Genomic DNA, 72,089 nt, shown 5'->3' with positions numbered 1-72,089 from the left:
TAACCTTGCGCGGCCGCGCACTGGTCTTACAAAAGAAAAGTTTAAAGCAACAGTCAACACTTGCGCCAAAAGGAAATCATAAGTCCTTGCGCTTTCTCCCATGAGCAAAGGATGAAAATCCTAAATTAAACACTTCCGCTCAATATCCAGACTTTGATATTATTTACCCAAACTTGGGATTTAAACATTTAGCTGATTCCACACGATAGGGAGTCACACCAGATTACAACAGTAATCTTCTAGAAGGAACTCAATCGTGCACCACTAAGACGGTTATAACCGTCTTACACGTGTCGCCATCTCAGGCCTCCCTGAAATCACAACGATGGCATGTAATTGGAAAGAAAATCCCACTTAATCACTTTCCACGTGGGAAATCCCCAGCCATAGATCTAATCAGCGATCCGTGTGCACTCACGTCGGATCAAGAAGCTTAATGGAAGGAGATGTAACCGCTTACGGGGTTAGCATCTTCCGTTAACTTTTTCACTAACAGGTTTTCCCGCCCAAAGATTCCCGGCTATAAATATGAGAAACAACCCAGGTATGAAGACAAGTTACACACACTTCTAAAATACATCTTCTTCTTCATAACCCATACTTATTCTCACACCAGAGTCGGGTCAAGGAGAGAACCCTTTTCTCCCCTTGGCGAGGCTAACGGTGCTTCTTTTTTGCAGAGTTATCGGAGAAGGAGATCAGTTGCAATCGAATCAAACGAGAGGAAACTTACCTTTTTATGCGGATTCAAACCCCCTAGATAATTGATTCCGATCGATTCATCTAGTGTTTCTTCAAGAGGGTACCCTTTTAAGGGTTTGTTACCCACATAATTTCCTACTCATAAGTATTTTTAATTCGAGATTTGACTGGGTAATTATTGTTTAATCTCGAAGTCAAACTTTAATTACGATGGTTTGACTTTTAGCTAATTAACGAAGCTAAACAGAATTAAAGAGGATTAAGGACACTTACAAGAGTCCTAAGTATGCTTATGGATCCTAAGAGAAGTTGGTTGCTGTCCAGGAGCTCCAGAGAAGTCTTGAATAAATTTCCAAGTGAGCAAGTGAAAATGCCAAAATAGTCTATATGTGTTGCAAGATCATCCCAGGTGTCCCTATGATGCCAAAATCAGTTGTAGGAGCCTCAGAATTCGAATACCACCTAAGTAAGGCGGTGGAACTGGCTGAACAGGCAGCTGTCCATTTTCTGCTGCCAACGACAAGCTTACGGACCGTAAGCAAAATGCCTTGCGCTCCGTATCCACCTCTTACGGACCGTAAGCCTAGGTGGTTGCGGTCCGTAACCGAACCTGGTCTGATGCACCCAGATATGATTCTTGCGGACCGTAAGCCTAACCGGATGCGGTCCGTAACTGATCCTTGCGGACCGTAAGCTTAAAGCCATACGGTCCGTATTCGTTGACCAGACTCCAAAATTTTGTAAACTTCGAAGCTTTGACCATGCATTTCTTACAAGTCCGAATCTTATGCTTTCCTTTTCAGTTGAGGGACCAATTGCTCAGACTTTGCATGCTTTGCATGCACTTACACATTTTGGATCTTGTGGGAGGTTTTAAAATGTCAGAAATATCGAGAATTCACATTGGACATGCATTTTAATTCAAGTTCAATTCTTTTAAATCAAGAATTTTAATTCCTGAATGTTGTAGTAACATTTTAAAGAACCCAATTTCCTTATAAAATGGAATTTATTTATTTAGGAACAACCGGCTAATATATCAGATTTTTATCATAACGATTTAAGGTCTTGGGATTTATAACTTGGGTCGCTCAGAGGTGTTTTAATAACATGTCGCCCTTTTTAAATCCTACCATACATCTTTTATTTGATCCGGGTTCTTGACACGTTTGTCTTACATGACACGTGTCTTTATTTCATCGGGTATGATTTTACGAGGTGTTACATCCTCACCCCTTAAAAGAAATCTCGACCTCGAGATTTACTAGATCAAATGAGGGTATTTCTCTTTCATCGTGGACTCTAACTCCCACGTATATTCGGGACCTCTGCGGGCATCCCATTTTACCTTGAGAATAGGTACATGCTTCCTCCGAAGCTTCTTAACCTGTCGATCCTCAATCGACAAAGGTTTTTCCACAAATTTCAAGCTCTCATCTATGTGCACATCCGTGTGTGGTATGACTAGTGATTCATCAGCTAGACATTTCTTCAGATTGCAGATGTGGAAGACATTGTGAATGCTACTGAGCTCTTCAGGCAAGTTCAACTTGTAAGCCACTGATCTGACACATTCGATGATCTCGAATGGTCCTATGTACCTTGGGCTCAACTTACCTTTCTTACCAAATCGCATCACTCCTTTCCAGGGTGATACTTTAAGCAAAACTTTATCACCAACCTCAAACTTTAGAGGTTTTCGTCTTTTATCGGCATAGCTTTTCTGCCTATCCCTGGCAGCTTTCAGGCGGTCACGAATCTGGACAATCTTGTCCGTTGTTTCAAGGACTATATCAGGTCCTGATAATTGAGCTTCTCCTACTTCTGCCCAACAAACAGGCGTTCTACACTTTCTACCATATAATGCCTCAAAAGGCGCAGCCTTAATGCTTGTATGGTAGTTATTGTTGTAGGAGAACTCGGTCAATGGCAGGTGCTTATCCCAACTACGATCTAGATCAATTACACATGCACGTAGCATGTCTTCCAAAGTTTGGATGGTACGTTCACTCTGCCCGTCCGTCTGAGGATGGTAAGCCGTACTGAAATTTAAGCGCGTGCCCAAAGACTGTTGGAAACTTTTCCAAAAGTGTGACGTGTATCTGGTATCGCTGTCAGAGATAATAGCCACTGGTACTCCATGTAGAGACACAATCTTATCAACGTACAATTGGGCTAACATGTCAGAACTATAAGTTTCCTTAATGGGTAGGAAATGTGCTGAATTAGTCAGTCTATCTACTATCACCCATATAGTATCATTTCCTTTCCTTGTCTTTGGCAGCTTGGTGATGAAATCCATCGTCACCATTTCCCATTTCCAAGTGGGAATTTCATGCTGTTGTAGCAAACCTGACGGCTTTTGGTGTTCAGCTTTGACTTGCGCACACGTCAAACATTTAGCTACATAGATAGCTATAGACTTCTTCAAGCCTATCTCCAATAGTTTGCCTTCAAATCCTGGTACATCTTATCAGCTCCAGGATGAACGGAATATTTGGAACTGTGGGCTTCCTGGAGGATGACATCTCGAAGTCCTCCATAAACTGGAACCCATATGCGTCCATTTAACCTTAGGATTCCGTCCTTGCCATAGGATAACTGTTCTTCAGTTACTCCTAGCCTTTCATCAGGATAGTTAGCTTCCAAAACAGCTTCCTTCTGCGCAGCTAACAACCTTTCGTTTAAACTGTTCTTTGTCTCAATGCTCTTGGCATTGATTCTTATCGGCTTCACTTTTTCCTTTCTACTTAAGGCATCAGCGACTACATTTGCTTTGCCAGGATGGTATCTTATCTCACAGTCATAGTCATTCAAAGTTTCCATCCAGCGTCGCTGCCTCATGTTCAAGTCCTTCTGATTGAACAAGTGTTGAAGGCTTTTGTGATCAGAGTAGATCACACACTTAGTTCCATACAAGTAATGCCTCCACAGTTTTAGTGCAAATACAGCGGCACCCAGCTCCAAGTCATGGGTGGTGTAGTTCTTCTCATGCACCTTCAACTGTCGCGAAGCGTAGGCAATGACCTTGCCTTTTTGCATAAGCACACATCCCATCCCGGTGTGTGATGCATCACAATACACTACAAACTCATCAATTCCTTCAGGTAACGTTAGCACTGGAGCGTTGCTCAACTTCTGCTTCAAAATATCAAAGGATTCTTGCTGCTTAGGCCCCCAATCAAACTTGCTATTCTCGCGAGTGAGTAAAGTCAGGGGTGCTACAATTCTTGAGAAGTTTTCGATAAATCGCCTGTAGTATCCTGCCAGTCCTAAGAAACTGCGAATCTCCGTAGGCGTCTTCGGTTCTTGCCAGTTCATGACAGCTTCAACCTTAGCGGGATCTACTTGGATACCACGCTCACTAACCACATGTCAAAGAAATTGGACTTCACAAAGCCAAAATTCACACTTCGAGAATTTGGCATAAAGCTTCTCTTGCTGATGTAGTTTCAGAATACATCTAAGATGCTCCTCGTGGTCAGCTTAATTCCTTGAATAAATCAGAATGTCATCAATGAATACGATAACAAATTTGTCCAAGTATGGCTTGCAGACACGATTCATGAGGTCCATGAATGCGGCAGGTGCATTAGTGAGCCCAAAAGGCATCACTAGGAACTCGTAATGGCCATAACGAGTCCTAAATGCAGTCTTGTGTACATCTTCATCCTTAACCTTCAATTGATGATAGCCTGACCTCAAATCAATCTTGGAGAAGTAGCTTGCCCCTTGCAATTGATCGAACAGATCGTGGATCCTGGGCAAAGGATACCTATTCTTGATAGTGACCTTATTAAGCTCACGGTAATCGATGCATAAACGCATTGATCCATCTTTCTTCTTGACAAACAAGATTGGCGCTCCCCATGGAGACGAACTAGGCCGAATGAAACCTTTGGCTGGCAATTCATCTAATTGCGTCCTCAATTCCTTCATCTTTGTTGGTGCTAACATGTAAGGCGCTCTTGCAACAGGTGCAGCTTCAGGGATGATGTCAATTCTGAATTCTACTTGCCTATCTGGTGGCAAACCAGGTAGTTCCTCAGGAAAGACTTCAGGGTATTTAGAAATAACTGGGATATCTTCAATCTTGGGCTTCTGCTCATCAATGGTCACTTGTGCCATATAAATGACACAACCCTTCTTCAAACATCTAGATGCCTTGAGCATAGACACTTGTTCAGGCAGCCCATACTGGGTATCTCCCTGAATGGTAAGTGGCTCACCAGACGGAGTCTTGATCACCACTTGCTTCTTGTTGCACACAATCTGGGCTTGGTTATGCGATAACCAATCCATGCCTATCACTATATCAAAACCGGCTAGCTTAAAGGGAAGTAAGGACAAAGGAAAAGAGTGGTTCTTAATGGATATGACACATCCGTCTAATACAGTTGATGCGGTTTCTATGGTTCCATCAGCTAATTCCACTTCATACTTCACACTTAAGGTTTTAACAGGTAATTTCAACAGTTCACAAAACTTATTATCTACGAACGACTTATCAGCTCCTGAATCAAAAAGTACTCTTGCATAGACATCATTAATAAGAAAGGTACATGTTATATTGTCATTCTGGACAGCCTCCTGTGCATTCATTTGGAAGACCCTGGCATTGGTCTTCTTTCCTTCCTCAGCTTTCTTTGCAGCTTTTGGGCAATTTGTCTTAATGTGCCCTTTTTCGTTGCAACTGTAGCAGGTTGCATCCTTCAGTTTCTTGCAATTAAGAGTCTTATGTTCAGGAGATTTGCAAATCCCACATGGCCTTGGTTGAGACTGGGATTTTGAGTCATATCTGCACTTCCCAAAATGGTGCTTCTTACAGACCTTACACTTGGGCTTATCTCCTGATCTTGACCATCCTTCTTAGATCCAGAATTCTTCTTGTGGTCATTGTTTCCCCTGTGCTTCTTGTCTGAGCGTTGTGAGTTGTCATCCTCACGTTTCCTCTTTTCAGCATCTGTGTTTCTCAGCGATCTCTGCCTGACCGCGTCCAGAGTGAGAGACATTGCTATATCAGATGCAGACCGAAAAGTAGCTGGTCGAGAGGCCTTCACACTCGACTTGATCTCTGGGGCTAAATCCCCAATGAAACGAGCTATTCTTTTGGGTTCCGATGTCACCAGATACGGAACCAATCTTGACATAGTATCGAAGCTCGTGAGGTAGGCTTGACAATCCAAGTTCTTCATAACCAGAGATAAGAAATCAGCTTCAATCTTTTCAACCTCATGCTGAGGGCAGTATTTCTCCTTGATTAATGTCACAAACTGTTCCCATGACATGTTGTACAATGGGATTTTCCCTGTAGCTTGGATCAAAGACCTCCACCAAGCTAACGCCTCACCCTTGAATGACTGAGACACAAATTTTACAACATCCCTATCAGCACACCCGCTGATATCCACCACAGTGTCCATCTCATCCAACCAGGTCATGCAATCAACTGCCCCTTTCTCCCCAGTAAAGTCCCGGGGCTTACATGAAACGAAATATTTATAAGTACAGGACTTAGCATGTGGTTCATTATTCAACACTATCTTCTTGGATGGAACACTATTTTGTTTTGAGGAATGTCAATCATCATCCTTCTTTGACTCATCTTTCTTGGAGGGTGGGTTGTTATGAGCCTCAGAATGAGTCTTAGGCTTGGAATGTGGTGTAGATCGGGTCCTACTTTGAGTCCCACTATACTCATTATATTGTTGCTCTAAGGCCCTTGTAATAGCATTATCAACTAATGCCTGCAGTTCTGCACCATTCATCTGTATCCTAGCATTCTCGTGGTTTTCCACCGGATGACTATTCACCTCATCCGACCCAGCCATGTAGCTTCAATTGCTACATATAGAAAAATAATTTGCAAGGTTTTATTTAGAAGCTTTTACAGTACTTTATGCTTTATTAACCATGGTTTTAATAACCATTTTGGTTAATTTGTTAATTATTTAAATTTTCTCAGGACCTTTAATACAATCCTATAGTATAATTAATAATAGCACAAAAGGGCTAGTCATATAGACAAATTTACGTTATAAACCAAGACTTTTACTAAGTCAAGGTATTAAGGCTTGAATCAAAGTTCATTGCCTAGACAGGGAGTTATAGGCTACTACTGTCTTTAGTCCCAAGGACATTAGCTATAGCCCGTAGGCAATTCATCCTTAAGGGATGGTTATATAATTAAGGGAATTTAAAATAATCCAATTTAAAAGATGACCTATGTGATTTTATCGCATCACAGTTTGTCATGAATGTTAACATTCTTTTAGATGTTAACAAGAATTGGAATCTTTTGTGTAGGTTCTACCATCTTGGTCATGTCTGCAACGACATATAGACTAGGTTTTACCTTTAAGATTCTTTTAATAATTAACGCAGACCAGTCCTAATTTGAGATGTTAATGTGGATCTGAATCTAATTATGGAACTACCATCTTGGCCCTGCCTTATAATGACACATGGCTAGGTCTTGTCCTTTTTTGATTTTGCCATTTTAACTTGATGGTAGATCTTTTAATAGGAAAATTATTTTCATTTATTTTTATGTTTCATGTTCATGTACATAATGAATAACAATCAAAATGAAAATTTAAATTAAACCATCTCATTAATAATTCAAACAAGTACATTTTTGCCCTAAACAGGACTTCTACAAAATAACAGCCCATGCAGGGGCGAAACAAACAACAAACCCAAGCAGGGGTTAACAAAAAGACATGCCCATGCAGGGGCAGAGTACAAAAGACAAGCCTACGCAGGGGCTGAGTACTGAAACAAAAGTCCACGCAGGGACTTGATTACAACTAAATAAAATAAATAAACAAAGGTCTTTAATGACCCCTTCTTTTGGACTTCCCCTTGATCAGGTCTGATAACCCCTTGAAGAAGCCTCGAGTGTTATTGCGCTCTGTTTGAATATCCCGCTCACACTGGCCCAATCTATCGAGGACCTCTTGTTGACGTTCCGGCAGGTTCAGTTGCGGCTGCGGCGGCTGCTGATACAGAGGTTGAGGAGGTGGCGGGTGCTGGTACACATAAGTTGGGTACCCGGTGGTCCAAGGACCACCATAGGGCCCTTTAGGGTGACGAGTATTGTAGTCCTATGCCTCCTAGTACGGGTCCACATTGGCATAGTTGTAGCTGTTGTGGCCCGGTAGCTCGAACTGGTTATATGCCGCTGAACCGGCATATGCAGGGATTGGGTTATCAAAACCCAATAGTGGCGCCACAGGCGCAGAGTTTGCCTCCGAGACAGGGTTTGATGGTCCCCCCATCTGCGGGTCATCTTCATGAAGTGGCAGATAGTGGCTGCCACTCGAGGGCTGAGGACTGCTGATGTGGACTCCTCCTCGCACGCCTCGGTGGCTCCGGAGGCAGCTGCTGAACTGGTGGTGGTGGCGGTGGAGTATGTAACAACCCGCACCTTCGTGCGTTGTTACTACTCGTTACACTCGTTACGCCTAGCACCAGAGATTCGGATCATAATGTAATTATATCAGATACATCACTATATCGGGGCATAATCAAATAACTACGCATATTCTATCACTATTACAAAGCAATTTTCATAAATAAAAACACCCACGATGATGTTGAGTGAGGGCTTAATCCACCGCCCCTCGATAATCGTGAGGTTTCAAAACGTAAACAATCAACGCTAACAAAGACTATCGGGTGAGTACCATGTCTCCAGCCATCGTGACGATGACGGCAATACGAGCAAGTAGTACCCCGATAATCACTGTGGCTCGTCACATCGAAGTACGCACTCGAAGGCACACGTAACTCGACCATCGCACCGAATATTGGATATATAGATACGTATATACAACCCTTTTGTGACTAATTATAATAAATAAATAACTAATAATATAAATATATGAAAATGTGGCCCAAACTATCGCAACGCACTGAAAACAAGGATCGAAAGGCCTCCGTACGGATGGGCCAGCCGAACGGCTGGGCCAGCCGAACGGCTGGGCCAGCCGATCGGACGGGCCAGCCGAACGGCTGGGCCGGCTGATCGAACTGGCCGTCCGATCCAGGCCAACTTGCCCTCCTTTTCCTTCTTCCTTGCCTATAAATACCCCTCATTCACCTCCAACATACTTGTTGTCACTGTTGCTGCTCGACCAGACGTTCCAACCCCTTTATCTCTCGATTTCTCGCGATTCTTGTAAGTATTCAACTCAAATCTTGTACTTCCTTGATCTATATGCATTCCTTCACCTTTCTATCTTTAAAAATTCAACTTTTAACCGTGAAATCAACGGATTTGGGGTGTTCTATAGTGATGTCATCATGAAGTTCTTATGAACTTCAAGTGTTGGCCTCATTCCACCAAGAACAACTCAGATCTAAGGGATTTCCACAAGAATAAACAAGGTTTTCACATCGGATCTACACATCATCATGAATAAGAGGATTGAAGGATGGTTTTCCAACTTTCATTCAACTCTTTTACTCTCAAAGTATTCAAAAACGGTGGAATCGGAGCTTATACCAACCTTCTACTCATTCTTAGTGTCGTATTGGTCAAAGATCTGATTCCTAACGATGAAACAACCAAGTTCGGGTTAAACAAGGGAAAACCGCCAAGAATGGCAAGTTCTGATGGAACGGGGTGATTCCCGACCGATAGAACAAGTCGGTTTTGATGGAATATCAGTTGTTTAACACGTTACAACAAACGTCTCGACCAAAACCACAGAAAACATACAAAAATTGTCGAAAACAGCTGGACCGGCCAGCCGATCGAACAGCCCAACCGATCGGACAGGCTAGCCGATCAGACAGGCTGACCGATCGGACGGCCCAACCGATCGGACAGGCTAGCCGATCGAACAGACTGGCCGACCGGACAACCCAACCGATCGGGCTGCCCATCCGATCGAACAACCTATTCGATCGGACAGCCCATCCGAACGGGCAAACCTTTGATCTGATTTTCGTTCAATTCTGTGTATTCCGGTATCATTTAACGCGCTATCCAATACTCATATAATCAGTCTGAAATCAGGGCATTCTCAGGCATTATCCCGTTAATCCAACCAAATACGCACTGTGAGTATACTTGACCCCTTTTTATCGTATTTTTGGTGTAACATACGTTCCTTTTAAATCGAACTCATCAACGAATCATTTAATCAGTCAATTTATCACTTGCGAATAACTGTTTGCATAGATATACGTGATGCTAGTTACATATGTGCTAGGACCTATACTCGTGACGTCCCACCACGACTAGTATAGTACTATTGCACCCGACGGGGTCTAGTTATGCCATCGAAGAATCGAGCATCGAGGACTTAGCTGGTGGTATCAGTTTTGTGAGTATATATGTCGTGTATTACGTCTATGCATGTGGAAATTCGCAGCACTTTTAATCTATTATACTATTACATATCAAACCTGTATACTCGCCAATACTTTTGTATTGACAATATTTTAACGTATGTTGCAGGTTTAGTTGAAGTCATCCTCAAATCAAGCTAGGAAGTCTAGAAACTCACCTAAAATCTAGGTTGTCGGATTTGAATTGTTCGAGAGGACAAGAAATCTGTGATGACTTTTGTGATTGTATTATTTGTTAGTATGGGATAACGAATGTAATAAATATTATCGCAATATAGTTGTTATGGATTCTCTTGAGCAATCTGATTCGCCTAGTGCCGCGCCCCGATGATTCCGCCATCGGTTGGGGTGTGACAGATTGGTATCAGAGCCATAACTATATGGAATTAGGCAAGACTCGACCTAGTCTGGGTTGACGTCTTAGAAATAGACCTAGTCTATAGTCTAAGCACCCACAGGCTGACTCGTACGAACCCAGGTTTGTATTGCGCCTACCTGATGCTTTCGATCGAAACTGCAAAAACTATGACTTTGTGTGAACCCCGCATACTACAACTTCACACGAAGAAGCCTTTCCTAAGGCTGGAATACTACCTAGCCTTTCCTAAGGCTAACACAATAAACATGTTTTTGAAAATACTCGCATCTCACAACCGAGTAATCCAGTCGAGACCAGGTGTGAAAACCAATAACTCTCGATAGGATTGCTCACTCAGCGCATTTTTCTAGCACGAGAATCTTTCGTTGAGTTAGGAGTGACATCCATACCTTGGCGAAAGTCTCCATTTCGAAATTCTAGTGGAGCTCTCGGATTCATTCGATGAGCATAACCACAACTGGGAACGAAACTGTTAAGTCAGGGGTGAAACCCGTACCTCAATGAACCGTTCCACTCCCTAAAAGAAATAGTTTTCAAAAAGCTCTCACCAAGGACTCGACCACCACAATGACTCGAGCCACGCAATGACCAAGAGGACGAATGCCATGAGCTGCATCCAAGTGGAAGCATAAGTCTCCAAAGTCAACGCGCATGCACGAACTTGTTGGGGTGTGATTGGGTTACCTTGGGTAGTCGACGCCTAAACACCCGAGGCACTCCGAGTACTTTATCAAGCCTACGACTCGCCGATTTTACAGTTCGATGAACTTATCTATGTTTTATGTGTTTAATTTACGATTATCAATTTTCGCTCCCTGTTTTACAAAACGCACAACTCGCACAGCCATCGCAATCCAAAACAAAGACCGAATGTTCGCAACAAAACTGATGACTAATTGTCCGATTCCTCTCGCATTCTCTCTCTCTCTCAACGCGTCCTCGCGCATTCTAAACCATAATATATGTGTGTAAGTATAAACTACAACTATCTATATCTAAGTACAACCAAACCATTGTGTGAGAATCTAGGAAGTTTCGTGTCTCCTATGTGGCTCCTATGTGAAATCTATTTATATTGCACGTTACAAGTTTCGATCGCGCTCAATCGCATCGTAAGCTCAAAATCATTATGATCGGATCTCATTCCAAAATCTCTCTGTCTAGATGCCTTCCAACAACTCTACCTCGAGACGAATAGCTAGGAGAAGAGCCAAACGAAGCGCCGATAAGAGGATTGCCTCGCTCGTGACCAAGGAAGTGGTCAAGCTCATTCCTCAAATTGTCGCTCAAGTGCACTCTCTCAGCGACTCTCGAGCTTCGAAGGACTCTAAGACGGAAGCGCCGGAATCTGCTTTTCTCTACAAATAATTCAAAGCCTGTGACCCGATGGAATTCACGGGTGAAGGAGGTGTTCTCCAACTACTCCAGTGGTTCGATTCTATCGAAGTTACCCTTCATCAAAGTGGGTGTCCCTATAGTTTCTATACTACTTGCGCTACCGGAGCTTTTCAATCGCGAGCACTCGACTGGTGGATCGCCGAACGCAACAAACGTGGGATCTCCGCAGCCTACGCCCTCTCTTGGGACGAGCTGAAGGAACTCATGAAAAAAGAGTATTGTCCTCCTCACGAAGTCCAGAAGCTAGAACACGAATTTTGGAAAATCAAGCAAACCGAAGGTGCCAATGCTGGCTATACCGCAAGGTTCAAGCAGCTTAGCACAATCTGCCCAAGTCAAGTCAACACTTCAGAAAAAGCCATTCCAAAGTACATCCACGGCTTGCCTGAGTGTGTGGGTGATTTTGTCGAAGCTGCAAGACCTGCTACCATCGAAGAAGCTTACCGCTTAGCCGCAGAGATCAACAGCAAACGAGTCTTGGACAGATTCTTCTCCAAGAAGCCTGTCAAAAAAGCTCATCAGGCAATCATCATCAACTCTTCTGACGATTCTTCCAGTGAGTCTACCGATGAACCTTCTGAAGATTCCCCTGACGACGTCTCCGTCGATTCATCAGACGAATCCGCCAACGACACTGCATCATCTCAGGAAGGACAACCTAACCGCAAACGAAAGACTATCGGTCCAGACTCCTCAGCAACTGGACTGTCACAACCAGAACCTCTCCGAGCAGTCCCAGTTCAACTGAAACGTGCTTACAATGGGCCACATCCCCTGTGCTTCACGTGCACGTATCATCACCCACCAGAAGCAAATTATCGCTATTGCACGAATTGCAACTGGTATGGTCATCATACACAGCACTGCCGCGCAGGACCGCAACTTTAAGGAATTTCAGCAACGACCGCAGTGTCCACAAAAGGCCTCCACAGCAACGTTATTTTGTTTCTGATGTTGTTGTAATAATACGACTTACCGCCGTCAATTTCTTTTATGTGTGAAACTTGTTTCGCCTATCGTCGCAGGTGGATTCTATTTCTCTTATACTCGCGCACCATCTAAACGCTAGCACTATGTACTATACAATGTATTTTACCCTTACAACACTCTTAGAACGAGGTACGATAGACGTGCAAGGAGCAACTAATCGCGGGTGCGCACGGGATTATTTTTTGTTAGTGCACGGAGATCGTAGTGAAATTCTAATGGTGCCATAACGTTTAAAAGCATGGTCAAGCGTGGTGGATACGCCGCTGGTACATCCTATATATAAGCGTCTTGGCCATGTCAACAAAGCGTGACACCAAATCACGGGGCATAAGTAGTAGGAGTAACGCAAGGTGTGCTTTACCATACTACCGTAGTTTCGTGAAGAAAGTGCCATGTGGAGTTGAACGTTATTAGACCTATTATATTATTATGGTTATTTTCGACACAATACAAATCGATCGCAAGGCGTAACAAAACCAAATCGCATCAATGCGAGACTTCTCGTAAGTCTGCGTACGCGACGCAATTGCCACATCGATGGACTTGGGTAAGTTCATCCCGAAGAGCAATTAGAGCAACGCACGACTGGTCGTAAGTCTACATCGCAACTCAATCGCAGTTTTGCTAGATCTATCTCGCAACCAAAATCACTCATTATGTGGCTCGAAATCGCAATCGCATTTGTGTTTATCTCGCAATCTCTATCGCTGGTTATCAACCATTGTGTGAACCTCTGCCGCCTGGTGTGGATCGCTTATCGTGGATCGCTAGACGAGTATCAAAAAATCACTCGCCGCTTTTCGCTTTAACGCATTTCGCGCCTATTTCATCAACTCGATACCCTTATCGCGTGTCACTCATCGATATTCGTGTTATCTGTGTTATGTTAGCACGCATGACCTCGTTTCACGAGACAAAACTAATAAGGCTAAAACATGGTGGTGTTTTAACCATATTAGCAGACTTTCGTGGAAAAAGGCCATGTGGGCTAAAATTAGTTAATGTTTGTGGTGTATTCAACTCAATCGAATCGCATATCGCTCGCAACGCAACAATCGTCACTTATCATTTATTTGGGGTCGAATTGCTTACCGCTATTTAAATCTTCGTTCATCGCTTGGGAGTCATCGCAGTTGTGTAGTATTAGGGTGCATGACATCGCTTCACGAGACAAAACTAATATGGGAAATGTGGTGGTTACCATATTAGCAACTCTCGTGGAAACATGCCATGTGGGGTTTTATGTGGAAACGAATCAAAATCGCGTCATTCGCCATCGCTCGAACCCCCGTTATAGGAGAGTTTTTCTTAAAACTATTTCTACCACCAAATTCTTTTAAAAGGTATAAATCTTTTATTAAACAAACAAAAACCTTCCCATAGCGCGGGTGTGGACATCGATGCAGTTAACGCTGCGCCATGGGGAGATTTTCTTAAAGCATCTTCGAAGATTAACCGACTACCTGAAGAGTTAAAACGCTATGGAATCGCTTTTGTGTGTGTTATCACTTTTGGTTGTTCGAATCGTATCTTCTCACCGCCCTTACTTTGACGCATTTAAAACGCCATACTCTATCGCATCGACTCTCGCAACCCTACTAATGGATTAATTTCGGGACGAAATTTCCTGAAGCAGGGGAGACTGTAACAACCTGCACCTTCGTGCGTTGTTACTACTCGTTACACTCGTTACGCCTAGCAACAGAGATTCGGATCATAATGTAATTATATCAGATACATCACTATATCGGGGCATAATCAAATAACTACGCATATTCTATCACTATTACAGAGCCATTTTCATAAATAAAAACACCCACGATGATGTTGAGTGAGGGCTTAATCCACCCCCTCGATAATTGTGAGGTGTCAAAACGTAAACAATCAACGCTAACAAAGACTATCAAGTGAGTACCATGTCTCCAGCCATCGTGACGATAACGGTAATACGAGCAAGTAGTACCTCGATAATCATTGTGGCTCGTCACATTGAAGTACGCACTCGAAGGCACGCGTAACTCGACCATCGCACCGAATATTGGATATATAGATACGTATATACGACCCTTTTATGATTAATTATAATAAATAAATAATTAATAATATAAATATATGAAAATGTGGCCCAGACTATCGCAACGCACCGAAAACGAGGATCGAAAGGCCTCCGTACGGATGGGCTAGCCGAACGTCTGGGCCAGCCGATCGGACGGGCCAGTCGAACGGCTGGGCCAGCTGATCGGACAGGCCAGCCGAACAGCTGGGCGGGCCGTCCGATTCAGGCCAACTTGCCCTCCTTTTCCTTCTTCCTTGCCTATAAATACCCCTCATTCACCTCCAACATACTTGTTGTCACTGTTGCTGCTCGACCAGACGTTCCAACCCCTTTATCTCTCGATTTCTCATGATTCTTGTAAGTATTCAACTCAAATCTTATACTTCCTTCATCTACATGCATTCCTTCACCTTTCTATCTTTCAAATTTCAACTTTTAACCGTGAAATCAACGGATTTGGGGTGTTCTAGAGTGATGTCATCATGAAGTTCTTATGAACTTCAAGTGTTGGCCTCATTCCACCAAGAACAACTCAGATCTAAGGGATTTCCACAAGAATAAACAAGGTTTTCACATCGGATCTACACATCATCATGAATAAGAGGATTGAAGGATGGTTTTCCAACTTTCTTTCAAATCTTTTACTCTCAAAGTATTCAAAAACGATGGAATCGGAGCTTATACCGACCTTCTACTCATTCTTAGTGTAGTGTTGGTCAAAGATTTGATTCCTAACGATGAAACAACCAATTTCGGGTTAAACAAGGGGAAACCGCCAAGAACGGCAAGTTCTGATGGAACGGGGTGATTCCCGGCCGATAGAACAAGTCGGTTTTGATGGAATATCAGTTGTTTAACACGTCACAGCAAACGTTTCGACCAAAACCACAGAAAACATGCAAAAATTGTCGAAAATAGCTGGACCGGCCAGCCGATCGAACAGCCCAACCGATCGGACAGGCTTATCGATCGGACGGCCCAACCGATCGGACAAGCTAGCCGATCGGAGAGGCTGGCCGACCGGACAGCCCAACCGATCGGGCTGCCCATTCGATCGAACAGCCTATTCGATCGGACAGCCCATCCGAACGGGCCAACCTTTGATCTGATTTTCATTCAATTTCGTGTATTCCGATATCATTTAACACGCTATCCAATACTCATATAATAAGTCTGAAATCAGGGCATTCTCATGCATTATCCCGTTAATCCAACCAAATACGCACTGTGAGTATACTTGACCCCTTTTTATCGAATTTTGGGTGTAACATACGTTCCTTATAAATCGAACTCATCAACGAATCATTTAATCAGTTAATTTATCACTTGCGAATAACTGTTTGCATAGATATACGTGATGCTAGTTACATATGTGCTAGGACTTATACTCGTGACGTCCCACCACGACTAGTATAGTACTATTGCGCCCGACGGGGTCTAGTTATGCCATCGAAGAATCGAGCATCGAGGACTTAGCTGGTAGTATCAGTTTTGTGAGTATATATGTCGTGTATTACGTCTATGCATGTGGAAATTCGCAGCACTTTTAATCTATTATACTATTACATATCAAACCTGTATACTCGCCAATACTTTTGTATTGACAATATTTTAACGTATGTTGCAGGTTTAGTTGAAGTCATCCTCAAATCAAGCTAGGAAGTCTAGAAACTCACCTAAAATCTAGGTTGTCGGATTTGAATTGTTCGAGAGGACAAGAAATCTGTGATGACTTATGTGATTGTATTATTTGTTAGTATGGGATAACGAATGTAATAAATATTATCGCAATATAGTTGTTATGGATTCTCTTGAGCAATCTGATTCGCCTAGTTCCACGCCCTGATGATTCCGCCATTGGTTGGGATGTGACAGAGTAACTGCCACAAAGCGGGAATCCTCGGAAGGATCCTGCTGCTGTTGCTGCTGCTGGTACGGAGACGAGTGTTCAGAGGGTGTAAAATACCAGTCCCACTGGTTGAACCTCGCCTGGTAGCTATCCGGACCGCGGTAGAGCGATCCATAAAACGAGGACCCATCAGAGATTTCGATGGGGTGGTTCGGGGTCCCGGTTGCAGGCTCAACGGGATCCGTGTCCTCATCCATATCGTTTTCACCCGAAAAGTGATCTTCGGGTCCTAGTGGGTTGAACCGGCTCTGAAAGGCGGGAGTGGGGTCGCCGAACGAATGGTGCGAGCTGTAGGGGTATGAAGGAAGGTTGGGGGTTGTTGGGCTCGTTTTCAGACTGTGGCCCAAAAGAGTGTAGGTAGGATGGCGAGGAGCTTAGGGAGACAGATCGCCTCCCGGGTTCAATATATGTCCTCCAAGGTTCCTGAGGACTAGTGCTCATGGTGATTGAGGGTGTACGCCGGTGGGAAGGCCCGGCTTCGTGGTCATGGCTAGTAAATGGAGCCTTACCTCGTCCTCGTCTCATCCTGGGCGGCATTCTTAACATGTAAACATAATTAAAGATAACACCAAAATATATAAAATAAAAGACAAAAATAAAACAAAACGGAATTTGTCCTATGTTATTTGTCTAGACTCAAGGATTGAGGAATGTGCAATTTGTGTAACTGAGATTAAACACAAAAGGCTAGTGTTTAATTCACTAAGTGTTGGCTCTGATACCAACCTGTCACACCCCGATATTTCCACGTTTTACCGATGGGCCCAGTGGGGAGTATCGTGACGTAGTTGATATCATCATAGTCAAACAACACAATATTTAAATGCACAGCGGAAGCAAAAGATAGATTTATTTCAACCAAATGAATTGTAATATTTAAGTATCACAAATAGTTGAAACAGATCCACAGGCGGATCAAAAGTAAAGAGGAAACATAGTTCAACAGACGAATGCATCCAAGCTTGCGAGACTCTTATTGATGCTAAGGAGAGGCCAGCCTATTACGAGTAGTACCTGCATTTAGCCTTTTTGGGAAAATACGTCAGTTTACACTGGTAAATACAATTTAACTGACTCATTTTAAAAATGTTTAAAATTGATTTGAATGCACATGGCACAAAAGATTTTTATACCCAAGGGGTAATTATTTGAATATAAACTTGTAAGAGAATTACATATTTCTTATGTGTTCAGTAGCCCGGGTTTACACCGGGTTAAAGATCAATAGACACACCACATGATATAGTCCCGCAGCGGTTAATTTCAAAACCGGCGGTTATACCTTAATATTTAGGTCATGGCCATTTCGTAAAATGATGCCAAGGATATCCGAGACATGGTCATTAACCCCCCAAAGGCTTTAAGCAAACAAAACAATTTCAACGGGTCATTTCAATGATTTAACCTACATTTGATTAAAGATTCAATGCCCGACCAAGCGGTATTTTATATACCGTACCCCAAGCCCGTATAGGGAAAATAAGTTAAAAGTATTTACCTTTGCAAGTATAATTCACAATAAGCAAGTGCACGTAGCTTTTACCGGTCTCCTATTCTGGAACGAAGGTTTGAAATAACCTATTAGAATCCTAACGGGTCTTTAATTAAGCCTAAGCTTAGACCGGCTAGTTTTTAAAGAAAGATTCGGTTCAACGCATAGTAAAGCGAAGACCGGTTTAGAATGTGGTTCTGACCCGACAAGCTTGCATGCTTGTTTAATATGGGTAACTTAATCACATTCTGAATTTTGAGACAAAAACGATATGGTTTGACCCGTTTCGGCTAATATGTGCAAACTAGTTACATAGGCCGATCCGAACGCGAAAAGTGCGTAACGAGTAACCATATGAATCATATACAAGTTTCCTAAGTTAATATGCCTTAAATATGTTGTGATATCAGTAAGATATCTTTTATTATGCCCAAAATGATTTTAAACTCAAACTATGCCCCGTAAGGGCATTTTGGTCATTTAAAAGGTTATAAAAGAGTTTAAATAGTAATCTGAGTTACAGGTCTGATTTATTTAGTAAATATACTTAATTTAATAAGTTATAACAGTAGGGTATCATATATATGTGAAATTTATTATTTATAACCATACTATGCACCGTATGGGCATTTTGGTAATTTCACATAAGCCTAAAAGGTCAAAACTGGAAATCTGAATTTGAAACATTTGCCTACTGTTAAAATATAAAAATTTACTGAATATATCAGTAGGCATTAACCCTTATATATCTAAAATGGTTTTGACACATACTATGCGTTAAAAACGCTTAAAAGGCGATTTGGAGCCATTTCCGGGTTTTCAAAGGAAAGCTGATATTTTTATAATTCCAGAAGGCTCAAAATAATTTATTTATCATATTAGATCAGTAGAAAAAGGTTTGGTATCAAAAGGATTTGTAAAACTCATTTTGTAGCCCGAAAGGGCAAAACCGGTAATAACCGAAATAAGCTTAGAACTCTAAGTTATGCTCAGCCTAAAAATAAATAAAAATTTCCAAAAATCCCAAAATATTATTTTATATCATTAGGTAAAAAGTTTGATATCAAAAATTGGGTTTAGATAGGCTATATGCTAATTATGTCATTTAATTACTAAAAAGCTTTCTAATTACGCTAATGAGCATAACTCTTAATCTAGACCTCAAACTGATATCAAATTTTGGGTACAAGTTTATAAATCAGTAACTAAGGTGTCTACTCTTTTATATTTTCAAAATTCACATTTTAAGGTGAAAAGGGCATAATAGTCAACATTTAAGCAATTAACGGAAACACGCATATGAATTAGATATCTAATGAACCAAGTTGTATAATCACAGAGGGTTATACTAATGTATAACTAGGTTCAAAAGAAGCTCTAAGGCAATCCTAAACTAGGCTTAAACGGGTCAGAACTGAAAGTCAAAGTATAAGTCAAACTATGCGACTTTCGGTTCCGAACCGGACCTAGACTGAAAATTGTCGGGGTGAACATGTTTAGACATGTTCTTACATTAGTTACCAAGTTATATAATGATAAAACAGGTTACATGGATCCTACATTGCTAATTATATATTAATTTGAAAATAAGTATTATGTTGACTTTTTAAAGTAAGCTTTGACCCGACAATTGACCTAGTTAGAGTGGGAATCAGAGGGTACCCTTTTAAGAGTTTGTTACCCACATAATTACCTACTCATAAGTATTTTTAATTCGAGATTTGACTGGGTAATTATTGTTTAATCTCGAAGTCAAACTTTAATTACGATGGTTTGACTTTTAGCTAATTAACTAAGCTAAACAGAATTAAAGAGGATTAAGGACACTTACAAGAGTCCTAAGTATGCTTATGGATCCTAAGAGAAGTTGGTTGCTGTCCAGGAGCTCCAGAGAAGTCTTGAATAAATTTCCAAGTGAGCAAGTGAAAATGCCATAACTTGTTCTTCTTATATAGTGAACCCCATTGCACAAGATCATGCCAAAATAGTCTATATGTGTTGCAAAATCATCCCAGGTGTCCCTATGATGCCAAAATCACTTGCAGGAGCCTCAGAATTCGAATACCACCTAAGTAAGGCGGTGGAACTGGCTGAACAGGCAGCTGTCCATTTTCTGCTGCCAGTGACAGGCTTACGGACCGTAAGCAAAATGCCTTGCGGTCCGTATCCACCTCTTACGGACCGTAAGCCTAGGTGGTTGCGGTCCGTAACCGAACCTGGTCTGATGCGCCCAGATATGATTCTTGCGGACCGTAAGCCTAACCGGATGCGGTCCGTAAGCCTAACCGGATGCGGTGCGTAACCGATCCTTGCGGACCGTAAGCTTAAAGCCATACGGTCCGTATTCGTTGACCAGACTCCAAAAATTTGTAAACTTCCAAGCTTTGACCATGCATTTCTTACAAGTCTGAATCTTATGCTTTCCTTTTCAGTTGAGGGACCAATTGCTCAGACTTTGCATGCTTTGCATGCACTTACACATTTTGGATCTTGTGGGAGGTTTTAAAATGTCGGAAATACCGAGAATTCACATTGGACGTGCATTTTAATTCAAGTTCAATTCTTTTAAATCAAGAATTTTAATTCCTGAATGTTGTAGTAACATTTTAAAGAACTCAATTTCCTTATAAAATGGAATTTATTTATTTAGGAACAATCGGCTAATATATCAGATGTTTATCATAACGATTTAAGGTCTTGGGATTTATAACTTGGGTCGCTCAGAGGTGTTTTAATAACATGTCGCCCTTTTTAAATCCTACCATACATCTTTTATTTGATCCGGGTTCTTGACACGTTTGTCTTACATGACACGTGTCTTTATTTCATTGGGTATGATTTTATGAGGTGTTACACTAATAAATCGCATGCCCTTAAAAACCAACTCAAATAAATCTCCCTTTGAATTTCTTTTTCACCGACCACCCGATTACTAATTCTTACGAGTGTTTGGGTGTGAATGCTTCCCTTATTTACGCCCATATAACCCTCACAAAATCGATTTTCGCTCCACATCATGTGTCTTTCTAGGTTACAGTCCAATCCATCATGGATATCGTTGCCTAGACTTACAAACAGAACGCCTCTATATTGCTCGTCACGTTCGTTTTAACGAGCATCTTTTCCCTTTCAACCCACCTGTCCCACCCACCTTACCTGAAACTTCCCCACCATATTACTCTTCCTATCCTACACCTAACCTTGACACCAGCCCTACCCCACAGCCTATTCCCGAATTTGTCACAGAACCGGTCAGACCTGAAACTGCCCCTGCCACAGACCATGTTCCAGCAGCCGCAACCGAGCCTGTTTCTGATCCGCAGCCCTTGGCCGACTCCCAATCCTCGGTCCCCACTAACCCACCACCTCGCACTCGTCCACCCAATCTCAGACAAAATCCCAAACCCACCATTCGCTATAACCCTTCCGCTTATCATGTCTCTACCGATTCTTCAACTCCTGTTGAGCCTTCTTCTTTTACTGTCGCCAACAAACATCCCGAATGGCGCCAAGCCATGGCTGAAGAGTTTGATGCTCTTGTTAGAAATGGAACGTGGTCTCTTGTGCCTTGTGTTCAAAATACTAATGTTATTGATTCCAAGTGGGTTTACAGGATTAAAAAGGATGCAAGTGGTAAGATTACACGTTATAAGGCGAGACTAGTCGCTAAGGGTTTATCCAGAAGCCTGGTATTGACTACCAGGAAACTTTTAGCCCCGTTGTCAAAGCAACAACAATCCGGGTTCTATTGTCTCTTACTGTAACAAATTAGTGGTCTCTACGCCAACTTGATGTTCAGAATGCTTTTCTTCACGGCGAATTAAAAGAAACAGTTTATTTACGCCAACCACCAGGTTTTATTGATGCATCCAAACCGGATCACGTCTACCTGCTGCATAAGTCTCTCTATGGTCTAAAACAGGCTCCACGTGCGTGGTTTGACCGCCTTCGCCACACCTTGCATCATCTGGGTTTCACTGGTTCCAAAACGGATCCCTCGCTTTTTATTCTCAATAATGGTGGAACATTGGTTTACGTTTTAGTCTATGTCGATGACATTATTGTTACAGGCAACAACAATAATGCTATTAATGATGTCATTGCAAACTTGGGCACCTCATTTGCTGTCAAAGACCTAGGGGACTTGCATTATTTTTTGGGTATTGAGGTTATTCGTCGTGGCCGGAACTTAATTCTTTCACAGCAAAAATACATTACTGACTTGATTCAGAAAGCTGGAATGACGGATTGCAAACCAGTTTCCTCCCCCATGAGTGCTTCTCAGACTCTCACTCTCGGTGATAGTCCTCTTCTTTTTGACCCGACTAAGTATCGCAAAATCGTGGGTGCACTTCAGTATGCTTCCTTATCCAGACCAGACATCACCTTTGCTGTCAACAAAGTGTGTCAATATATGCAAACTCCCACTGAAAACCATTGGTCAGCTGTTAAAAGAATATTACGTTATCTCAAAGGTACTTCTCACTTTGGTCTTTTCATCCGCCATGACTCTGGTTCCACCTACATGCGTTTGCTGATGTTAATTGGAACAATACCTTGCGGGCCTTTTCTGATGCTGATTGGGCCGGCTGTTCCGATGATCGTCGTTCCACGGGGGGGGGGGGGGTGGTTGCTATATATTTAGGCTCCAATCTCATATCATGGAATGCTAGGAAGCAACGTACAGTGTCTCGCTCCTCTACCGAGTCTGAATATAAAGCTTTGGCTGACACCGTTGCTGAATTAACATGGCTCGAGGCTCTTTTACAGGAACTTGGAATTATCTCAAAGGTCACTCCTACACTTTGGTGTGACAATTTAGGTGCCACGTATCTGTCTGCTAATCCAGTTTTCCATGCTCGGACGAAGCACGTTGAATGTGATTATCATTTTGTTCATGAAAAGGTGGCTCAAGGAAAATTACAAGTCAAGTTCATCTCTACACATGACCAGCTTGCTGATGTGTTTACTAAGCCCCAATCTACTCAAAGGTTTCTTCTTCTACGATCTAAGTTGCAGGTCGTTCCCCGCCCTCAACTTGCGGGGGGATGATAGACAGAGAAAGATTTCAGGAATCAAATCATTTAGATTAATTTAGATTGATTTGATTTTCCATATTTTATTTCCTTTGATTATGTTTCCTTATTTCCTTATGTCCTATATATAGGACCTTTTGTATTGAGTCTATTCATTCACTTTTCATATAATACAAGAATTCTGTGATTCAATTCATATTCATTCAACTATTTTGACCCGTTTGGTTGTCGAGTGAGTTACATCACTTCATTGACATCCTAACATGGCTATTTAAACATTATCATCAACAAACATATTCATTCAACTATTTTGACCCGTTTGGTTGTCGAGTGAGTTACATCACTTCATTGACATCCTAACACGGCTATTTAAACATTATCATCAACAAACATATTCATTCAACTATTTTGACCCGTTTGGTTGTCAAGTGAGTTACATCACTTCATTGACATACCAAACACAATCCTTTACGCTATATCAATATCAGACATATCTACGACTAGGTTTATCTACATAAGTGTAACGAGACGACAAGGCACGTACCTTTAGAGCACACTTTTCAAACGCGTATCTCCACCGGCTTGTCCACTTGACGATCCGGATTCCTTGCCTAAAGAGTTCAATTCACAATTGTTTTAGAACCCTTTCATAAGTTTTAACGCATAATTCATCTCACCATTTTAATATGCGTTTTTGTTCAGAATTTTAATATTTAGTTCTCTTTTAGGCATTTCTACAAACACCTAAAGGGCGTTATTTTATTAATCCAACAACCAAGTCTCATGATTAGTTATTTGGCCAAATTTTAACATCTACACGATGTTCATATATCAAATTTCACATTCATACTCTCGATTTATTTCATTTAGCTTAAATAACACTGGTTTAATAATTGTGATTCTAGTGTTCATCATGTTTTCTACTAAACCCATTACACACATAATGGATGATTATGAATTTCATGGTTTAGGCACAAATTCAACAAACTAATCGTTAGGGTTTACTCCTATACATGATTTCTTTATTGTTCCATCCAAACAACTATCATACAAGCTATAATTTCAAATCTCATGTGTTCATCTAGAATTTGAGATGGCATCAAAGTGTGAAATTTGACATAGCTTGTGATCACTTCGCTGAGGTGATCACTAATTTGTGCTTGGATTTTGATTTGGGTTTGATTTGGCCTCTTGATTTGATCAATTTTTGCACATTAGGGTTTTGAGCATGAGAGCTCCCCTGGCTCCGGTTGGGATCGCAGAACACACACACATATGTGTGTGTGTTTTGTGTTTAATAATTGTTTTAATTAAAACTTTAATTCCTTTGTCCATGTTTAGCCCCTCAATTTTACCCAATTTTTATAAAGGGTATTTTAACCATTGTTTGTTTTTATTATGTCAAGACACTAATCTAACTAGGTTATTTATTCCTAGTTATTCTATTCTGACCGTAACCGGCCTTCAGTTTATAATATTAAATCTATATTTTCGGGGTGTTACATTCTCCCAAACCGAGACTTATTCTCACGCCGGATGGTGGTTACAGGAATAACCCCATTATTGTAACGAGTCCTAACGGTGTTTGGTTTTGCAGTTAGTTGTTCGGATCGCCAAAAAGTTGAAGTCCTAGCCGGAGCTTTACCCATAAGGTCGGTGTTTCTTCATTATTAGGGAAATAATTATTACCATAACAAATAAGCAAGGAAAGCATGTAAAGACGACGCTTTTACTTTTATTTTTTTGAGCTTGCGACGTGAAGTATCCTTGTCGCAATAACAAGATTGGGCAGACACGTCGTTCCCAAAACAAGGTTTTTCTCCTTATAAAAAAATCTCCTTTAAAAGCAATAAAACATTCGTACTCGAATACGTCTGGTTTTGTGGTTTTCTTGCATAAATTGTGTTTCTTTTCATGAGTACTTGCAAGCAAAAGCAAAATACATGAACCAAAAATGTCATCACCCATTAAAATCAGCCATTAGTTCTTCAATATATATGAATGATTATAATTATAAATATACACTTATTCACCATTCATGAGAACTTAACTACCATGTCGTCGTATGGAAATCTTATTAGCGTTATCGTCCCAATCTGGCTGCTCCTGCTTGTACAATACGCGTCTACAGATGTAAATTTTAATTTTAAGATGTTGATCTTTTCCGTCTTAGTCTAATCAGTGGCGAGTCCAAATTATGTTTTTTCTAGAAAAATATTAGACTTATGTAAAATCCATCAAATTCCGGTGTTTGGGGGCTACTTGACCCTGTTGACCCCCTCTGGTTCCGCCACTGTTTGTGTTTATATACGGTGATCATAAGATTAACTTTGTTTTTTTTTTCAGTGGTTAAATCATGGTGGGGATTTAGGTAACCGGAGATTCGCGGCCAGTGAATATCTTATCAACCCATCAACGGTTCGGAACCTCAGGCTAAGGTGGAAGTTCTTCACAGGACGAGACATATCAGCGACACCAGCTGTCGCTGGTGGAGTTGTTTACTTCCCGTCATGGAACGGGTACTTGTATGCAGTGAATGCCTTCACCGGTGGTCTTATTTGGCAGCAGAATATAGGTCAGTTGACCGGCTTGCCCGGAACTGGAGTGTCCGTGAATGTATCGGTCTCAAGAACCACTCCGGTTGTTACTCGCAATCTTTTGATAGTCGGGATCTATGGGCCTGCTGTTGTGATTGCAGTTAATCGAATCTCCGGACAGCTCGTTTGGTTAACTACAATTGATCCTCGTCCGCTCGCTCTCATCACCGCTTCCGGAACCGTTTATTCTAGGTCAGTTAACTCAGAAACGTCGCCAAAAGCCATTCGTTGGTTGCTGATTCTAGCGACCATCTTAGTTTGTCATATATTTGGTAGCGCACAAAAATTGGGTTGGGTCAAATCTGAATTGGTCAGATTTGGGTTGGGCCAGAAATAAGATTTTTCTCTAAAAATTTCTAGCTTTAATATAAGAATAATAATTAACATAAACAAGCAAAAATGGACAAGAAATAATCAATTAGAGAAACTAAAATAAATCTAGTAATAAAAAAAAGCATTCAAACAAAATATATATTATGAAGATTATTAGTAAATCGTGTCTTATTGTATTTAATGGGTCTCTGACGACGCAAATAACACAAGTATTAAACATGAATGCAACTCGTTTAACTACTTTATGTGTCGCATCTATAACACAGTTGTATGTTTTATGTACTAAGAAGAAGAAATGAGGGATCCTAGCCTCCTAATTTTATTTTTCTTAAAAGTAAAACATCACACAGTGTATTTTTTCAGTAAATAAGTCTAATCGCCTCTTCTACATGTTACCTACCGCCAGCATTTGGAGAGTTACCAATATGATTAATTTTTAACTTTTATGTGTCCCCATTTGTGCTTCAAATTTTAAAAATTCTAGACATTTTTGGCTGATATTCTTTTCAATATTCGGTAGGGGATTTTATGTGGGAGTGTCATCGCTGGAAGAATCACTACCTGCTGATAAATGTTGTACATTTCGGGGAAGCCTAGTGAAGCTAGACACTAGAACCGGAGCGATTTTATGGCAGACATACACCGTTCCTGATAATGGTGGTAAACTTGGTGGTTACTCAGGTGCTGCCATATGGGGAAGCAGCCCCGCCATTGATCTTTCAAGGGGATTTGTTTATGTAGCCACCGGGAACCTCTACACCGCACCACCAGAGGTGACAGAATGTCAAGAGAGGCAAAACAATCAAACTACAAAACCCACCAAACCCGATCAATGCACCGGACCTGACGTTCGGTTTAACTCGATAATCGCGTTTGATATGAACTCGGGAAACGTTGTTTGGTCTCAACAACTTGGTGGTTATGATGTATTCTATTTTGCATGTTTGGTTCCCAATAATCCTGATTGTCCACCTGGACCTAATGTAGATGCCGACTTTGGCGAGGCACCAATGCTGCTAACGATCACATCAAACAGAAGGTTGCGTGATATTGTCGTGGCTGTACAAAAGAGTGGCTTCGCGTGGGCATTAGATCGTGACAACGGTGAAATTGTTTGGTTCAAAGTAAGGAAAATAATTTTAAAGTTAACCTCTGCGACCAATTATTATAACCTAAATGTATGTTTTTTGTTGTAGCTAGCGGGACCAGGAAGTAACGAGGGAGGAGGGATATGGGGTGCAGCTACAGATGGAAAGAGGGTATACACCAACATAGCCAATGGTGCGCATTTGCCGTTCACGCTCGCACCATCTAACCGGACCACAACCGCAGGTGGTTGGGTGGCTTTAGATGCAAACACTGGTCAGATTCTGTGGACCACGGCTGACCCGAGCAACGACTCGGCTGAAGGACCAGTATCGGTAACTAGGGGTGTCGTGTTTGCAGGATCTGTAGCTCCTAATGGTCCACTGTATGCGATGGATGCTAGAACTGGGAGCGTTTTGTGGTCATATAACACCGGAGCCACCATATATGGCGGAGTATCTGCAAGTTATGGGTGCATATATGTTGGTCACGGGTACACCGTTGGATTGGGGAAGTTTCATCCTTGGACTCCTGGAAATTATCTATTTGCATTTTGCGTTATCTAAGTGTAATACCCGAAAAAAATAATAAAAACATTTATACATTATTTATATATTTTTTCTAATACATGTCCTATGAAACATATGATTTAAAGGAAGGCAAAAACCTGGTTTTGATTAAGTAAATGAGTCACGATGAACAACGTTGGGAGTGTTGGTTACATTCCCACCTAATTAACCTGAGTTCCTACTCTTCTCGTTGCTTAGAAGTTCTTTGACTGTAGTTCCATGCACCTCCATTATGTAATTTGGAGGTTCGGTTATGAAGCAAGAAATCACGTCTCTCAGTGTAATGATGCCGATGACGTCATTACCGTCACCCACAACATATATCCTATGAACACATTTTGAAGCCAAAGTGCTTATAACCTCCCCGAGAGTTGACCCGAGCTTGCATGTTATCGGTGACGTAATTTTCTTGTTCTCCTCTGATGTTGCGGCAATGGTGTTCATGAAATCTTTTACCGTCAGCTTCCTAAAACCACATTGTTAATGATCATAAAAACATGATAGAAACTGAAACATGTGTGACGTATGCATAGACCATACCTGAAGTTGGTGAAAAGCTTCTGCTTGAGTAACAAAAATCTGATATCTTTTATGCTCAGGTTACCGACAATTTTCTTTGTCGGGCCTTCGACAACCGGGAGACCGCCAATCTGGTTGTCTTTCATTTTCTTGAAAGCTTCAAGAATTAGTTCATCGCTTTGGCTGCTAACAACCTGCGCGTGAGAAAACTTGAGGGTTGAAATTAACTCTAAATTTAGAGTAAAATGCCATTTTCGTCCCTGAGGTTTGGCCAGCTTTGCGACTTTCGTCCAAAGGTTTCGTTTCTCCGCTTCTCGATCCAAAAGGTTTAAAATCTTGCCATTTTCATCCGGCTCGTTAACTCCATCCATTTATCTCCATTAAGTCAGGGGTATTTTCATCTTTTTGTTTAACTTAAAGGGCAATTCGGTCTTTTTCAGGGGTATTTACTATTTAGTCTTGAAAAGGCCGAATTGCACTTTAAGTTAGCAAAACAGACAGAAATACCCCTGACTTTATGGAGAAAATGGATGGACTTAACGAGCCGGATGAAAATGGAAAGATTTCAAACCTTTTGGATCCAGATGCAGAAAAACAAACCTTTAGACGAAAGTCGCAAAACTAGCCAAACCTCAGGGACGAAAATGCCCTCATTTTACTCCATGATTTACAATAAAAGCAGGATTAGAAGTTAGAATTATAACTCTTAACCTTATCTTTCGAAACGAACGGAAGGCCCAACTCAGTTATCGGATGCACAGAAATGGTATCAAACCAGTCTCGTCCTTTGCATTGTTCAAGACCCTGAACAACGGCAGACTGCGTTATGAAGTTTTTGATCATTGGATTACCAGGTTCTATAACGGGCACATTCCTCAACCGATATTTTGAAAGCAGCAAGAGAACACTCAGCATAGAACTATCGGTCGAGACTGGAATATACGGGGCCCAACGGTAACTTTTCACAATGGATTTCACCTGAAATAAACACAGGCATTCATTTCTATATTGCAGTGAACAAAGTTACAAAACAGCCTTTTTTTTTACGGTGCACTCACCTGAGTAGACTTGAATGGCTCTTCGTGAAGGATAATTTTGTAAAAATCCTCCCCCAATTCATCAGCTGCGGTAGGCGCGTCTTTTCCCATTCCTTTGTCAGCGGCAACACCACCAGCGACGGCTGCACCGACAGCAGCAACGGTTAGTCCGGCGGCAGCAACCGGACCTGTGGCACCTAATGCAACAGCTCCAAGAGTGGTTGCAGCTCCGGCACCTATCCCTGCAGCGGTTGCTGATGTGGCAGTTAATGCGGCAGCTGCCAAATCTGCGGTTTCCAATACCCACAAAACTATGGTGGAGTAATCTAGGATTCCGAGGTATCTTTCTTTCCAGTCTGTACTGTCTACGGCATCCGGATGTTTTACTGGTGCGGATAATATGTTGGATTCTGAAAGAATCTTGACAGCATCGGAAATTGTGGTGTCTGCTTGAATTTCAATCACTACAAAGAGGATAACTTCTTAGTTTATTTATTACAACATATGTAAGAATCGCTAGAGTGTTGTTCGTCACCTCCTAATGCGTACTAATATTTATGATGATATCCTATATGGTCTACAAGTAAATCCAATTATCAAAAATAGCTAGATAACGCTAAAATCACCAACAGGTACCACGTCAAACATTAAGCTATAATAATGCACCATCACCATCAAACCGAAAACATTTGTATCAATACCAAAACTATATTAGACGATTATTCCAACATCAAAGGTCGACCACACCGATAAAATACAACCGAATGAGAAAAACTATATGCATCAATTTACCTTTGCCTCTGGGCACTTGAGGAAAAGAGGAAACCGGAATTCTGGAGAAAGCAGCAGTTAATTTCTCCTGTAATGAAGGTGACAGCTTCTTCCTGCTTTGAACCAACTCAAAGTAGGCATCATAATCCGAAACATCTGATTTTTCGCCCCCTTTCCCTTTCGCTTTCGCATCCGACATTATTCCTCTTATAATATATCCTATGTATTATCTACCACAACCACACATAGTACCAACAACTATATCAAAAACACAATTTTTCCAATCACAACAAAATAATAATAATACCAATCATAAAAGTGTAAAACATAACTCTTCGTCTAAAATCTAAATCACCATTAATTGAAATAAAGGATCGTATCAAATAACACCATCAATACCAGATTTGTCATGAAAATTTGCTTTTAAACAGGATTTGTATTGATTGATCGATTTGGTTAACAATTGGTGATTTGAATTGGAAAAAATAAAGAGAATCTTACCTCGTGTTCTGTGTGGGATGATATGGAGGATCTGAAACATGCGACGAAGAAGAGGATGATGATGTGAAAGAAACAAAGGTAGTTGAAGGAAGAAATGATGTTGTAGATTTGTTGGTGGTTTTGTTCATTTGCCACGTGTAAATGTTGTATGAAGTGGCGGGGAAGGCTGATGGAAATGTGGCGTAGAATTGGTAAAGGATGAAATATATTTTTGCCACTTTAGTCCAAAATCCAAAATTTTAACATCTGGGTCCCTGAGGTTTGCATTTTGTTGCCATTTTAGTCCAAATCTCAAATCAGGTCAGATTTCTAAAAAAAAAACCTGGTTTTTGTCCTTTTCTTCAGGGGCAAAATAGTCATTTAAAAAACCTTGTATCTCTCTCTCTCTGCATATATACACACACATCCTCTCTCTCTTCACAAGCACCACCACCACCACCACCACCTCCCTCTCCCCCTCTACTCCTCTCTGCCGCCACCACCACCACCACTGCTACCGCCACCCGCACACCACATGCTTAGAGAGAGAGATGGCATCAGGAGAGAGTGTGAGAGAGAGAGAGAGCGACAGTGGAGAGAGAGAACAGTGAGAGAGAAAGAGAACAAGGAGGGGAGACAGCGCCGTCCATCTCCATGGACTGACGGCGACGCCACTGCTTACAGCGACGGCGGTGGTGGATTCTGACGGTGGTTCAGCGGCGAACTTCCCAAAATCGAGTCCCTGAACGTGATTTCCGGCGGAACCCTAAACGTCGGAACGCTAACGCCACCGTCATATAATTGAGGTCTGAAGCCTTTGCCAGAACCCTAACAACTTCTAATCGGGGCCTGAAGCCTTTGCCGTCATCCAGATTCATCCTCAACTCATCCAGATTCCAAACTTCATATGGTAATCGATCTCGAACAATACATACCGGATAGAGATAGTGATTTTCTTCGGTCAATTTCACTGCATTTAGTGTTTAGAGGAGGGTGATTTTGAGAGACGATGGTGGGTTTTTTTGGGGAAGATGTCGACGGTGGTGGGTTTTTTTTTTGGGGAAGATGGCAGGTTGTGGTGGTTATTGGTGCAGGTAGCAGGTGGTGGTGGCTGTTAGGGTTAATGGTGAGTGATGGTGGTGGTGAGGTGGTCACGGTTGGTGGTGGTGAGGTGAGGTGATGGTTTGTGGTGGGGGTTGTTGGTGATGAAGAAAAGAGAAGTGTAGAGAGAGAAGAGAGTAGAGAGAGGGTACAGAGATAAAGAGATGATCAGGTTTTTTTTTTATATTTTTTTAAGAGTTAATAGCCAAAATGGTCCGAGAGGTTTGCTCACTTTTGCCACTTTAGTCCAAAATCCAAAATTTTAACATCTGGGTCCCTGAGGTTTGGATTTTGTTGCCATTTTAGTTCAAATCTCAAATCAGGTCAGATATCTAAAAAAAAAACCTGGTTTTTGTCCTTTTCTTCAGGGGAAAAATAGTCATTTAAAAAACCTTGTATCTCTCTCTCTCTGCATATATACACACACGTCCTCTCTCTCTTCACAAGCACCACCACCACCACCTCCCTCTCTCCCTCTACTCCTCTCTGCCGCCACCACCACCACCACTGCTACCGCCACCCGCACACCACATGCTTAGAGAGAGAGATGGCATCAGGATAGAGTGAAAGAGAGAGAGCGACGGTGGAGAGAGAGAACAGTGAGAGAGAAAGAGAACAAGGAGGGGAGATAGCGCCGGCCACCTCCACGGACTGACGGCGACGCCACTGCTTACTGCGACGGCGGTGGTGGATTCTGACGGTGGTTCAGCAGCGAACTTCCCCAAATCGAGTCCCTGAACGTGATTTCTGGCGGAACCCTAAACGCCGGAACGCTAACGCCGCCGTCATATAATTGAGGTCTGAAGCCTTTGCCAGAACCCTAACAACTTCTAATCGGGGCCTGAAGCCTTTGCCGTCATCCAGATTCATCCTCAACTCATCCAGATTCCAAACTTCATATGGTAATCGATCTCGAACAATACATACCGGATAGAGACAGTGAGAAATGAGGAAGAAGACAAAAGTCTGTAAGAAATTATCTATAATGACAATTTTGCCCTTATGAGAAATGATGAAGAAGACAAAAGTCTGTAAGAAATCCTGACAAAACTATATTTTTTTGAAATTTGGACTAAAATAGCAACAAAATGCAAACCTCAGGGACCCAGATTTAAAAATTTTGGATTTTGGACTAAAGTGGCAAAAGTGAGCAAACCTCAGGGACCATTTTGGCTATTAACTCTTTTACCTTTATTGCCTTTAAGGTTATACATATTTTGAATGCAAGTCCTTGTAGGTTGTTTCAAGTTTCACTCCAAGTTTAAGAAAATGCTACTTCAAAAGTATATTTAGTAGTATTTCTTAGTCTTGCCAACAAGTAGGGGTGAGCAAGTTTAGGTCCGAACCGAAAATAACTGAGAACCGAATCGAAAATATACCCAATCCGACCCGAACCCAAGTACCTAGGTATTTAGATCGGTTCCAAATTTTCATGTAAAATAGGGCCGGGTCGGTTCTCGGTTCTTTTCATGGTGAAACCCGACTTGTACCTATAGACCAGAACCGACCCTATATTTTGGGTAGTGAATCGGTTCTGTATTTTACGTTTGATCGGTTCTCGGGTCGGGTCGGGTAATGTTCGGGTCGGGTCGGGTCGGGTTTTCCCTTTTGCTCACCCCTACCAACAAGAAGATGCTATCAACAACTCAGACCCGTTCTGACCTTTTTGGAGGCCAAATGTGAAACAAAATTTTGGGTCTATCTTCCTTTTTTGATTGTTATAAATGATATTCCTTTATCTATGTTTAGAACCAAGCAAAAATCTAACACAACTATAACAGAAAGTGGTTTGTTTGTATAGGGAATCAAACAAATCTAAAACAATAAGTTTACACTAATTACTAGTTAGCCTATTAATTTTCTTTTGAGTGGGGGACCTATTTTATTGGAGGCCCTAAACCTAAGCCTAGCTTACTTGTACTATAGGTTCGACCCTGCAACGACTAAGCATGGACGTGAGAAAAAAAGTGTATGTGTATCGAGAGCGTTACTAGTTAACTAATGCTTAGGTAATGAATGAATAGTACCAATGTACGACATGCATTTGCACCTTGCCAAGACCCTTTCACTACAAATTATAACCTAATGTGTGGCACCTCTAGATTAGGGATGCAAATGAGCCGAGCTGAACCCGAGCCTTACCTTAATCGAGCTAGGCTCGTTATAACTTCCTTAAGCTCGAGCTCGTAAGTAATATTTAAAACTTGAGCTCGGCTCGAAAGCTCGATCTAAGTATCTACGACGCGAGTTAAAATAAGCTAAAGCTTGACTCGAGCTCGTTTTTGGCTGTTATTGAGCCAAGGCGCGACTCGAGCTTGGCTCGACAGTTTGATAATTCAATTAAAAAAACATCTAGATCATTCAAAAAGTAATACATAGTTTAAACTCTAAAGTATACTAAGCTCGATAAGGCTCGACGAGCCTAAACGAGCTACACTTACAAGGCTTGAGCTCAAGCTCGATATCTAATCGATCCTAATTTCAAGCTCGGGCTCGGGCTCGATAAGGCTCGACTCGTTCGAGTTTTTTATCAAACCGATCTCGAGTAGCTCGCGAGTTGCTCGGCTAGTTTGCACCCCTACTCTAGATTGATATTGTTATAACGTTGTTATATGATGATCCATGATTTGTTCTTCAATGGCCCTTATTGTTACCTGGGTTGTTATATGATGATCTATGATTTGTTATTACGGTCCTTAATTTGACACTGGATGATCCTTTCCTAATGCTACCACAACTTCACTAATATTTCTGAAGTTGGACTGATAAATCATTTGCAGGGTCGGCCATAAGGGTGAACCGGGTTGACGAGCGCACAAGCCCATTTTTTTTTTTTTTTTGGGGGGGGGGGGGGCAAGTATTTTTTTCCTCGTTTTTACATGTAAAAAAATTAAGAGTGAATTGCAAGGATTGTTCTTTATCTTTATACCTATTTGCAGGCGCTGTCCTTTATATTTAAAATTGACGAGTTTTGTCTTTTATGTTTTCAAATCATACACGTTTTGTCTTTTAACCCTAATCCAATTAGATTTTTCTGTCAAATCTGATCATGTACAATGCACATGAGGGTAAAATTGTCTTTTCACCCTATTCTTTAAAAATACATAAAAAAGGAAAAAAATATTATTCTTTCTCTCACTAAACCTGCCACATCTCTCACTAAACCTTCCTCATCTCTCTAACCGGATCTAACTTCCTGAACCACCATCATTTACCCCCAAATCCACACTTTTCCTTAAAGAGAGGAACACAGACAGACATACCCACCACCACCCTCTTCCCCTCCGCTTTTCTCTCTCACTCTAGAACCTTGTTTCTATCTCTAAAAACATCTGTCACAATTCCACTTTTTTCCTCTCAAATCTTTGCCATGTTCCCATGAATCTAAACCCTCAAGAAATCGAAAAAAAAATAGATTAAACTTATAAATCTTATCAAGAATCCACTCGGATCTATCATGGGATCTCTCTTTCATTATTGTTCTCAGTAAGGTATATAGTATATACACATTCTATTTATATTCTTTCTTGAATATATATGTGTAAGTTTATTATTCTTTAAAGATTCATGCATTCTTGTGATTCTAGGGTTTTCTTCTTTATTATTATTTTAAAAAGATTTTTTTTTCTAGTGGGTTGATTTAGTTAGCTAAAATTTAGTATTTTTCTGATGTTTTGTGTGTTTTTAATTTAGGGTTTTGATTTACTTTTTGATTACAGGCTAGAAGCACTCAGATCGAATCCGGAGTGGAACCAAGTGTTTGCTTTTTCTCGAGATAGGATCCAGTCGATGATGCTCGAGGTTGCTGTGAAGGATAAAGATCTTATGAAAGACGATTTCATGGGTTGGGTGTTGTTTGATCTGGTTAGAGAGATGAGGAAGGTTTAGTGAGAGAAAGGATAATATTTTTTTTATGTATTTTTAAATAATAGGGTGAAAAGACAATTTTACCCTCATGTGCATTGCACATGACCAGATTTGACAGAAAAAACTAACTGGGTTAGGGCTAAAGGGCAAAACGTGTATGATTTGAAAACATAAAGGACAAAACTCGTCAATTTTAAACATAAAGGACAGCATCTGCAAATAGATATAAAGATAAAAAACAATCCTTGCAATTCACTCAAAAATTAATTATTGTTTAATTATTATGTCAATATTTAAACACAAAACACTAAAGAAAAAACCATTATAGGGACGACACCTTTAGAGAGGACATAAGTCGTCTTTATAGATTACCCTATAGAGACAACATTCTGTTTCTAGAGGGGTTTTGTGATTTTTGAGTTAGGTTACTTTAAAGGGACAACATGTCCTATCTATAGGGTGAAAATATTTTTTTTTTGTATTTTTTATATTCTCTAGTTTAATAAATTAGAAACCCTAAAAATGTTTCAACTTATAGAGACGACATGTCGTCTCTATAATTTAATTTTTTTATTATCTTTTGTTAATGATCAATAAATATTGAAAATTAACAAAAAGTTTAATTTATAGAGACACATGCCGTCTCTAAAAGTTTGACTGGTCAAAATGAATTTTCATTTAGGCAGCAAAATTTCCCACCATCCGACAAAAAAATTTGAAAAGAAATAATCTAACATATAGGGACGGACGACAAGTCGTCCCTATGGAAATAACTTTGTTCTGTTTTTTTTTATTCTAAATTAATAAATAGAGTTAAATGCTTGGTTGGTCCATGTTGTTTGCAAATATTTCATACTTGGTCCTAATGGTTTACTAATTACACTCGTGGTCTTAAAAGTCGTCAAAAAATGAAGTCGGTTGATCCCCCAACCTAACCTCTGTTAAATTTCTCAGCTAACTATATGTGAAATGACTATATTACTTATGAACAATTAAAAGAAATAAAGCAAATATATAAAGAATCATCTTCTTCAACCTCTAACACCACCGCCTCCTCCACCTTCACGACCCACCACAACCTGCAACTACCCCCACCACCACCACGACCACCGTATTCTTCTTCCTCCTTTTTCTCTCTATTCTTCACCAAAAAAGCTTCAATGGCAGCTGCAGCTTATCGGCATACTGTCTCAAAATCTCTAACAAGAACACACGTTTTGTCATTTCTCTTCATGTAATCCAAAAGATCGCAAATTGTACGGTATTGCTTCGCCTTATATTTAGTGTTTGACAGGATATCAATCATCTCGTTATACGCCTCCAGTTCATGGCTATAGTTTTCTTGATTCCCAGCCCATGTAAAAAACCGAAACGGTAACTTTAAAACATATCTAAGACTTCCTAAAACCTCGATCACCAACGGTGTAGTCAGCTGAACGCCAGCTTCGTTAAGATTTATCTCCATTCTGCTATTCTCAGGGTTGTTAGGCTTACAATCTAGAACAATATTGTGCAATTTCTCACCAATACTTGAAATTGACACACACCCAACCTTTTCATGTGGATCATCATCAAACCTCAAATATGAAACATGCCCACCAGGTGTTTGATCAAATGCGTCACTGGCATCTTCAAGAGTATGAGAGGGAATTAAGGTGAAATAACGAGAACCCATTTGTGAAACGGGTTGTGAAGCGAAACGGGTGTGGAGTCGAGCAATTTGTGGGATAAATTTAGCATGAGGGTAGTGAAATAAGTAGTCACCACAACTTCCCCTGGACTTGAATCGAGTTTTTAATCTTTAAAACGTCGATTCTACTCGACTCCTGCTTATCAGGCTGGAGATGGGGATTGGATGGATGCAGATGCCATTGAAGGTTTTTTGATGAAGAATAGAGAGAAAGGTGAGGAAGAAGAAGAATACGGTGGTGATGGAGGTAGTTGCAGGTTGTGGTGGGTTGTGAAGGTGGAGGAGGCGGTGGCGTTAGAGGTTGAAGAAGATGAGTCTTCTTTATATATTTTCTTTATTTCTATTAATTGTTCATGGGTAATATAGTTATTTCATACATAGTTAACTGAGAAATTTAACAGATGTTAGGTCAGGGGACCAACCGTGTTCATTTTTGACAGCTTTTGGGACCACACGTGTAATAAGTAAACCACTAGGACCAAGTATGAAATTTTTGTAAACCACAGAGACCAACCAAGCATTTAACTCTAATAAATAATTTTAAAAACATATACTTGTAGAGACAACATGTTGTCCTTATAAGCCATTTTAGTTTCTTTTATTTTTTAAGGATAAACCTATAGAGCTTAAACAGTCCTCTCTATAGAGCTTAAACAGGTTTTTCTTTATTTTTTAAAGAAAAAACCTATAGTGACGACGTGTCGTCCCTATATGGATTTTGTGATTTTTAAGATAGGTTACTTTACAGGAACGACATGTCGTGTCTATAGGGCTTCAATGTTTTATTTTATTTTTTATTTTTTTATAGAGATACCATGTCGTCTCTATAAGGCTTAATATTTTTTTTTTCTAAAGAAAAAATATAGAGAGGAAATGTCGTCTCCATAAGGCTTATAAAGTTTTTATTTTTATTTTAAACCTATAAAGAAGACATGTCCTCTCTATAGGACTTAAGCATTTTTTTAAACCTATAGAGACGACGTCTCTATAAGGCTTAAACTTTTTTTTATGTTTTTAAAGAAAATCTATAGAGACAACATGTCCTCTCTATAGGGCTTAAGTATTTTTTTTTTTTAAGAAAACCTATGTATACTACATGTCGTCTTTATTGGGTTTTAAAATAATTTAATATAAGTTCATCTTAGAGTTAATTACACTGTTAGTCCCTGTGGTTTATGGAAAATAACAAGGTCAGGTACTAATATTTTAAAATCACGTTCTAAGGTACTAACTTTTCATTTTTTAACAATCTGGGGTATTAACATTAACTTTTGTTAACTTTTCTGTCAACTTTGAATGAAATTACTATAATACCCTTTTTCAACTACAAGGGCTATTTATGTAATTAACTTTATCTTAATCCAGGGACCATTTGTGTAATTACTCTACAATGCTTTCCCACTGTGTAATTAACTTTGTCTTAATCCACTCTACAATCGTTATGTAGGAGGGTCAGCTTATCAAAACTGATTCTTGAATCCACCTAAACGGCTTTTTCAATCCTTTTGTTGCATAATTTCATCAAATTAAACCATCCTGTCCATTCAACATCTTCAAGAAAGAAACAAAGCATAAATGGAAAAAGTTAATTGACCAAAAATCAAAACTGAGAAAGTAATCCCCACAAATAAAAACCCTTTCTTAGAATTTTGATCGAGCAATTGCAATTGGTGTGCAAAGTTTCATCTCATATGGTAATTTCAGATTTCAGCAAATAAAATGGTTCTTTTTGTTTAATTCTCGCCCAAATTTCTACACAAAATCCGATTCTTTAAATGAATCTAACATCGACGTATACACCAAAATCTCAACAAAAAAATTCACACATTGAACATTTCCCCCAAATAACCACACATAAATTCATCAATCAATTAACACAACAGAATACAAAATAACTCACTTATGATGTGTTGCCGTCACTTGTAGTTGCAGATCTGAGTTGCAGGTCTGGATGGCTAGTAGTGGTAGTGTCAGTTTGGGTTTAGGTGGGCGGCGATAAGAGTAGAGGGTGGTGGCCAACGGTGGTCGAATGCCGGTGACCATCATCATCATCATCGGCTATATCAGTTATGGGGAACGGTAGTGATGATGCTGGTGGTTGTCTGGGTTTTGTGAGAGGAATAGGGTGGGTAGGGATGGGTTGGGTTTTAGTCTAGTAATTACACAAATAGTCCCTGAATTAAAATAAAGTTAATTACATAAATGGCCATATAGTTATAAAAGGGTATTTTAGTAATTTTACTCTAAGTTAACTGAAAAATTAACAAAAGTTAGTGTTAATACCCCAAATTGTTAAAAAATGAAAAGTTAGTACCTTAGAACGTGATTTTAAAATATTAGTACCTGACCTTGTTATTTTCCATAAACCACAGGGACTAACGGTGTAATTAACTCTTCATCTTATTTGGTAAATATTAATTTTATTTTTCATTTATTTTCTTGTACAGACTTGTAGAGACGACATGTCGTATCTATAAATTTGTCTATTGCAACGACACTTATAGGGACGACTCTTTGGGCTATAGGAACGAGGCTATAGAGACAAAACCTAACAGAGACAACATATCGTCTCTATAGGTGAAAAAGGCCTATAGAGACATGTCCTCCCTATAAGCTAAAAAAATGTCATCCCTATAAGGTATTTTTCTTGTAGTCAAAGTAGTGATGCAAGAGCTTGTAAGACCACCTACATGTCACAAGTCACAGATTTGAGACTTGGCAGCTCCGCTTTCCTTTCCGTCTCCTTTTCCTCTCCCTTCATTCCATTTGTGATTTATCCATCTCAGATTGCCCAAACGACAAACGTAATAGATAGCTATCTCTATAAATTGAGAACTTGATATCTCACTCAAGTACTATTTGAACCATAATTAAAAGGCTAAACAAGTTTAATTAGTACTAGAATGCGAGACAAAGCAAACTATGCCTTCAGGGGTGGACCCAAGTCTAGCTCAAGGTGGGCGGGCGCACCCCCGGGGAAAAAAATTAGTGCTAAGTTCCGTCGAAAATCCCGTCCGCACCCCTTGGAATTTTTCGTATGCACCCCTTGGAATTTTTCGACCACACCCTTGGAATTTTTCGTCTGCACCCCTTGGAATTTTTCGACCGCACCCTTGAAATTTTTCGTTCGCACCCCTTAGGTAAAAAGTGTTATCAATTTATATTTTAATTTTTTTAGTAAACTCTTATTTAAAAAAAAAAAATACTACCTAAATTATATAACTTTGAATACCTAACTAACTAAACCCAAATACCCATACCTTTACCCACTTATAATTTCTAACTAGCTAGCCCACTAAGTCTTACCCATTAACAAAACCCAACAATATTTCAAACTATAATAAAATAATTAAAGTCCAAAACCTTTAGAAATTCTCTCCCGCTCTCTCTCTCTTGCGTCCCTGCACTGCCAACGAACAACATCACCCAGCGACAACAGTCCAGCAGTCGGCGACCACCGTAATCAGCACCATACCATCGTCGTTTGACACCAAATCTAACCAGAATCCGAACACGGGTAAGTTTCTTTGTTATTTTGATGATTTTGGTTAATATTATAGGAGAAAAAAAGGGTAATAAAGTTGTTAAATAGGTTTGAAATTTTGTGTGTTTTGACGTTGTTTATGGTTATTTAGATGATTTTTAGGGTGATTATGTTGTTTATATATTTTTAGAATGATTATGTTGTTTATATATTTTTAGGGTGATTACAACTAACGTTATGATTTCTAGGGCTTGAATGGTTGAAAATTAAATTAAAATTGAAACATTATGTTATATAGCGATGAACTTATGTTATATAGAGAAAAAATTGCTTAAGAAATTAGTTTTAGTTGATGTTTTGAATAGATTTCAAAAAATGAAAACCCGTAGGGTGTCGACGTTTTAATTATGTTTGTAACAAGGTTTGACATGTTTTTGATGATTATATAAATTTAGTTTGATGTTCGTTTGTTTTACATGACCCGACCCGACCCGGCCCAATACGAACCTATTTTTTTACTTATATACCTAGGGGCCTAAAATTTTTAAAAATATTCCGCACCCCATGGAAAAATTGCTGGGTCCGCCACTATACCTAGCCCGACCCCAACATTCCAGCTCGGTTTAAACTCGAGTTGAGTCCAAGCTAGGCTTGGCTCGACTCAATTTGGCTCATAAACAAGCACACTTAAAAAATTCTCATCGTAAAAATGAATTTTGTTTATATATAAGTTTCTATTTCTTTTTTACAAGTTGTACATGCCTTTGAAATCTATAGACACCTGATCATTTCTACTTATTCGGGCCAATCCAAGCCATTTTGGATGTTTATCCCTTCACTCTACACGTCAAATTCATTCCATCTTCTCTTTACAATTTTGGGACAAGCAACATATGATTAAATCACTCAGCATGATGATTGTATGATCCAGAAAAGGTAACGTAGCATTAATATTACCCTGATTTCAAATCTCCAGAAGAACACATCCTACATTTTGCATATTCTCTCATCTTTAGGTTCTCTCTATTTTCTTGATAGTTATATCGGATCCTGATTTTCATATTTGAATTTGCAACTCGATCTATCTCAAAAATGGTATGTAAATATCATAATTAATCTAATCGCTAACGCTCTAATGGATTGATAATAATAAATATATTTTGTTCAATTACGTTTGATACGTTAGAATCTGTCACACAGGGCGGAACCAGGGAGGGTCAAGAGGGTTGGCTTACCCGTCACCATTGGAAATTGTTGGTTTTTTTTTATATATAAAGCTGAGTTATTATATATATTTCTTTAAACATATGTAGAAAACAAAACCTTATGTTGACCCCGAGTAAGAAGTTCTAGTTCTGCCGCTAGTAACGCTCTAATGCGTCACCTCATTTTTTTACAGGTTTAACTATTTGAAAGATGGCGGGCCAAAGCCAGCGTTTGAACGTTGTTCCAACCGTTACAATGCTTGCAGTTGTGAAGAATCGTCTCACCGGTGCAACAAGAGGTCATGCTCTTTTAAAAAAGAAAAGTGATGCACTAACCGTACAATTCCGCCAAATCCTCAAGAAAATTGTCTCCACTAAAGAATCAATGGGGACAGTTATGAAATCTTCTGCATTTGCCTTAACAGAAGCCAAGTATGTTGCAGGCGAAAACATAAAACATATTGTGCTGGAGAATGTCCAAAGTGCATCTGTTAGAGTCCGGTCACGCCAAGAGAATGTTGCAGGCGTTAAGCTCCCGAAGTTTGAGTATTTCACGGAAGGTGAGATGACAAAGAGTGATCTGACCGGGCTAGCGAGAGGAGGGATGCAAGTGCAGGGTTGTCGTGTTGCTTATGTGAAAGCTATTGAGGTTCTTGTTGATCTTGCGTCTCTCCAAACATCGTTTCTGACCCTTGATGGTGCGATCAAGACCACGAATCGTAGGGTCAACGCGTTGGAGAATGTTGTGAAGCCAAGGTTGGAGAACACCGTGGTTTATATTAAAGGCGAGTTGGATGAGCTGGAGAGGGAGGATTTCTTTAGATTGAAGAAGGTACAAGGGTATAAAAAGAGAGAGATTGATCAAAAGCAAAAGGAATCTGCTAAAAAGTTGAACTTTATCAATGATGTTTCTCCAAAGAAAAAATCACCTAATTTGTTATCTGGTGCTCAAAAGAAAGATGAAGACATAATATTTTAATTTGAAGGTCAGTATTAAATATTAACAAGTCTCATTTATCTTCCTGAATGAATAAATTGTATTCTATCATCTTAATAAGGTTAGAATCCAAGAACTTTGAAAATTGTGTAATATTTCACATTGATTTGGCCTATGTACACCAACTGCATGACTTGTACATAATGATAGGCTTATTATGAGATATACATGTTATAGATTATTCATGAACAACAAGAGATACTATAAGCAGTGGAAACAAAACTGTGTTCACTTCAAAGTTACAATGAACATGTTAAGTTCTTAATTATCATATCTTGGACCCGCCTCCGACGTTTCTGACAAGTGATGCCATTGAAGCAGCCAATGCTGATCGGAAAGACGGATTTGAGGTTAGAGCTTTTGTTGCAGCTGCAATTGTGTCGGCTGAATGTTGTTGTTGTGAAGTAGAACTAGTCATATTCTTGAAAATATCATGTGATGGGGTTTGTTTCGCATGATATGAAAAGGGAATAGTATTAATATTCTTGTAGTTGGATTCAATGGAGGAAGAAAGAGTTGATGATGGAGAAGAAAAGTTAAGGCATGTGGAAGAAGAATATCTTGGTGTCATTGTAAAGGTTGATGAGTTTGATCTGCTGAAATGGGGGTTTGATGTGAGATCAAGGGTGATAGTTGGGTGTGATTGATTGGTAGATATTGTGGTTTTGGGTAGGTGGTAAAATGGGTATTGAGGTGCTATGGAATTGTAACCCATGCCATGGTGGCTTGCAAAGGTGGTTGTGGAGGTGGTAGAGGGGGCAGTGGTGGTGAGACCGAGTTGTGAGGTTGATGATGTGGATTTTAACATTGACGCGGCGGCTGAAGTGGTGGAAGCCATTGCGGTTGCTGATACTGAAAGTGGGTGGTTATGAGTTCCTTCATAGGTGGTGATCAGGACAGACCTGTTCTCCGCGCATCTTTGCACCTAATAATTCAGTTAGATTAAAATATATTTAGAACTTTTTGTAGTAACATTTTTTTATGATACTTAAATCTATTAACTTTTGGTCAACACACAAGTTGGCTTTATTTTCTAGTGTTGAATTGAAAAGATTGAAATTCAATAACTTCTGATGTAAGCCTAGCGATGGCTAAATGGTCATATTCATTGGGTAATACGTCAAATATGATATTTTTTTTGGGAGGGTTGGAACGGGTAATAGGTCAAATGGTCATACCCGTTAGGTATGTTTACCTGTTTGATCTGTTAGAGATGATACATAAACCAGTCGACCCATTTATAAGTAACGGGTCGAAATTGCATGCTCTAAGACCAAATAAAGTCAGCATTGATTAAGACTTATTTACATAAAATAATTCAAGAAAAGCAGCCAGCAGGAAGAAAAAAATACATGTTTTCTGACTGGGCAAGATGGTGACAGCGTGCATCGGTAATATGCTCGAGGACATGGATTCCCTTTCGCTATTTTCTGCCCATATTTTCTCCATTGACATCCATCATTCATCTGTATTGTTATAATTCATCAAAAGTCAGCTTCTTCCCACACTTATCATAACAAGGATCATTTACATTTACATGCTATGCCAGAATGCATTCAGTGGCGGAACCATAATTTTTAGTCAGAGGTTATCATAAGGTCCTCGTTTATAACAATTAGGGGGTCAAACTCATTTTTATTTAAAAGAAATTCAAATTTTATTAATAGAAATCCAACAAGTTCTGGTGACCGGGTTAGCGGACCCTCTTGTGGTTCCGCCCCTAACTGCTTCCTAGATTGTAGTATCCTGCAACCTAACAATGCATTTCATAAATGGATCTAAATTTGTTGAATAAAATATTACCGTTTGGGTGTCGCATACAACTTTTACAGAAACTCTAGCCTTCTTCAAGGGAAGCTGATCCAAAAGCTCATTATCATCACTTCTCTCAGTTTTCAAACCATGAACCGGTGGTTCCACCGTATGTGTTCTTTCATCGTTCTTCACGTTGTTCAAGTCAACTCTAGTTGGAGTCGAGTCAAATTCGCAGCCCAAACCTAGTTTGAGTTCTTGATCATCCTCATCACTGTCTTGTTTGCTTTTGCTGAAGCAATTCACCTTCTTTGGACCATCACTCTTGTGTTTACAACTAGAAACTGTTCCAAGGCTTAGAGAAACGAGTTCATTCCCATCACCAGCTTCCTGATCATGAGCCTGTTTTTCTGAACTTTTAGTAACTTCTTCTTGTTGGAAATAGTCGTTAAAGTGCATTTGCAACGATTTGTAATCGTTCAAAACGACGGATAATTTATGTTTCAACTTTTGGTTCTCTTCTCTAACTTGACCCATCTCACCTTTAGCTGATGAATCCAGCACAATCTGAAGAACAAAATTATGAACACATGATTAGTTTTCAAGTACAAACTCATAGGTTTATACCAAGTATATGAAAGCATGTCCTACTTGTATTGTATTGTACATATACGGATAGGGGAGGGATATATGCAGAACACTATATACTGTGAGAATACATACAACAACATAAATCATATAAGCACAATAAGGTCAACAATAACATGCACCCCGAAAACATTCAAAATTCATGAACAAACAGATTGCGGTCAACATGCACACCGGAAACATTTAAAACACATGAACAAACAGATCACATACATAAAGCATATTTGACTGAATAACAACAATAAACTAGTCTGGAAAATGGACCTGAGGTGAGGTTTTTGATGCTAGGGTATGATCATCATGAAAGTGATTGATATTCTTGATTTTTGGTTCATCTTTAACCTCAAAGAAACTGAACATAGGTTTCTCCATGTTCAAGCTAGCTTCCATGGAACTTGAGCTCATTATGACATATTTGTAGCAAATAAATAGCAAAATGTATAACCTATATAATAACGTTTGAGATCGCCAACTCGGTTTGACCAAAAAAAACTTACTAAAACAATTATCTTTTTCGTAGAGTCGTATGTGCATGTTGCTTCAAACATGTGAATTAATTGTTATTTTAGTTTAACTAGGTTTGTTAAAAGCATATAATTATAATAAGTACAACATTCATTTCTTTATTACTTAATGAATAAATGACCCGCAAAACTTTCACATCCATGGATGTGGTTTATCAACCCATTATAAAACGTTAATTTCCAAATTAATTTTTGTTCCATTTTTTTATTGTGTAATGACGATGTTAGATTTGAAATTACAAATAAATAAAGTTTTTTTAACGAGTGTGGAAAGAGAATCATCTTATTTGTTAATGCAGTACTCATCGAATGTCAATGAATTATTATCTTATGGCGAATTATTTTCTAATTGATTTTAATACTCCATTTATAAGACGTGATAAATTACATAAATTTTTCAAATAACAACATAGTTTAAATTTGGTGGAATAAATGCATTTCGGTTAGTTAAAATCAAACAATGATGTAAAAGAGCTAAAACAATTTGGCATATAATTTAAATGGGTCTACAATATAAGGTGCGGGGTTAACCGACTTTGTAGTTTTATTAATTGTTTTATAAGTTTTACATATAACGATTTTTTTGACTGATCCCACAGATTTATTAACGCCAACCTTAGACGTTTCTAAATATATTAAAAAAGATCAAATCTATACATATATTTTAAAACGAAATAAAAAAGCAAAAAACAAAACAAAACAAAACACGAGTATCAATTCAATTAAGTAATTCCCTTATTAATCTCTCAAAATGGTTATTAAGCCGTACATAACATGCTTGCAACCCCCCCCCCCCTTCCAGTAGGTTTTTAGCTCGTAACCAAAACTCGGCCACCAATTTTAGATAGTCAAAATTCGTATGGCCAAAATGAATTTTCAACAAATTCGCAACTTTTTAGAACCGTCCTTGTTTGTTGTAAATATTGCCATAATGCTTGCCGTATAAACTTCAATAAAATTCTCTATTATTATATCACACTAGCGGTAAAATCCGTGTGCAAACACGGGTCATTTCTTAGAAAACCATGCATAGCCCATATTGACAGAGAGTAAAAAAATAATTAGCGCATACTTATAAAATTGATATACACTAATGGTCAATAGGTTTATTCAACAGTAATTCCATTATGTTAATAGCAAACTACTGTTGTCTATTAACTGTTAAAAACCTCTGTTGCTTTCCAACAGACTTTCCTAAAAAATGTTATCCATTATCTCCAATAGAACTTGCCTGATGGATAGATATTAAACAGATATGCATGTTAGTCAACCTATGTTAAAAAGGTCAGTCAACAGAAATTACAAAGGTTAGTAAACAGATGTTAAGAGAATAATATTATTAACAAAGAATTTAGTACTCTCATTAAAAATGAGAGCTGCAAACACGAGTCGTTTCTTAGACAAACATGCATAAGACATATTAATAGAACATATAGATACGTGCATAGATATTGTACCAAAAGGTGTTATCTATTATAGCTAAAAGACAACTATAAACATAAATCAAGTAATGCAATGGAATTAAAATGGAAATAAACTTTGCAGAAAATCAAACAGGGAAAATGCTTTCAACACACATTTTAAAATAGAACCGAATGATTGAATTTATTTCAAGATTCAAGTATTTCTTCAATAATCCATTTAACCCCTACTTTCACAACGTAATCATCTGCTTCTTTATCTGCTGCTGTTATTTTATCCATCTCGTTTTGATTCCTTCTTTGGTAAAGGTTGGCAGCAGGTGGAACAGTGGATCTCCTGAATTGTTGCTTTTGTGGCTCAGCTGAAACCAGGGCTTCAGGATAATCAGGCTTTTGTGGAATATTAGGATTTTTCTTCCTTAGTTCTTCTAGCCTTTTGTAAGATGCAAACACTTTATCCTCTTTCCATCTTGACACTTGATTCTTTGACCCAAAAGCAGCTGTAATCAGCTCTTCTTTCATCCTCTTAAGCTGCAGAGTCCTTTCTGGTACATTTTTCTTAAACTTTGCCCAGATAGGAGGAGTCTGCTTCACCTTGTTTTTGATCATATCTTGAATTCTAGCTGCTTCACTTTCAAGCTCACTAATGGTCCATTCTTTGTACATGCACCTTTCTCCTTTATACGTTTTGTAAGCGATGATGTTATCAAGATAATCTTTTCTCAAGCTTTCATCTGCTCTTTCTGATAGTTCCTGACAAAGTTTTTTTGCAAACTGCTCCAGTGTTCTGACTTGAGTTAGCAGGTATTGATAGTATCTTTGTATTTCCTTATCAGATTTACCATGTGAATTCCTTTTAGAGATATCCTCTGCTTGTTGAGCTTTTAACCTCATATATTCTTCAATGTTGTTTGGCCTAGAATATCCTTTAAGAGATGGAAAACTCCTTTTAGCAGGGTCATCTTCAGTGTAGAACGATTTAATCTCCTCTCTAACTGCTATAAGCTCTAAAGGGTACTGAGCACTTGCAGGAGTGATGGCAGTGTTTAGTTTTTCAACTTGAGCTGAAGAAAGAGGAACAGGGTTTGGAATAGGTACAACTGGCAGTAATTGTGAGGATGTTTGTGGTGGTGAAGTGTCATCATCTAGGACAACATTGGTTACCATTCTCCTTTTGGGTTCAGGAGAGGTTGGTGGTGTTTTGATGGATTGAGAGGTAGTGATTTGAGTGGAATGTTGCTGACTAACAGTTGTTGGAACAACTGGTGTTTCAACCACTGTTGTCATTACAATAGATGATGTGTCATCTGAAGTCTTCTGCTTTTTAGCAGGAGATGATGATGGTGATGAAGTTGTTTTTGGTGGTGAGGTGATTTTTGGTGGTGATGATGTTTTTGGTGAGGCAGTGGTTAAAGTGGGAGCAGTAGTTGTTGGAACAACTGGTGTTTCAACCACTGGTGTCATTACAACAGATGATGTGTCATCTGAAGTCTTCTGCTTTTTAGCAGCAGATGATGGTGGTGATGAAGTTGTTTTTGGTGGTGAGGTGATTTTTGGTGGTGATGATGTTTTTGGTGATGCAGTAGTTGAACTGCAAGCAGTAGTTGTGGTGTATGTTGAAGTGGTGGCAGTTGTTTGACTAAAAGCTGTTGAAACCACTGAAGTACCAACAGTTGTTGATACAACAGGAGTTTTAACATCTGTTGGTTTGAGAGATTGATGTCTAGTAGGCTGCTTTCTTTTGACCTTAGGATTTTTTTCATCCTTTGGTTCTGAAATACCCTGCTCATTCATTTCCATAAAAACTCTCTTCTCCTGTTCAAACCTTGCTTTGTCCTTTGCCTCCATATCCCTTTTTACACTTGCTTTTGCATCAGCAATGGCATTTGTGGTTACATCAATCTTTTTGGAACCATCTGGCAAAGGGATGTCTGCAAGCATACTTGAATTGTCTGATGCAATGTACAATCCATCTTCATATCCCTTCTTTGTCAACTGCTTCATTTTCTCCCCTTTTTTGTATCAGCTAGTGGTGGGTTGTCCACAAAGATGTTAGACGGAGGAGCAGTGCCAGTGGTGTTTAGTAAATGGGCCTTGATTGCCTTGATATCTGACTGGGTGTCTTTAAACCTTGCTTCCATGAGATTTCTGACCTTTTGAACTTGTATCTCATGTTGCCGATCAGCTAGTTCTCTTTGCTGGTGTAGCAGAGGTTGAAACAAACTCCACAGCTCATTTGGAGTGGGAGCAGATGAAGGAGCAGCTGCTGAAGTTGGAGTAGCAGTGGGTGGTACCTTTTGTGCTTTCAACAACTGTTGTAGCATGTCTTTGATTTCCGCAACAGATGTATCAAGCTTGTCAACTCTATTCGTCAATTCTCGGTACATTAAACCATCACCCAACTTAATGGGATCATCTGATTTCCCACTAACAGTGGTTGTATCAGTGGTTGCCTTCAAGGAAGTCTGATTTATGAAACAACTGGCCAGGTGTAGATCAGTGGATCCAACACCTGTAGTTGCTGCTTCGCTTAAACTACTGACAGGAAGTACTTGTACATCCTGCAGTGTAACATCCTTTGTTGTTGTTGGTGGGTTAGCAATGATAGGGAGTTCAGACTCAGTCACTTGTGGTGGCATGCACTCAGTGATAGGTGGTTGAGAGGAACTGATTTCTGTCTGAGCTATATCAACTGCATCCAACAAAAGTTTTGTTTATGCAGCAATTTGAGAGGCGAGTATGAGTGTGGAAAGAGAATTTGCCCCGGGAAGTGGGCTGTGAATGATAGTATCAAGTGATTCTAGAGCATCATAATTTGGTGTCCCAGTTCTTACAACCTGTTCTTTTTGAAAAGAAGCAGGAGGAGTTTGAGGCTCGGGTTGAGATGTTTCTACCATCTGCTGTGAGGAAGTAGCAGCAGTGGTTTCTGGTGACTTTTGTGTTGTCACTGGCAGTTGCTCTGGGATCTCATCTTCCAGAGTTGCCTTTCTTTTAGGTTTGGGGGGCTTTTGTATTTTCTTTTGTCTTGGTCTTTTGGTGCATTTAGGTGTGCGTTTCACAGCAGTTGTTTTTCTGCTGTAATCATCTTCAGCAGTGGGCTCAGCAGCTGGTGCCTGAGGAGCAGTGGTAGCTGCTAAAATCTGCTCAGGAGCCTCTGCTTGTGTTTTGGACACTTTTGATAGCCTTGTAAATGTTGCAGGTGTAAGGCCATTTATTTGAAAAGGTTCACCCTGCATGAGTACATGAGCATCATCCTTTCCAATTTTCTTTTGAAAATAAAAGCTTAGGAACCTTGGAAATAGTAAAAATGATTTGCTAGTAACATTTTTAACCAAGTCATCAAAGATCTCCTGAGAATAGTTAAAGTTTTCACCATGCAAGATAGCATAACCCAGGTATTGGATCTTTAATGGAATTTCATTGAAAGCAGTGGTCTTATTAGAAACACACATTAAGAGGGTATGAAACAAAAACCTTGTGGCAGGGGGAAAACTGCCTTTTTGCAAAGTGTCTTTTTTCATTTCCTCTGCATACCCTCTTTCTAAAAAATCTGTTTGATACTCTACTTTTGGGAAAGAAGTTTTACCTAGAAGATCATTGAGTTCAAACACTTCAGAGATTGTTTGTGGTGTGATTTTAACTTTAACACCCTTTATCGAGGAATTGATGGCTATGGGTATTTCATCTTGAGATTCAAGTTTTTCATTTTCCCAAAATTCCCTCTGGGTTGCCAAGTAAATCGGAGCATCAGAAGTTAACAAAGTTTTGTACTTTGAAGACGAAAAAGCATCTATGATGGAATTGAAGGTTTCAGTATTACTTGGTTTTATCAACAGACCCGAGTAGTTATGGGAAGCTTTGTATGGAATTTCTATGGCCTTTTGAGTGGATTTCTCAGATGATGAAGACGGTGATTTTGCCATTTGAGGAAGAAGGACGATGAGGAATTTTGAGAGAAATGGAGGATAACTGCTTTGAGAAAGGAATTTTGTAATCGATTCGACAGTAAAAACCCTGTTTGGGGGTTTTGATCAGGGTTTTATAGGGGAAAAAGTGAATGCTGACATGGCAGAGGTTACAAAAGATCTGACCGCTATGTACTGTGCACGAGCCAACCCCTGATGAAGCAAGTGATGAAATAATATCAGTGGTTGCCAACCTCTGATGAGTAATGGAAGACAGTTGTTTTATGAAGCCAGTGATGAAATAATATCAGTGGTTGTAATGGTTACAATGAAAACAGTGGGAGACTTTAAGCCATCAGTGCATAGCCTATCAGACCTGATGGTGCAATGTTGAGATTATTAAAATAAACTATTACAATAGATTTTTGATTTCCTAAAAACATTTTGATGCTTTTATAATTCATGAAAAAATTTCATTTTAATTATTTTTAAGATGCATGTTGAGATTATTAAAATAAAGTATTACACGCTAGAGTTAACACTTGTTAGGATTTCATAGGTAAAATTGTAACGATTAAGTAAAATTGTTATTTCATTGTAATTCAATTTTTTAACTATCAGTTGATAGCATACATTGATTGAAACAAATGTTTGGTGACTCAGTGGTTAACATGAAAAATGAAGAAACAGAGGTTGTCTTTCAACAGTAGATAACATTTAACAATCAGAAGTTTGAACCAAAACAGAGGTTGTAACCATTTGATAATTTGATTAATTTCATTCTATAATTAATTAACCACATCAACAATAAAAATGTGAGCAGTGGATGTATTTTAGGAAAAACAATGATTGTCAATATCAGTGGATGTCAACAATAAAAATATGAGCCGTGAATATTTTTTAACTATCAGTGGATAGCTAACAGTGATTGAACTGTCAGTCAGTGGTCAATATGAAGAATGAAAAAACAGAGGTTGAACATCAAACCAATCGTTCACAATATTAAACGTCTGTTAACTTACCAAACAGATGTTCAAACAAAATTCAACATCAACATAATCTAAATCTTACTCAAACACTAAATAATAAATAAAAATAAAAATAAAATACAACTTAGATTCATAAAATTAAATTTATTCATTTATTCATGATCTTAAAACTAAAAGTCCAATAATTACATCACACACTGAACAATATTAAAGTTGAAATCCAAGAATAACAGTAAGAATTAAGAAAGTTTAGTTTCAACTCCATCGATTGCTGAACCTCTCGATGTATGTCCTTCAGCATCGCCATGAACTGCACGTCTCTATCATCGCACTCTATATTACTGAAAACACAAATAAGAAACAAACCGAAAATGAAAATGTCTCTTTTCAACTGTTGTAGCACATCTGAGTTTCCACAATATTGGACGAATCTATACTTTCTATAAAAGGAGGAAACCTTTTTGACGCAAGAAAACCTAACTTTCGATTTAACAAAAATACATATCCTCCGTTGAAGCTGCAACTTTTCACAATAGAAGATACATATCGTCCGTTAAAGCTGTAACTCTCACATCAAAGAAGGTAGCACATGCAACTTCTCACAATGTTGCAACAATGATACTGCAGCATCGATATTGAAACGTTGATGTGGGATGCGAATTTTCATTGAAACGACGATGTTGGAACAATGATACTGGAACGATAACATGTAAACATAAACAACAAACATTCGAACAAAGAAGTGTAATCGGAGATTAGCGGCTGAATCACGAGAAAGATGCATTTGAGAGAGAGAGATACGCTCACATATATGAGCGAGCGAGATTTGAATGTGACACCAGATAATTATATCTTATTTATAGGATTAGAATAGAATATATGGTTTGAATTTGGAATTTTGAATTTTGAATTTCAAAATTACTGATATTATCAATAATTACTGATCTGATTTGAAAGCCATTGTCATGATGTTTATCGGGAACTGATGTTTATTGGGAACTGAAAGGTAAGTAGTGTATATCCTTATTTTTAGCTTTATTAAGCTAAAAAAATATTAGAAATAACATGCAAAGTAGGAAACAAAAGAGAGAGAACATCAATTTTAAATTACCATTTTGCATATTTTGAATTTCAAAATTACTGATATTATCAGTAATTACTGATGTGATTTGAAAGCAATTGTCATGATGACTTTTCTAATTTTTATTTTAACTTTAGTTAAGAGATAATAACCGTCAGTTTGAAATTCACATTTTCAATATTTTAAAAGTCCAAAGATCAAGAAATTGACATTAATTACTGATTTCGTTTGCAACAAATAGTCATCAAGATTTTTTTTTTATTTTTTAATGTAACGATTAGGTAAATGGATACCCATCAGTGGATACCCATCAGTTTTTTAAACAAAAATGTTTGGTCAGTCAGTGGTCAACACGAAGATTGAAGAAACAGAGGTTGTTTTATCAGCAGTAGATAACTTTTAAGAATCAAATGTTTCAACCAACATAGTGGTTGTAACAGGCTTTTTAAACAGAAGTTGGACCTTAAACAGATGTCTCGCCTTATATATCAGTTTTCTGGACTTAAACAGAAGTTTGACCTTAAACACATGTTTACCCATAAACAAAAGTTTAACCATAAATAGATGTTTGGCCTTAAACAAATGTTCGAGCATAAACAAATGTTTGCCCATAAACATTTGTTTTCAAAAAAAGACCAATTCCAAGAATACTATACCCAAACAATCAAAATGAGGAGCTTAATAAACACAAACACTGTTATAGCAAATAACCTCTGCTGCCCATATGAATACAAAAGAAACACAGTGGTTGTAACAGGCTTTTAAACAGAAGTTTGATCTTAAACACATGTTTGCCCATAAACAGAAGTTTGACCATAACATCTGCTGATAAACACTGAGACGGTTTAAGCAAAGGTCTGCCAAAGTGAACCTCTGCTATGGACTAACAAACGATGCAGTTCAACACAGCATGTTTAACAGCAGTGCTTGAACAGACCACGATCAACATATGATAATAATATAATAACAATAATATTCAAATTGTAGCAATTACATTTTCATAAATCTAACATCCATCATCGAAGCTGTAACAAAATCTAAACACCGAGACACTGAACCACTGCTGTTACTGAACAGTGGTTTTCCTTTGGTTGATCAGATGTTACATACATAAGTGCCTGTCTTTAACAGCCTTGTCCTCAACAGTGTCCGTCTATTCAATTGAGAGAAATCATTACATTACATCCCTGTTGAAAAATAGAATCAATATATTTAGGGAAAATGGGATTGAAAAGAGGATAATCCAACAGTTGAGGATCTCATTCGACAGCTCCGATAAATTCAATGGTATTCTCAAACAATGCTCCCTAGATTTTTGAAGACCGACAAAGACCAACATATGTCCACAGTGATGTTTCTTTAGACATTTGTCGGTCTTCAAAAATCTAGGAAGCATTATTTGAGAATACAATTGAATTTATCGGACATGTAGAATGAGATCCTCAATTGTTGGGTTATCCTCTTTCAACCTCATTTTCCCTAAATATATCAATTCTGCTTTTCATGCCTCCCAAAGCCATCTATCAGCCTCCAAAGAGATCAAGACAACTTGAAGCATAAGCTGAACTTGCTTTCATTCCACCACTTGAGTTTATACCACATTCAAATCAATCTACTCGTAATCACATCTTTGTTCAAAGACAAAATCAAAGCTACAAACATATCAATCAAACATCATAGAATCATGATTTATTTTAAACACAAAAAGACATTTCCTCTTCATCAATAAAATCGTGGCTCCATTTTATAACGTATTGAGTTTGTTTATAAAGGTCTGATTTTATAACCTTCATCACATTCGGAAGCTCGGCCAACGAACTGAAGACTTCAACACCAAATAAGAAATCCAGCAAGATCTACCTGAAGAACATTTAGCATAAAAAACTTCAGATTGGGATAAAAAGAAAAAAATCAAAAAATATCCATTTTTTAAACTACCATTCAAATCGATGTTAAATGCAACGCCTCTGTCGTCTTCATCCTCTTCTCTATCTCTACAGTTTTAGAGAGAGAGAGAGTTGAGAGACAGTAGACAGAGATATTGAAAGGCTGATGTGTGATAAGAACCTTCATTGAAACAACGATGTTTGAACAATGATACTGGAACGATAACATGTAGCCATAATCACGAGAAAGATATATTTGAGAGGGAGAGATACGATCACAGATGTGAGCGGGAGAGATTTGAATGTGGAGCCAGATTATTAACCCTTATTTATAGGATTAGAATAGAATATATGGTTTGAATTTTGAATTTTGAATGTGGAGCCAGAATTTTGAATCTCAACAGATGTTTATTGAGAACTGATGTTTGATTATAAAATGTTGAGGGCATATGTTTGATTATAAAATATTGGGCAGACGTTTCCCCTCTACAGACCTTTGGAATCTAAATGTGGGCCAACTTTGAATTTTAAAGTCTTTTAATATTAGGCTTTATGATGTAATAATGAGATAAGAAAAGCCTTGTTGGACATGCTCTCCTGCTGACACATCAGCTTTTCTTATGTCATTGAGATTTCTCCTTTTATAGAAAGTATAGATAGATTATTTGAAACAGACTATGGCTCAAAACTTGATCAAATCAAGTAATCAACTTGTATGATGAAAGAAATAAGTTGTAATAACCTTTTATGCTAGTATAGAGAGTGATAAATTACATACCCGATTGAAAAACCATGTCACATATTTGGTCTTTCACCCGCCTGACACACATTATCCATTGCCCATCTAGTTTGTGGATATCGAGTATACCTGTTGTGATCTTATGTGGTTAAAACTACTTGTTAAAAAAGTCATTACCTGAAATTCAATCGTAAACTCACCTAAAAACCAAATTGAAATATGAAATGCCCAACCACAATTATAAATTCATTAAACTTTGATAATTTCAAGTATTTAACAAATTCAAGATCTTATTTATTATATCTTTTAAAGCATATAATACTAGTGGGATCCCCGCGCGCTTTGCTGCGGGCCTTTGGTCATTATCGGTCTGGTTTATTACAGTACCAGTACGATATCGGCATTCGGTATAGCAATCGTTGCCCATCGACATGTTTTTTACATCGATTGAAAACCCATAAAAACGAATACCCGTACCAGTACTGGTGTTGTTTGGTTGTTGTCGGTCTGTTATGGTACCGGTATTGTACAAATACTCGATATAGCTTACGATATCAAAAATTATTTTATTTCGAATATTACTTTGTTTTCAATAAATTTTATACCGCCACGTCGAGAATTCTTTAAAAACGAATACGGTACCGTTACTTATGTTGTTTGGTCGGTATATGTTCAGTTTGTATGATAAAAAATCAACTATATATGACCCATTCGAATACCGATGTTGTTTGGTCGGTATATGTTCGGTTTGTGATGATAAAAAGATATACTATATATGACCTGTTTAAGTAGAACTTTTATCGAATCATACACAATAATAGGCACATGATGACGTTAATAATAAAAAACTATACCAGTGTTATACGGTATCGGTACCGATGTTGTCCAGACAGTATCAGAAATATTAAGAAAAAAAAATCATTAAAAGTTAAAATTAAAGAAACATGTTTTAAGATTAAAAGTAAAAATAATAATAAATTATTGTAATATCAACTATGCAATCTATATTTTTTATGCTGATAATAACATCATTTCAAATGTTAAAACACCATAACTGTATTACTACGAATCAAGTCATGGGGATTTTGGAATCTGTATGGTGTTTTATTCCTGTAAAATACAAAAAAAAAAATCCAGATGTTAAAACACAATTATTGATACGTAAAAAAATAATTATCTCTTAAAATAACTCCTAAAGCGATTACAATCTATTTTATAATTAAACTGGTTTTTGAAGTTAATTACCTTATTACCCTTACTCCATAAAATTAAATAATGTCACTTGTCGTCTCTATAATATTTCTCACACTTCTCACAAAATTCACCATTTGTACAGGAACCTGAACCTATTAGAGGATTAAATAATAAAGAATGTTTTTTTTGGCAATTGACAAATAAAACCCAAAAACCAAGTTGTGGTGTACCTAGTATATATCGACACATGTTTTACATCGGTCTAAAACCATGAAATCGAATATCGATGTCATTTCTGTTAATACTGCTATTGGTACCTATGCTATTCGATCGAAATCAGTTCAGTTCATCATGAAACCGGTTCACACAAAATTTATGTCGAAATGTCGAGTAAAAAAATTAAATGCAACTATGTATCTAGTTTTTCTTAAATTAATAACTAGCTTTAAAGAAGTTCGCCGCGTTGCGGCGAATTTCTTTTGTTATTTAGTCTGTGTTTACATGTGTTTTGAAATCACTACGAGCGTGTTGCGAACAGAACTGCTAACAAGAATAAAAAGAAAATGTAGAAAAAACACTAAAAGATAACCGAAAGAAAATCAACCAAAAAAGTTGTATGGTAACGATGTTGTTCGTATGAAACCCGTGGTCAGAGATGAGCAAATTGTTCTGGGTACCGGTACCAAATTTACCGAACCGAAAGATCTTAAGTACCAATTCGGTACCGAATTTTGGCGTTCCTGGTACCAGTTCACTACCGTTTTTTACCTTCATATACCGGTATCGTAACCGATATTTTTGGTATCAGTACCGATTCTGTATCGGTTGGCACCGAGCTCATCCCTACCCCTGAAACTAAAAAAGAAAAAATTAAAAGTTGAAGAAAATCAACAAAAAAAGTTGTACGATACCGTTGTTCGTACGGTAACCCTGATCATGGATGAGCAAATGGTACCGGGTAGCCGCACTGAATTTCCCGAACCAAAAGATTTCCAATATCAATTCGGCACAAACTTTTGGTGTTTTCTGTATTAGTGCCGGTTTTTACCTTCATATACTAATACCGAACAGGACTGTACCGGTATTTTCGATACCAGTACTGGTTCGATACCGGTTGACACCAAACTTATCCCAACCCCTGATATTAAAAAAAAGATTAAAGTTAAAAAGTAAAGAAAATAACTATTATTATAATATTAAAATAATAAAAGTATTAAAAAAACTATATATTATTATAATATTAAAATTACTATTCATTTCAATTCATTTATTAATATATTGTAATGTAATGTAATGTAATGTAATGTAATGTACTGTAATGTAATGTAATGTAATGTAATTGTAATGTAATAAAAGTATTAAAAAAACTATATATTATAATAATATTAAAATTACTATTCATTTCAATTCATTTATTAATATATTGCAATGTAATGTAATGTAATGTAATGTAATGTAATGTAATGTAATGTAATGTAATGTAACGTAATAATTGTAATGTAATGTAATGTATTATAATATAATGTAATATAATTATAATGTAATGTAATGTAATATAATATATAGTAATTACAAAGTATCAGAGGGCTAAGTAATAAAAAACAATTATTTAGAAAAGAAAAACCTTGAAACAAAAACTATTATTGAGCAAAGTAATATTTATACCCACTTTCTATTTATATGCAAACTAGGTGATGCCTCGTCTGCGTTGTGGGGCAATGGCTGAATAATTCTTAGCCAATTAAAAAAACAGTTTTGCTAAAAATAAAAAGTAAAAAGAGAGTTAGGCAGCTTTTTGACACGATTTTTAGCTGAGGGCAAAGTCATATTTTTATTTTACTTGGGGGACAAATAAGCTTTTTTACCGAGGCTAAAATCCAAATTTTTAGATAGGGGAAAACCATATTTTTATTTTGCACTTGGGGCAAAAACGTAATTTTGAATTGAGGGTGATATCGTAATTTTGAACCGAGGGAAATTCGAAAATTTTAGCTGAGGGCAAAAGCATAAATTTATTTTGAATTGGGGGCAAATACATAATTTTAAACTGTGGGCAAAACCGTAATGTTAAAGTAGGTATAAAATAATAAACTGGTGTAAATTCGTAATTTTAAGCCGGGGGGAAAAACAATATTTTATTTTGAACTGGGGCGAAAACGTAATTTTGGCTGAGGGTAAAAGCGTAATTTTTTTTACCGAGGGCGAAATCGTATTTTTTAGCTCAGGGCAAAAGGGTAAATGTATTTTGAAGTTGAGACAAAACCGTATTTTTTAACTGGGGGCAAGAACGTAATTTTAAAGTGTATATAAAATAATAAACTGGGTGTTCCAATAGGTATTGCTCGCCGCCCATTTGAACCAATGGGAGAGAAACACTATCACAGGGTAAAAATGTAATTTTAAAGTGTGTATAAAATAATAAACTGGTTGGTCCAATGATGTGACAACTCGTACTTTAGACCTATCTTGTAACGTTACGTGAGCTACTCTAATTGAGTGAATGCATGTTTACGTGATATGTGTTTCTTTTGTATGTTACGAATTAAATGATTGTATGTATGTTACTTGAACTCGAACCGCACAACTCCCACTTGATCCCATTAACCCTTTCGGCCCTACACGACTCGAGATCTCAAGGGCGGCCCATTGAGGGTTTCGGCTCACTACACTTGGACTCGGCCCACTCCCTCTTGGCCGGTTATATGTTTACGTTTACACACATCTTTAGGGTTTCTACTTCCCACTTTTCGCAACCAAGAACACACACAAACACCGAACTCTCTCCCTCTCGACCTACTCGGAAACAAGGCAGCCTTCTCATCGAAACTGTTTGGATTCGGGTCATTCTTTTTGCTATCTCGGTTAGTATTATATTTACGTGTTCATGATTGACGATGATTGTTGCATGATTGATTGACTTATTATGTTGATAAATGATTTGTATACTAGGAATCGACCCACATGTTTGTATTGAATAAGGATGATAATCGGTTAGTCTTGTAAATCGTTTAGAATGATAATCGGCTATTTGCATATGTGAATCGGATGAATGCTAATAATTCATGGTGCATGCTATACGTTTTAGTGTTATGATTATTGTCCTTGTTCATGTTGAATCGGATTAGGGTTCATACGAATTAGTGATATAATTGCTTGTTTGATCGAGAATTTGGAGGTTGTGAAACTGATTTGGTGTTAATTGTTTCCTATAAATTTGGAAACTTGTTAAATGATTGTAACCCACATGCTAAACTATGGAAATCAGGAAAGTTGTTACAATCTGCTTGTCTCGACCAGGGTTGCGAGTCGAGAACCCTTAGTCTCGGCTCGAGACCACATTGCCAACACACAAGCAGCACAAACCGAGACCACGGTTGCGGGTCCGGTTGCGACTCGAGACCGTGTAGTCTCGACTAGACCATCATAACTCGAGACCGCCCTAGTTGCGACTCGAGACCCCGAACCCAGCACAACCCGAGACCGACTAGTCTCGACTCGAGATCGTTAGTCTCGACTCGAGACCGCGAACACTTGCACCTTATTGGACTTGCACTGTCATGAGCCCAACTGATTGGGCCGGATACTTGGACTTCGCTAATTTACGTGACTTTGCTGTTGATGGACTGCCATGATTATATGTGTGAATTGCCATGATTATACTTGTGTACATTATGTGTAGAACGTACGTGCACTACTTGAATACGAACCTAACTTATATGGTAACCATGGTAGGACGTGGTTGACCACCAAATAGCTTGATTTAACTTGTCTGTGTATCTGCCGAGCAACCCAAGGTGAGTTCACACTCTTACCAAGGCATGGGATTCCCGGGGTGTTGGGAATGGGATTGATAAGGATAAGGTTGAATATATTCATACGGACACTGTTACTAGACTACCATACCATCGTCCTCAGTTGTGCAGGACACATACGTAAAACCTACGTATACTTATGCTACTCGCTATCCTCGGTTGTGAAGGATACTCACGTAAAACCTACGTGAACTTGTACTCACTACTGCCTCGGTTGTGTCAGGCACTTACGTAAAACCTACGTAAACCCCCACGTACCCTATCCTCGGTTGTGAAGGATACTTACGTAAATCCTACGTAAACTTGTACGTATTACTGTTCTCGGTTGTGAAGAACACATATGGTTACGCATATTCTAGTGGATTAATAACATGGGAAGCCCCCACCAATAGAAACCAATATCGGCCCAGTAGAGCCACATGTTACATACGGACTTACTGTTACGCTTTTACTTACTGTGAACTCGCTCAACTAGTTGTTGACTCTCTGCTGCATGCCTTGCAGGACCCTAGGTACTAATGGAGCTTGCACAAGGAGGAGCAGGTCGTTGTGGACAAATGGATCGTGATTACTTATCAAACACTTATGACGTTTCAAACATTAATACTTATGTTGGGTTTTACATTAATGCTTCCGCTACATTTACTTATGTTGGTTTTGATAAACACCTTTCGTATTGATGGATAACTTTTACTATTTAACTACATGTTCAATATGATTGGTGGCTTGATCCTGGTCATGTCACGCCTCCAAGCGGTGGCACTCCGCGGGTGGATTTTGGGGGTGTGACAAATGAGGGACAGGCGGCCGCCCATTTGAACCAATGGCAGGGTGATACTATTCCCTGCCATTAAATTTAATTTCGAACTGGGGCAATATTGTAATTTTAAACAAGGGATAAAATCGTAATTTAACAGGAGTTATAAATACCTATTTTCTGTAAAGAAAAAAAAACTGGCCGCCACTTTTGGCTAACCATTGAAATTCCCTATTCCCGCCGACATCTTCAGACTTGTGTTTGTATATGTTGGAAATATATAAAATAATATTAAAATGTAAATAGATATTATTTAAAAGGGAAAAACACTATTAAAACATATTGCCAATTTCCAATTATATATATTAAATATTAGGGTAAATTACTTTTTGAGTCCCTGTGTTTTATGGGTTTTAACTAGTTGAGTCCAAATGCAAAAAGTTTAACAACCTGAGTCCCCATAAGCATTTTCTTTAACCATTTGAGTCCAAATTTCTAACCCAGTTAGAATTTTGTTGTTAAGTTTTGTTAAATGACTAAATTACCCCTATAAAATATATAAAACACAGGGACTCAAAAAGAAAAAGAATATATTATTATTATTATTTAATAATCATATCATCATCTTCACCAAATGGATCAACAAACCATCGTATAAGCTACCGTTTTACACATACTTGTACAAAATCAAACTATAATCCTTCTTTATCAACACATCTTGTATCGTCACTAGATTCCTGTGACCAAGATGAACAACACCCTTCAACAAGCATGTCCAAAGAGATGATGGTTTCTGGCACTTGATTTCATGTAACCACCTGAAACATACCCACCCATGGTGATTAATGATTTATTTGAGAGGTTAATAATCGAGTCAGCAATTACTCTAGCACTTGATTTCATGTAACCACCTGAAACATACCGTTTCCATCCACAGGCAAACTTGAAGACCTTCTCATCTCTCGTTGTTACCCCATGAGGACTAATCTGTTATATAAATCATCTGATCATGACATACCTTAAACCTTAACATAAATTTCCACCTTTTTGTTTGTTTTGATTTAGTAACCAAGAATAAATGAGATCTCAGAATAAATTATCACATAAATTCCCACCATCATCCCCACCACTGCCACCACCATCGCACTATCGCCACCTCCAAACACCCACCACCACCGTCTCACCTCCACCACTAGTGCCGCCCCACTGCCACCACCAATCCACTAATCTAAAATCATGACCCAGTTTCAGCAGCTGATCATCTGTATTCTACACTTATCACTGACTTTTAAAAGTTTACTTCCCATAGACTGATCAAACATTAAAAAAACAGATTCAAAGCAAATCACAAACAGATTCATTTCCCCCAATTTCACCATCAATCGACAACCAATTTCTGCCAATTTCGCCACAGCTGAACGAACAGCGTCGATTTCGACCAGATCTCAACGGATTACTAATCAATCTTCACTCTACGACGTGCTCGGAATACAAATCGGAGCTGATACGGTGCTGCGACGCTGACGGTGGTGACTGTGCTGGAGGTTTGTGGTTGTGGTGGTGGTTGGTGACGGATGTTGTTGTGACTGTGGTGGTGACGGTGGTGGTGTGGTGGTGGGGGATGCAGGTGTTCTTGAGAGATAAAGAAATTTCAGAGAGATATGAAGGTGAGTGTGGTTGTGACTGTGGTGTTCTTGAGAGAAAAGAAAGTTTAGAGATATGGTGCACAATGTTTGTTTACAGAGAGAGAAAGAGATAAGGAAAGGGATAGATAAGAGGGAGAGAAAATCTAATACTAATTTAGTTTTTTTATTTTTTTAACTATAAGGGTATTTTGGTCATTTAACAAAACTTAACAACAAAATTCTAACTGGGTTAGAAATTTGGACTCAAATGGTTAAAGAAAATGCTTATGGGGACTCAGGTCGTTAAACTTTTTGCTTTTGGACTCAACTAGTTAAAACCCATAAAACACAGGGACTCAAAAAGTAATTTACCCAATATTAATATATTCGATTTCCATATATGTAAACAGACATGTATGATCTGATTCGTACATGTCTTAAACGTGAAAAGAAAATTTGTAACTAATCCCATACACCACTCTGGGTGCCATATTTTCGGATTTTAGAATTTTATGTTAACTTTCAAGATTTTTCGGGTAGCATTAGCAGACAGTGGATCAAAACAAAATCTAGGGGTTGACGCTTTCTGGAACAAATGAGACTTTTGACCGGAAGGCATGGTGTGGGGAGGATGGGCCGCCACGTCACCCGCTACGTAAGCGGCAGTGGCGAAGCTTGAGATTTCCATCCAGGGGTCGAAAACATACACACCCAAAAATTTCTATAAACGGGGGGTCGAAAACGTATATACCAAAAAATTTCTATACGAAAACTACATATTCTTCACTACTGAGCGAAAAGTTCGGGGGGTCGGCCGCCCCTTCCCACCCCCACTATCCTACGCCCTTGGTAAGCGGGTGCAAGTTTGGTGAAAAAAAAAGAAAAAAGAAAAAAAAATTAAAAAACACCAAACTTGTGGTGTAAAAAACTACACCCCATGGAGCGCCGTTCGCCATGATTTTTTACGGCTGTGTTTATAATATACACATCTACTTGTAAAAAAAAATCATGGCGAACGGCGCTCCGTGGGGTGTAGTTCTCGCGGTTCTTACAACTCGGGGTGGTTCTCATTCTAGCAGCCCTATATATATATATATATATATATATATATATATATATATATATATATATATATATATATATATATATATATATATATATAGGGCTAGGCTATATAAGAAACTCTATCTTTTTTAAAAAACTATGCAAACCCATTGTCACCCATTGATTAACTTTCATCTAACTTGATCAATGGCTCTCATAATTTTGGTAACAATTAGATTTAAAAGAAATGTTATAATACACATTAGTCAATTGGAAGGGCATTTTCGAAAGTAAATTCCTTCTCTCTCTACTGTCCAATCATGTCATCTCTCTTTAATGCACTGATCTTTCTTTCTCTTCATATCCATTTCAAAATCACAATCTCATCTCAACTCTCTCAATTCCCTCTCTCTAAAATCACAGATCTCATTTTCTCCTCCCCAAATCAAAACCCTAGCCCCCATGACTTTCCCTTCTCTCTACACAACACTTACAACCTGCAAAGCCTAGAGAGAGAGTGAGAGCCGTGAGAGAGAGAGTACCAGAGAAATCGAAAGAGAAAGAGAGGTCCAGAGAAATCGAACGAGAGAGAGAAAACTGGTGGGTTTCCAGCCACCCACGGTAGCAGCAGCGCTGTGGCGGTGGTGTTGTTGACCGTTATGGTTGGGGCAGGGGAGGCGGTAGATGCACGATGAGTGAGGCACGATGGTGGTTGCAGATCTGGTGGTTGGTGGAAGGTGGTGGCTGGTTCATTCTAGGTTGTCGGTAGTTGATAGCGGCGACAGTGGATGGTTGTAGAAGATGGTGGAGGGTGGGTGGTTGGTGGCGCCGGAGTTCGGAACGTCTTCGGAGTCAAGATCTAGTAATGGTTAATGTTCTCTCTCTCTATCTCCTCTCATCTGTCTTCAATCAAGATCTAGTAATGGTTAATGTTCATGTATTTTAAATAAATCGAAAAATTTAGGATGAGATTTTGAACGAGATTTTTTTGTTGGTTTGGTTGCTTGTTTGGGGATTTTGATCTTAACAATAATTGTTTTTTTGTTGGTTTGGTTGCTGGTTTGGGCTTTTGATCTGAACAGTAAGTGTTTCTTTTTTGTTGGGTTGTTTGATTTACAGAAACAGACCCATAACATGTGTTAAGCACCTGTTAGAATGATATATAACGTATGTTGATTTACAGAAACAGATCCATAAAGATATTCAATTGACAAGCTGGATGGATGTAGGCGACGTTAATGCGGGGACATTGAATAAGTCAAATCTTTTGGGAAAGAAGTTTTCGTTCGTTTATAACATGTGTTAGTGGTTCATGCTGTAACAGAACACCATGATGTAAGCTGACATGTGTTCATGTATAACATTTGTTAAGCCCCTGTTAGAATGATATATAACGTGGGAAAGAACTCTTCGTTCGTTTATAACATGTGTTTGTTTTGCACAATTTGGAATGTATAACATGTGTTAAGCCTCTGTTATAATCTTTTTGTAACCTGACAAGTATTCATGTATACGCTAGTGGTTTACAAAACACCATGATGTGTATATACTGATCTAACATGTGTTACAATTTGTCTGTTCGGAACATGAAATTGATTAGCATGTGACAAGGGTGAAAACAGTCGACGGGGGCGATGAGTTTAATGGTGAGCTTAGTTAATATCGTAATCTTGTTGTAACCCCACTTGAATACATATGATAACATGTAAGCATCCATTATAACCCGACTTGTATTCATGTATATCAAAAGTGGTTTGCAAAACACCATGATGTGCATATACTGATCGTAACACGTGTACAAGTTAATATGGAACATAGAAGTTAATATTGTAACACCGTATACCTGGGATAACATGTGTTAATCCTCTGTTATAATCTTGGTTTAACCCAACATGGTGTCATGTATAAGCTAGTAGTTTCCAAAAGACCATGATTTGTATATATTATAACAACAAAGTATACCTGATATAACGTGTGTTAAGCGTCTATTATAACGTGTGTTAAGACTTCCAGAATGTGTTAAGTCCATACCGTTTTAACATCATCTACTAGACAAAACAATAAGAGTCTTAAATTACATGTAGTTGCTTAACATGTGATAAGGTTGAAAATAGTTGACGGAGGCGATGGGTTTAATGGTGAGTTTAGTTAATATCGTAATGTTGTAACCCCACTTGTATACATATGATAACATGTGTTAAGCATCCATTATAATGTTATTGTAACCCGAGTTGTATTCATGTATATGAAAGTGGTTTGCAAAACACTATGATGTGCATATACTGATCGTAACACGTGAACAGGTTAATATGGAACATACACGTTAATATCGTAACACCGTATACCTGGGATAAAATGTGTTAACCCTTTGTTATAATCTTGGTTTAACCTAACATGGTGTCATGTATAAGCTATTGGTTTCCAAAACACCATGATGTGTATATACATACTGTAACATGTGTTAAGCAACTGAAATGTATAACGTGTGTTAAGCATCTATTATAACGTGTGTAAAGATTTCCATAATGGATGAATAAAATCCAATAGTAACTTAATAACAATAGAGTAAACCTGATATAACGTGTGTTAAGCATCTATTATAACATGTGTTGGGACTTCCAGAATGGATGCATAAACTTCAATAGTAACTGTAACAGTAGAGGTACAAATACGGGCGCCTCCAACAGAAAATGTGTTAAGTCTAGACCGTTTTAACATCGTGTACTAGAGAAAACAACAAGAGTCTCACATTACATATTACTAGTAAACAAAAATACATAGCACTAACACGTGTTACGTTGTACATGGGTTTCACGTCATATGTAACACATGCATGTCCTAAAGCTCAAACTATAACACGTGTTAGTTGTGTTGTGCTGTAACATAAACATGGTCATGATCCTTAAGAATCTGATCCACGTTTGACGAAACCAACGGTCCCGAGAATTGGAACTTGTTTCCCTTGTATCCATCACCATCCTAATAACAAAAAGATAAGATAACCGTTAAGTCGTTAACCAGACATAACTATTAACTATTATACTTGGTGTTCGTGTTTCAAAACCCATATTCTATAATCGGCTGAAAAGAAAAAAAGTGAAATGGGTAAAATGAAATTGAACGATTCAAACTATTCAAGCATGTAAGGTATAATATGAAACCGGCCATTTATGTACTTGAAATTTAGTATGTAACGTGTAATATGAAACGAGCCATTTACAATTTACATATCATAATCTTAACATAATAAACTTTCCCAACGCATCCAAAAGCATTTATCCATGACTCAAACATCCACACAGTCCCCAAGCTCAAAATTTCAATCATCTAACAATATTACCCTCGCACATAAAAAAACCCCCAAAATTAATCCAAACAAATTTTAAATCAAAAAACAAACAATTAAACCTTTGTAGTTGATATGAGTTCAACATTCGGATGGAGATCATTCCCCCAAATATAATCTTTGGATGGAGAACATTCGGGTTCAGATTGATACGATCTCAAGAGCTCGTCAACATCGGTGACCTTTAAGCAGTAGTTGATGATGGCAACATTCAGATCTGGTGTCATTTTGAGAAAGCTACGGACCCACATGGTTCTTCAAGGAATAAAGTATAGCCATTTGGGTTAAATATATTCAGTTCCACATCTGAATATATGGGTTGGGGGTTGGGGGATGGCAGTGGTGGAGGGGCAGTGGTGGGGGTTGTGTAGCGGGGGTCGGCCGACGGTGGTAAAGGTGCAACAGTGGTGGGGGTTGTGCAACAGGGTTGGAGGTGTTTACGGTGGTGCCGGAGGTACAATACTGATGGTGGTGCGGTGGTGATGATGGTGGTGGTGCGGTGGTAAGCAGGCGAAGATGTTAAAGGAGATATGAGGGACGAGATCTAGAAATTTTGGCTTTCAAAAATGAAATAATCTATAAATGGGGGGTATGGTGATTTGTGAGGTGATGGGCATTAATGTTACTGTCAAATCAAATGGGGAAGAGTTCTTGGGTTGGGTGGATAGATGTATAATTACTAATATACCCTTAGAGGCAATAAGCATATTGAGTTGACTTGGATGACGTGGATAAATGTAGGCCACATGTTAAGTTTGCAAAGTTTTCTAAAAATTAAGGGTTTCTTATAGAGCATTGCCCTATATATATATGGGAGGGTTTAAATGAGAACACCCATTTTTTGTGAGAACAGTGAGAACACTTCTCAACCAATCAATTTTATTTCATTTTTTTAAGTAGAAGGTTAAATAGGTAATTGTACCTAAATTCAATCAAAGTGACGAGGGCAGGGGAAACCACCTTCCGTCTTAGATTTTTGCACAGATTAGGATTATTATGCTCCTAAATTAGCTCTTATGCCAACTAAAGTTTTCAATTCAGCCCCCATAGTAACATCTTTTTTCTTGTTATAATATTTTTGGTTTAAGTCAAACTAAATGTTTATGTTGAACCATCTTTGACTTCAGTTTGATGAAACGAAAAACATGGTGAGATCGACGGATGACGGTCGTCTTTAGTTGCAGAATTTGGTTTCTTAGTTTCGGATCTAATAGGAGAATTGGAATTAGAGCCAATTTCATTGGACATTTGAAGGCATAAGTTGTATTATACATTTTGGGGGTGATTGTTTCTTCAACTGTATTTTTGCTAATTTCACAGGTTAAATGTGATCCTGTTAACTTAAAGTTTATTTTATAATTCATCAAAATTGTTAGTGGTATTTATATTTATTTCCAAATATCGTAAAAGAATAATTGTACTTGTCATTTCTTTCATACCATGAGGAACCTTGTTCCTCGTTTAATAAGTCATGTACTTGTGACCAGTCCTTTCGATATTACTTTTGAATTTTTTTACTAGAGACTAGTTCATGTTTTCAGCAAGAACCGAGATCTAATTGTCCAATCCCAGGTCCTGTACATCCCTCTTTCAAACTCTTCAAGTGTCGAACAATGGTTATGATATGTACCTCCGGGTTTTGATTCTGATTTTCCTTAAGTTTTACATATGCGTAAATGTGTGTTTTACATATATGTAAATGTCGTGGACTTTTATGTAATACGTTTTATACATGTGTAAACGATTTATCACATACTCGTGTCTGTTTTACATATGTGCAACTGAATTACACATGTGTAAACTATTCACTATCACATATTTGTGAATGTTATACACATATGCAGCTGAACTACACATGCGTACATTTTTTAACTACTCTGATTGACACATGTGTAAATCTTTATATCTATGTTTTTTTCTTAAACTATTATGATTTACCACATGTGTAAACCTTTATATTTATGCTTTTTTAAACTATTTTGATTTACACGCGTGCAGTGGCGGATCTTGCTCGTTGAACATGCCAGGGCCGAAAGACACGGGCACAAAAAAAAGCCTGGACAAGCCCGGGCCAAACATAGTATATAAAAAATTTCGAGCGAAATGCGGAAAATTAGCACTACGCCCGAAAAACTTGCCCGGGCCGTGGCCCTGCCACGGGTCTTCTAAGAACCGCCCTTGCACGCGTGTAAACCTTTATATCCATGCTTATTTTTTAAACTATTATGATTTACACATGTGTAAACCTTCATATCTATTCTTTATAAATTAAATATGATAATTTACACATGTGTAAACTATCATATCCATGGTTTTTTTCTAACTACTATGATTTACACATGTATAAACCTTCATATCTATGATTTACACATGTGTAAACCATTATATCTAAACTTATTTTTTAAAACTATTATGATTTACACATATGTAAATCTTCATATCTATTTTTTTTTTAATATTATGATTTAAAAATGTGTAAACTTTCAGCCCGGGCCGTGGCCCTGCCACGGGTCTTCTAAGAACCGCCCTTGCACGCGTGTAAACCTTTATATCCATGCTTATTTTTTAAACTATTATGATTTACACATGTGTAAACCTTCATATCTATTCTTTATAAATTAAATATGATAATTTACACATGTGTAAACTATCATATCCATGGTTTTTTTCTAACTACTATGATTTACACATGTATAAACCTTCATATCCATGATTTACACATGTGTAAACCATTATATCTAAACTTACTTTTTAAAACTATTATGATTTACACATATGTAAATCTTCATATCTATTCTTTTTTTTAATATTATGATTTAAAAATGTGTAAACTTTCATATCCATGTTTTTTTAACTATTATGATTTATACAAGTATAAACCTTTTTATCAATGAATATAATTACACATGTGTAGATGTTCATATCTAAGCTTATTTTTTTTAAACTATTATGATTTACACATGTGTAAACCTTTATATCTATTTTTTAAATATTATGATTTACACATCTCTAAACCTTCGTATCTTTTTTTTATATAAATATTATAATTTACACATGTGTAAAAATTAATATTTCTGATTACACATATGTAAACCTTAATTTATCTATGATTTACATATGTTTAAACCTGCATATATATGCTTATTTTTTACCTATTACGATTTACACATGTGTTATGATTTGCAAACATTTATTAAATAACTGTATCAAACGGCTAAGTCAAGTGAAAAAGACTAGTGGAACAAAAGAGATCTCATTTTCAAATCAAATATGCACCTTAAAATGCCGATGAGAATGTAGTTCAGTCCTTGGAAAAGTTCTATTATTAACAACAAATTTCTAGATAATCAAGAAAATACAGGAAAACTAACATATAAAAATTATTAATGACATTAAGACAGATGTGATACTCTTTTGCAAACAAATGCAACTACAAGGTTGAAGATTTCCTTCTCTGATGTTGAGAAAGTCTATTATAAATCAATTTTCTTTGTAGTCTCCACTCTCAAGAAATAGATAAATACCATAAAAATCCAACCATTATATGTAAGAACAGGAAAATAAATGCATTCTTCCAAACACATATTACCTGTAATTTATCTCAAAATAAATAATCCATCAAAACATAAACTCCAACTGAATCCAATAAACACAAATAACAAAAAAAGTGGTGTCGATCGACTATAGTAGGATTAAATATACGAGAGAAAAATGTAAGTTATCCTAGGAGTATCAATAGTCGGATCTGGATAGCTATCGTGTTGCCAGATAGTTCCGCTATTGATCGGCCGGTGGTATTTTCCGGTACTATTAAGTCGGTGGTGTTTTCTGACATTATTGAGTTTGGGTCTATTGGAACATGATGATATGCATTTTTACAAGGTTGCCCTTCTCAGTTTTGTTAATGGGTTTTTTTATTACTCGCTTTGCATTTATACCCCCTTCTTAATCTTAGCCTTTAATTGAAATTGATCAATGGATGAGATTGGTTCTTAGTGTTCTTACAAAAATGCATGTTATCAAGATAACCCTCCCCTATATATATATATATATATATACGTGCCGCTAAAATAAAAACCACCTCCAGTTGTAAGAACCGCGAGAACCACTCTCAACCAATCAGATTACGCCAACAAAAAGGGTATATAGGTCATTTACCCGAAATGTCAAATCCTCACTCTCTCTCTCCATTTAATGCCACCACCACCTCTCTCCATTTAATGTCACCACCACCAGAGATTTAATCTCACATTTCTCTCTTTTCAAAGTATAATCCCCTCCCATGTCCCTGCCCTCTCACTCCCTCAA

General features: G+C 38.4%; 4 protein-coding genes and 1 long non-coding RNA gene across 6 annotated transcripts; 3 read left to right on the top strand and 2 right to left on the bottom strand.

Moving 5' to 3' along the window:
• The first annotated feature begins 25,192 nt into the window (after positions 1-25,192).
• On the top strand, positions 25,193-27,945 carry LOC110921067 (polyvinylalcohol dehydrogenase). The gene is made up of 4 exons (XM_022165335.2): positions 25,193-25,455; positions 25,669-26,111; positions 26,773-27,376; positions 27,449-27,945. The coding sequence occupies exons 1-4, from the start codon at positions 25,324-25,326 to the stop codon at positions 27,902-27,904; spliced, it is 1,635 nt and encodes a 544-aa protein (XP_022021027.1). The 5' UTR covers positions 25,193-25,323; the 3' UTR covers positions 27,905-27,945.
• LOC110921068 (SNF1-related protein kinase regulatory subunit gamma-1-like) lies at positions 27,919-30,900 on the bottom strand. 2 transcript variants are annotated; one of them, XM_022165337.2, is made up of 6 exons: positions 30,736-30,900; positions 30,256-30,492; positions 29,485-29,927; positions 29,138-29,404; positions 28,448-28,620; positions 27,919-28,373 (listed from the first exon to the last, which is right to left on the bottom strand). In XM_022165337.2, the coding sequence occupies exons 2-6, from the start codon at positions 30,431-30,433 to the stop codon at positions 28,073-28,075; spliced, it is 1,362 nt and encodes a 453-aa protein (XP_022021029.1). In that variant the 5' UTR covers positions 30,434-30,492; positions 30,736-30,900; the 3' UTR covers positions 27,919-28,072. The 2 variants fall into 2 exon arrangements, with proteins under 2 accessions (XP_022021029.1, XP_022021028.1); XM_022165336.2 differs by having other exon boundaries at positions 30,256-30,464; positions 30,736-30,898.
• A 4,043-nt stretch (positions 30,901-34,943) lies between these two features.
• Positions 34,944-35,790, top strand: LOC110921650. The gene is made up of 2 exons (XR_002582530.2): positions 34,944-35,306; positions 35,535-35,790. It is a non-coding gene; the product is annotated as an uncharacterized LOC110921650 (long non-coding RNA).
• Positions 35,791-42,272: 6,482 nt separating this feature from the next.
• Positions 42,273-43,040, top strand: LOC110922703 (V-type proton ATPase subunit D). The gene has a single exon (XM_022166934.2). It carries the CDS (start codon positions 42,273-42,275, stop codon positions 43,038-43,040), a length of 768 nt encoding a protein of 255 aa, XP_022022626.1.
• Positions 43,041-43,135: 95 nt separating this feature from the next.
• LOC110922702 (WRKY transcription factor 72A) lies at positions 43,136-45,877 on the bottom strand. Its single transcript, XM_022166933.2, has 4 exons — positions 45,723-45,877; positions 44,862-45,377; positions 44,411-44,524; positions 43,136-43,983 (listed from the first exon to the last, which is right to left on the bottom strand). The coding sequence occupies exons 1-4, from the start codon at positions 45,861-45,863 to the stop codon at positions 43,327-43,329; spliced, it is 1,428 nt and encodes a 475-aa protein (XP_022022625.1). The 5' UTR covers positions 45,864-45,877; the 3' UTR covers positions 43,136-43,326.
• Between the last annotated feature and the right edge of the window lie 26,212 nt (positions 45,878-72,089).

This window comes from Helianthus annuus, chromosome 17 (assembly GCF_002127325.2).
Source record: "Helianthus annuus cultivar XRQ/B chromosome 17, HanXRQr2.0-SUNRISE, whole genome shotgun sequence".
Taxonomy (NCBI): Eukaryota; Viridiplantae; Streptophyta; class Magnoliopsida; order Asterales; family Asteraceae; genus Helianthus; species Helianthus annuus.
The sequence above is the reverse complement of the archived record's forward strand: the minus strand, read 5'-3'. Positions and strand labels throughout refer to the sequence as shown.

Bases quoted from the DNA above. Each gene is read 5' to 3' on its own strand.
- LOC110922702 (XM_022166933.2), bottom strand. From the start codon at position 45,863: ATGAGCTCAAGTTCCATGGAAGCTAGCTTGAACATGGAGAAACCTATG. The intron at 45,378-45,722 runs GTCCATTTTCCA...TTTGTTCTTCAG, and splicing joins CATCAAAAACCTCACCTCAG to ATTGTGCTGGATTCATCAGC. The intron at 44,525-44,861 runs GTAATATTTTAT...ATAACAATACAG, and splicing joins TTGTATGCGACACCCAAACG to ATGAATGATGGATGTCAATG.
- LOC110922703 (XM_022166934.2), top strand. From the start codon at position 42,273: ATGGCGGGCCAAAGCCAGCGTTTGAACGTTGTTCCAACCGTTACAATG.
- LOC110921068 (XM_022165337.2), bottom strand. From the start codon at position 30,433: ATGTCGGATGCGAAAGCGAAAGGGAAAGGGGGCGAAAAATCAGATGTT. The intron at 29,405-29,484 runs GTGAGTGCACCG...TGTTTATTTCAG, and splicing joins AGCCATTCAAGTCTACTCAG to GTGAAATCCATTGTGAAAAG. The intron at 28,374-28,447 runs GTATGGTCTATG...ATGTGGTTTTAG, and splicing joins AAGCTTTTCACCAACTTCAG to GAAGCTGACGGTAAAAGATT.
- LOC110921067 (XM_022165335.2), top strand. From the start codon at position 25,324: ATGATTATAATTATAAATATACACTTATTCACCATTCATGAGAACTTA. The intron at 25,456-25,668 runs GTAAATTTTAAT...TTTTTTTTTCAG, and splicing joins TACAATACGCGTCTACAGAT to TGGTTAAATCATGGTGGGGA. The intron at 26,112-26,772 runs GTCAGTTAACTC...AATATTCGGTAG, and splicing joins TCCGGAACCGTTTATTCTAG to GGGATTTTATGTGGGAGTGT.